Source organism: Synchiropus splendidus, chromosome 4, assembly GCF_027744825.2.
Source record: "Synchiropus splendidus isolate RoL2022-P1 chromosome 4, RoL_Sspl_1.0, whole genome shotgun sequence".
Lineage (NCBI taxonomy): Eukaryota > Metazoa > Chordata > Actinopteri > Syngnathiformes > Callionymidae > Synchiropus > Synchiropus splendidus.
In genome coordinates, this window is record NC_071337.1 from 27,906,641 (window position 1) to 27,962,736 (window position 56,096).

The following is a 56,096-nucleotide window of genomic DNA, read 5'->3' on the forward strand; positions in this document are numbered from 1 at the left end:
CAGCTGTGAGGTCCAGAATAACATTAGTGTTTGGATTGCCGGCAGCTAATCATGAGCTAATTTTCAAAATGGCTTTTCTAAATTAAGAGGGTGATAGAGAGAATCTGCAAATGGCTTTCTGTTTGACAACCTTTTTGGCTTGTTGCACGCTCAACTTGTTTGGCTTTTTAACTAGCACTATGTCACACAAGCAGTGACAAGTTTTTATGTAATTGAAAAGAACATTCAGATATAATAATAATAATAATAATAATAATAGTAATAACGACATAATATAATAATAATTACTAATAATAAATATCCTTTTTGCGCAGACACAATAATAACTGAAATGGTGAGCAAAACAACAAAACTAAAACAAACGCTAGATCAAATATCAACGCATCAGTATTACAATTGATTTATGTGCACAGATAATTTACAATATATAATATCAAACGTATTATTTCAAAGTCAAACGTCTTTTCCACAGGATGGCAACGAGCGTCTTTATGTGACTACAATTCCCATCGGCCACTGCGGATACTCCACGTCATTTTTCTGCGCAAAGCTGAGCTGGCGACTGAACGAAGGTAAACAGAACTTCTTATTGAAAACGGTGTAAAAAGGTCCATGTGTTAAATAGGAAGCGTATTCGGCGTCTTGTTGAGTTGAGTTGAGTATGACTCACCGTGCGCTGGCGCCGGTGCTAAAGCTAAGCTAACAATTGAAGTGTGGTCTACTGAGATCTCCGCTCCTCTTACAGAAGAAGCAGGATGACCAAACTCGTGGAGTGGCTCCTCGGGGTGTCACTGATGGTGGCGGTGTGGGCGCTGGTCACTTTCGACCTGTTGGACCTGAAGGTCCCGCCGTTGTACCGGGAGGTGGCGTGGCCGATGCCCTTCTACCTGCTGGTGACGTTCGGCTGCTACTCGCTGGCTACGGTGGGCTACAGAGTGGCCACCTTCAATGACTGTGAGGAGGCAGCGCTGGAGCTGCAGCAGCAGATCAAAGAAGCCCAGCGGGACCTGCAGAAGAAGGGCTTGAAGCTGTGAATGAACGGAACTGGACAGACGCGCTGTTCTCAGGACACTTTTCATTCTTTCCATCATTCCTTCGCTGGCCTGACTTTGACCTCCCTATATCACGCAGTAACGTCATCTGACGTCTGGATTGAGCTCAAATTCGCGCATATTGTTTCTTTTATATTAAAAGACTCAAGGTGACTCACTTGTGCCCTGATGGCTTCTGCGCGACCTCTACTTGATGATGCTTCATCTGCCATCCACTAGTGAGATGGTAACTTTTAAGTAAATGACCGTCTTTGAATGGAAACTTCTTCAATTTAAAAGACATGCAAATGTATTTCTGTCGAAAGTTGACAGAATAACCATCAGGTTATATTAAAGCTGTTTTGGAGTAGTTTGGTTCAGTGGGTTTTTACCTATATTTATACATGACGTGACTAGCACTCGACAGTACGATGTTTCTTTAGGTCCTCTCCCCATTGCGAGAAGAATAAAGGCTATCTAAATGTGTATTTACAAAGGAAACTGTTAAAATTCAACGACCTTAGGTTTGGAGTGTTTTTGGATACATCTTCAGTTAACCACTGCTTTGTCCTGTTCAGTGTTGCGGGGAGTGCTGCCTTGTAATGCTTATTTTCATTGACAATATATGTACTGCAAGTGTTGGGGAAATGACTAGCTGGTGACACTCCATCATTTAGATTTAGTTCAACATCTAATAAAGTACCTTGTGAAATTAACAATATCTTATATCAATCAGGAGCAAAGTATAACTGCCAAAAATTTCATATGGATGCAGATATATATGTCAACTCAACAACAAGTGTGTTTGTTGGTAGTGGCTGGAAGGTTGTCTGTTACTTGCGTTTAATGATTGGAAACTTTAATAAATATGATTGATGAGATTAGTCGTCCTCTCCTCGTGACAATTGGTCATAAATTCAGAAAAATATTTGATGTCATTGGCCAAAAATGTTGTTTGTTGATACACAACTACAAAAAAATGACCCCAAGGTAGTTCATTGTATGAATGTTTTTTTACTACAAGAAGTTCAAGTCTCTCAACAGTGACTAATACTGCAGTGTAAGATGTGTCTGCTTTAAGTAGTGGAGTGCTGATGCAGAACAATGGTGAATCGATGATTGTTTATATCAGCCACAAAGTGAAATATTTTTAAAGACAGAAGAAGGAGTTGGTGCTCTGCTAGTTGGGATGCTCAATTGCTGCTGGGACGTCTAATGGTCACACTCTGGACAAGCATCTATACACCAGTGAGCAACTGACTTCTGATTGTGCGTGTGAATGTTCGTACGGCCCTTGTTCAAACCAGACGGTGCAGGATTATCTGGTCACTGTCTATACATTATGGACATAATCCCCGGTGCGTGGTGGCCAGGAGATTTATCTTAGACGTGCAGCTGAGAAACCTACAGCAACTCTGTGATGGCAAAGTGGACCAACATCGTGCCAAAAAGAACTGCACACTGCAGCGATGACTGGGTATGTTGACAAATCTTTGGTGAAAGTTGTAAATCGCTGCCTCGGTTCTTTTCAGTGAGTTCCTGCTGCGAACAAACGAAGCGCCACATCATTACAGGCTCCTATAACTAAAGAACAAATGCACCATGGCTGGCACTCAGCGGTGCTCTAGCTGTGTTGTGTTGTTTGGCTGCTGGCCCATCATGCAACTGAGCCCCCCCCCCCCCCCCTCCACTGTCAAGCTGTTCCTCCATCAGACGGGATGAAAGACAACCTGCTATTCATCTAAAAATTCCCATTTTGGCTGTGATGCCAAAAGAATCATCAACTCCTCGTGTGAAACCGTCGGCCACTTCTTCATTGTCAGCTGAAATTTGACTTTTGAAGCTGTGATCTGCTGAGCACGTGACAGTAGTTTTATACCTTTTCTGTTTAATCCTCACTTCAAACATGCGGGGCATTAGCGCGAGCCAGACTTGCTGCTAGCCAATTACATAATGGCAAGTGTAAACCTCTGTAATCTGACACACAGACGCTGTGCTCCAGAAATGACCCCAAATAAACAGATTATTGAGTTTGTTTTGCCAGCAAACGTAAAACACTGGAGAGTGATGTCTTGCGAAGCGCTAGAATTATGATTCTGCGCTTAGTGAGCAGATGCAAACGTCTCCTGTGATGAGATTTACACTCAAATGCTGTAAGATTATGACCACATGCCTCTCAGTTGTTGGCAGTCAGTGAGTGCTGCCCATGCGTGTGGTTGGTCCACCGTGGACAGTGGGGGTCTGGAAGTAGGACCGCCTTCCGACCTCCGGTTCACAGGAGGTGGATACTTTTAGAGTCTAACTGCAGTCCTTCGTCCAACTGAATTGAAGAGGCCCAGACTTCTGCAGCTCGTGTGGGTGAAAAGAGATATCAAATCACACCATCACCAACAAGGCATCAACTGGCCCCTCTCAGTCTGGGTTGCAGTCTGAGCTGCTTCTTCTGTGTCCTAGTGAACACTTGGTCACTTGTGCTGTGCAGAGGTGGCACAGACTGTCTGAGTCTGTGCCACCTCTGCACTTGAGAACGCAGCCTGCAGCGGCCTTTAGAACTCATCATCTCAGCAGCAGGACAAAGTTTCCACTTCTCTTCTTTTCAGTGATTATTGTATTGTGTTTTGTTCCTTTGGTGTCATAAGTGCACATGGAATATTGCTGCACAACAGAGTCCTCAGCTGTACTGTACTCTCAATGGGGAAAATGCTTTCAGTATGCTTTCTTATTGCAGTTAACTTGCAAGTTATTGTCCAAAATTAGCATAAATATTTACAAAAGATGATGAATTCAGAGGGCATTTTAGACATGTGAATCTGATCAAGGCCCACAAATGGCTCCGTTGCAACAGAATCTGCATTTAAATGTTCTTGAATTAAACATTTTCGAAGTGATTTATAAACGCCAGAGCATTTCAAAGGTTGTTGTCCTTAAATAACATAGCTCATAGAGATAATATGGGTCTTTTCCAACACAACCTGAAGTGTGTGTCTCAGTTTTACTCAAAAACTGTCTGTCTCAAAAACTATGATGTCCAAAGTCAACATGAAACACCGAAAGAAACAGCACCTTGAAGGTGTCATCGTGACATTCTCCAAAGTACAACTGATCCAAATGAAGCAGGGAGTCAGACACAAGACATCACAGATGTGCACTGTCCACTGAGCCCATTCAGCAAGAATCAAGAAGATATTGAAAGGTCCAGCCCAATAAAAAAACAGATTCAACCCTTGAGTAGCTTCTTCTAACCACTGATGAAGAACTAACACTCTGCTATGGGAAACTGACATTTAAATCCAAGACAGATTGTGCCGGGAAATTTAGGGCAAAAAAAAAACACCCTGGTGTCAACCTGATGTACTCGCTGCTCATAAAGTCCTGCTTTCGTGCACACTGGACAGCAGATTCCTGCTGGAGCTTTAAATGCTACAAATAGCTACAATAACATGAGGTAACCTCCCAGCGGCACAGTAAGACAGATACGGCTGTCTCCACTGAGCAGGTTAACGTAGCCGAGCAGGCGGAGGCAGCGGCCATCGCGCGTTCTGCCGATATGGAGGTCTGACACGGGGGGGGGGACGCAGATACTCACCAGCTGGTTCTGTCCTTCTCTGAGGTGTGATTCATTTCTCTGCTGTGTCTCTGCGGCTTTCTAATCGTTTCTCAACGGCTGTTTCCACCTTAGTTTAATACTTGTAAATGTCAGTGTTTATCATCGGAGTGTGACTCATAGATGGGGAAAGAGGAGACGTTTCAAGGTGAAGGTGACATAATAATGAGTCCAGATAAGACAGCATGAAGCTATAGGAGAGGTTCAACAAGAACAAGATGCCTAATTTACTGAGGTCCCTTATACATAGGCAGCCGTGTAAAGTGGGCAACCAATCCGTCGGAAACTTCGAGCTCAATAAAACACTATATGTAGCAGTTTGTGCACTTCATTTCAATAGTGTTTTTTTGTTTTAAGTCATGCTTCACTGGTAAAACAACATCTAGAAATAGCCTCATAAGCCATCAATGTTGGACCAACAGCCGGCACTGACATCTTAATGGATTGACTGACGCGGGCTGAAACACGCTAACCTCATGCTCGTGCCAAGTAATGAACAAAGTGCGACAGCACACAGTGATTTGTCCAAACTTGTGTGCTACAGTTGGAGACACAGACGTTTTCCTGCTTGAAACTGAGTGAAAATTGCAAAGGCCCAAATGTCCAACCTTGACCCTCCTCCAGAGTGTGGTGGTTTAAAGGCCAGCATTTGACTCAAAACTACCTTGCAGATACATGCGTCCTTCACTCTACAAAGCTCAACAGATCACAACAACTTTGGAGCTTTAGATCGGCTATAATTAAACCATGTGACTCACCAAGGTGCTTGAGTGTTTCTCTGAATATTTGTTTAGACAAGAGTTTCTAACACACAATTCATCATGGAGCTGCAATAGGATGATGTAAAACACCCCACCTGTCCCGGTTATTGGCTGATGCTGAGGACATCACAAGGCCCTTGAATGACTGTCATAGCTAAAGATGTGTCCCTCTCTCGGTGAGTATGTCCTGACATCCATAGGCTTCAGTGAGTTTGTCTGTTCTCCATGTGCATGAGTGGGTTTACTCCAGCTGCACTGGCTTCCTCTCACAGTCCATTCACAGTTGTCATTTAGTCCACACTTGATAGCAACTTTGAGTGGATCTCATCAGCATTTAGTACCAATGGGACATAATAGGTGTGTTGTCTGTCCAAGACACAGCAAGTAACTAACATCATTTGATGACCTCACCACCTCGACCTGATCTCAGAACTGTCTTTGGAAACATGACATTATCAGGTGGTCACACCAGACAGTCCCATGCAAAACATGGGCCGGCACAGGCCTGGCCGAGGGCCACCTGTGTCAAATGCTTGGACCTGTTGGGTCTTGTAAAGGTGAGTTGCCCCTCGCTGTGTGAGTGCAGGACTTACACACAAAAAAGAATCTGCTCCTGAACAGAGTGGTCATGACCTGACAGAGGAGTAGAGACAACTGCCACACATGCAAACAGGTCGGTTTGCCATGAAAAAGTTGAATTTAAGTGGACACAACTTCTGCTGGTAAAGGCGAAAACTGACACTAAGACATAAGCAGTTCACAGTGTGTTTCTCTCGATGGTAATGTGCCCACTCACTGAGTCACTTTACAGCAGGGGTCTCAAACTAATCCACAGAGGGGCCACAGTGGGTGCAGGTTTTTGTTCCAACCAAGCAAACGCACACAGTCTAACCAATCAGGTGTATCAGCTGGAACAAGCAGCACCAGACTGACAGTCAACAGATGACAGTCAGTTACATATACACCTGACTGGTGAAAAGGTGGAACAAAAACCTTTGAGGACCCCTGTGTTTTGTCCAGATCTTTAATCACACTTAGGGGAACAGCTCTTCAAAGCTGGCTGGTTCTGGATGAAGGAAAGAATGGCACCGGTGAAGAGCTGTGCTAAAAGGACAACTTAAATGAGTTCTGGACTCACTAAGAGCTTCTCTTCCCTCAGCAGCAGTTAGAGGGTTCATGGACGTCTGAGACGTCTGACCCGGGATGATGAGACCAGAATGAATTGATAGGCATACGTCAGGTGACAGCAGAGGAGCTCCTCTGGCTGAGTTAGCCAGAGTTCATGTCAGACCTTTGCCTCTTGTCATTCCTTGACACAGGTTTTCCAGCATTAAGTGGTGGACCTGGTCGGTGATGTGCTGACCTGCACTGCCAGTAGCGAGTTTAGGGAGCTCAGTGCACCCCGACGCTTGTCTCAGTGTGTGTGGGTGCAGACTGCAAACTGTATTCTCTCCCCCACAGAGTCTATAGAGGAACACAGCAGATATTTTGGTCCTTGCTGTCTTCCCTGTTTATCCCCGGCAGCTCGTAACGTTTACGGCAGCACTGTTTGCTTTTACTCAGGCTGGTATGCTGAGCGGGCAAATAAATAAAAACTATTGTCGACCGCTTGACAAGAACCTGCTCACTGGAGCCACTTCCAAGGGTCGGGCTCTTAAGGGTCTGTCCTCCGGCCTCAATTTATGACCCGGCCTTTGAAAGCATTGGAGAGTTGTGAGGCAGTGGCACCAGTCTCTGGTGCTACAGCTGTTTGTACTGTCACGGCTGTAAAGCTCCCCTGAGACAGACGAGACGAGAACAATGGCTTGTCATGCAACATGCTGGTGAATGAAGGATCATGATGAGAGACAAGTGTGTTTCTTTTGAAAAGTCTCATCAATAACGTTGTTTTCACTGATCAATACAGTGTGAGAGGGCTCACGTCAGTAGTTAGGCAGCTTTAGAAACACCATAAATTAGCTTTCGTATCAGACTTTTGTCCCACTAAAATCCATGTGTTAAATATCGTACCTGAAATAAAGCCTTGCACACACCTCATTCTTAACACAGATACCATGGGGATTAACACACTTTATTTTAGGTTCATTACCATGAAGATCACCTGACGCCGTTCTATGACGTGTTATGTCCCGATGTCCGCTGTGGATTTATTTTATACAAGAAGATAGACACTGCACTTAGCACGATAGCTAACAGATAACAGAAAATATACGAATAGTTGACATTGGAAAACACAACCATCTCAAGAGCCATCTGAGACGAACTTCACCACCACTGCAGTAGTGTCAGCTTTATGCCCAAACTCTCACAACCTAGTAGCCTCCTTTGCCAAGTGAAACTGCTGCAACACTGCTTTCTTGACTGTGAGACAAATGTTTGTCGAATCAAAACATCCAAAGCTTTGTCTGGTTTTCCCAAAAATATTTATTCTGTCACAAGAACTTTTCACATTTACCATATCAAACAGGGTCTCTTATATAGCCATCTATGTATTTACATATTTAACACGTCTTTACTTACACATGTACAAAGTCACTTAAGAAAAAAACTTGTAAACACTGTTGGGATTTGTGGAGGAAGATTCATCTGACACGGAAACCCAAATGAAATCAACGACAGCTGCGGCGCGAGTGTGGAGATGGTCTTGTTGAGTGTGAGATGACAAATGGACCAGCAAACAGAGAAGTCCAGCCTCTCTGCAGCAAACAACGTCTCAGTTTTGGCCAGAAATACTTTGATCCTCGCAACATCACTCAGTCTAGCTTCCAAGCACTCAGGACTGATCTCCTCCAACATTCCGTGAGCACATGGTACACACAGCCAAAAGTCTCTTCGATGCAGCCGCTATAAATCATCTTCACCGACTGTCCATGGTTCATCGTGGAGTGAGAAAGAGCGTCAGATGTCTGCAGTTGTCTCTGAGTGAGCTGAGGAATGGGTGTGAAGAGAACAGCCTTCGTGCTACATCTGAAGGGTTCACCAGGTCGACTGATCCACTCCAACGATTACAACACCACAGATGGCAAACAACACATGTGGTTGGAAAGATGACTTTTCTGTGGGTCAGAGGTTATGTCACGTTTCTTCTTCATATGCTGAGGACGTCGATCCTCGAGGGTCCGGCCAGGAGAGGGAAACCCTCTCTTAAGCGTCCGCTTGGCCCTCCTGTCTGTTACAAGATTCCTCCCCGCGTCCGGCACTGGGCACGAAAAACTCTTTTGAGTCGGTGGTTCGATCCCAACGACTGGCTTCATTGTCATCATCAGACAAATGTCTTCATACAGTTCACTCTCAGAGCATTGTTAGCAACAACGAGAAGGGCAGCAGGAACGACAGCGCTGACAGCGACGTGAGCGCAGCCGAAGCATTCGTCCGCGTGCTCTTCTGGACATCTGGCAAGCTCACCACCGGGTCGTCTGCTGAGAGGAGAAAGGAAAAACTCAGGTCTCACCGCTGCAGGATGTGTCAAGTCCTTTGACAGCCACGTCCGGCTCCCACAAGCACAAAGTTCATATGAATAAGATCGGATATACACATTTTCCTGTTATGTTTCTTTCGCCACATATTTACTTGTTTACATCAAACCCCCCACATTCATAACACTTCAGACAACTTTTCCTTCCCTAATATTATGTTCCATTTGTGTAGCTACCACTATTAGCCTTTCGGCAGAATATTCACACTATCAACAACAACACAGTCATCACATATTTTTTTGTCATTTCTGTACACATAATGAACATTGGTCTCAAACATCTGTGTACATAAAAATCTATATGGTAGAGAAAATATATAAGAAGATCCAGCGTTACAGTGCCCATCCTCAGCATTGTTAAAGACCTTATCAGACATGTTCTCCAGGAACACTAAGAAACAATCCCGGAGGATTTATGGTCCGAGCTAATGACAGGTGTCAGGGGTCAGCATACCTGCAGGCAGTCTGTTGGACGGGTTGTGAACTCCGCCCCCGGCTCCCACTGCAGACGCATCTGAGCCGCCTTTAGCCACTCTGGCCTCTTGAGAGCCTGAATGCAACGAGAAACGACATCAACCACTTCTGTACGCTCAACTATTGGTAATGACTCAGTTGGGCCACGGGGGCGCTGTTACTCACCGTCGGCAGCGACGACGTCCACCCGGAGCCTGAGGCACTCCTGCCCGTGATGGTGGAGCGGCTTGGCTGCAGGAGGAACAAACAGTTAGGATCCTAATGCACTTAACGTTCCCCTGACCCTTTAATCCACCTCCACGCTTCTGTGCACACACACACGCGCGCGCGCACACAACACAGCCGGCGGACAAGAGGAGGGAGACTTAGGAGGCCATCTGTGGTAAAGTTGTCTGTCTGATTAGCTGAGGTCTGGCCCACAACAGCCTTCACATTTGCGGACACCCAGACTCGAGAGCAGCAGAAATGTTTTGCTGTAAATCATCTCATCTGTCTCAGGTGGCAAGCACAGGTGAAGAGCACAAACGCTGAGGGTCTTAAATGGCAAATCTCACATGTTAGAGTTGTTTCAGGATCATTCAACTACATCAGGCAGCTGCTCTCAGACGCTTCGGAAGAGCACTCAATATTGTCATGACAAATGTTGGTCGTTGGATCAGTTTTGGATTCCAGAGTCTCATGCACTAAATGCTATCATCACATCTCTCTCTCTTGTAGCGACAGAGCAGAATGCCAAAAGTGACACTTACAAATATAATAGTAGCTCTCTCCTTGACGAAACTCCTTCCCCAGTGTGAACGGAGTGAAGCGCTGGAACTTTTCGGAGAACTTCTCAGGGGCGTGAGGAGCGAACGGATGTCCGCACTCCCACCGCATCTGGTCGTAGGACTGGGGCTTGCATGCGTCGTAATCCTCTTGCTCGACCATGTAGAGCACGTATCGCTCCGCGTCCAGCAGCGGCACCTCGCCCTGCGGGTAATGGGGGCACACGATGTCCAAGTAGTCATTGAGCTTCACCTCCACAGCATAGTCGTCCCACAGGAATCTGCAGAGAAGAGGCAGAGGAGGACGATGAGTCGAACGGCAGGAGACTGATAAACTTGATTACAGCAACACAGCGGTAATAAATATAAACCTCAAGACCCGTGATTACGTATTGATCGACCACACAGCAGAGTCCAACAGGGAAATCAGCAGCTGAAGAGGTGAGAGCACAGAGAACCGAAATGTGGGGCGGGAACGACCTGCAGGGTGCATGCAGATAAATATGGATGAGGCCTGTGGGGCGGGGGGGGGGCTGCTGTGGTGCTGAGAGTTTAAGCCGAGTGAACATTGATCCGCGTCTCCTCGAGCTGAACGATGTTTACAGAGAAACATTAGCCATCAGTTAGCCAGTCGAGCCAGGAGACATATCGACGTCTGTGTGTGTGCGTGTGTGTGAGAGTGAGAGAGAGAGAGAGACAAATCGACCTGAGCAGAACAAAACACAAACCTGGCTGCAGATATGGACGAGGACCATCACATTTTCAACCCGTCATTACGAGTCACGGCCTACAGTCGGTCCGAGTCCCGCTGCAGTCCCTCTCATTACCAATACGGAGAGTCAGACTGTCTGCCTGCGCGCCTCCCTGTTTTTTACGATGCTCTTTAAGTAAACTTCCTCCCTCTCTTTCGGGGAAGAGCGGTCTTCACACACAAGACCGCTCTACTGACTCCCCTCTGGTCCTACACAAAGACAGACCTTCTCGCGGTACCATTTCATACATGTACCTTATCAGCACTCAAGAACGCAACACTGTTTAGTCTTGACTGTCCTTTTATTCCAGAGACACGCTTGGTTCCTCAGCCAACACATTTGTCTCTTGGGTGAGCGACTCCTGCAGGACACACTCATCCATCAGCAGCCTGGAGCTGCTGCTTGTCTCAGGAAACCCACTTTGACTTACATACTTGCCTTTAATTCCCATCTATCAACGGCATGGAGCTACCAACTCTTGAACCCAGCAACCTTCACACACACCCCGACCCTGGGCTCCAGTACCACGGATCGCTTTACGACCTCCTACTGCACAGACTCGGCGGGGATCCTGACGGATGGATGAAATTTGACAGACCCGGATATTTCCACAGCAAACATCCCGAATGTGTGAGGAATATTGAGTTTTGTTGTGGCTGGACGGAAACGAGAACAGTCCGGCCGGAATAAAAAGTTCAGCAGACCGGGGCACCTCATAGACAACCATGTCCTCTTGATAGGTTTTATTTCAACCCCGTTTCTGCCACACTGCCACGAGACTTCATGTTTCCAATAAAAGAGCTCGTCAGCAAAGTCCGCACAGTAAACAGATCCATTGAAAACATGGCAGCCTGGACCGAGATCTTACAGCACGCTCATCTGTCTTCAATATGCCGAGCTGACATGCTAAATCCCCTCAAAACCATTGACTGAAGTCCAGTTCCTTCTCAGACTCCCGTCGTCTTCTCATTAAACACCCTGAAAACTAACAAGTAGCATTTGTGTTTGTGTGACGAGGTCCAGATGCACGACCGACCATCAAAGTGTGCAGGCCGGCTCTGCCGCTTGTTAGCTGGTGTTGTTGTTTGTTAGCAGGGGTCTCGCTGTCCTCCTGGGTTACCAGGACAGACACAACGGCTCCAGACCCCAGACCCCGACTGCTGCCCCCTCTGAGTCACAGTCCTCTGTCGGCTGGCCGTCAGACTCGATGACCTGATTGATAATGACGCACCTTTGCACTGGTAAACGGCTGCGCAGCCGATAACGCGTGATCCGATAGCTTCAGGAAGATCACCAGTCATTATGGTGGGTCAGGCAGCGTAGTTCTTATCTGACACTCGGCTCCCACGCTCTCTTTTTCTTCTCCAATGCCGTTTTCAGTTCCAGCCGAATCGATAACAGTGTTGAGCAAACAATCGTCTGCTGCTGCCGACACTGTCAGGAGGGAAACACACAAACAAACGCCAATTCCTGACGTGCCCTGACTCTAAGCTGTTAGGGGTATGGTTCCAATGTGTTCATGAAAGAGGGGGTGCAATTAAAAGACAAAAAGAGTATTAAAGTTGCCCTGAGGGGGTAATTATGCTCCCCACTTCCCATCCCCTTTAGAATGGGGTTTCTTTGGGGGGGGGTGACTGAGGGCATGAAGGGTGTGGGCGGGGGGTGGGTAAACGGGGGGGTCATTGTGCTACAGAACGGGGGCTTTTGAAGTCTTTCTCAGCAAGTCGCCACACAAGTTCTACAGTTACTTTATCAAGGCCACAAGCTGTCACAGAATCCCCGTCCAGAGTGATCAACAGTTCACCGAGCTCAAGTCTGAATACAAACACTTCTAATGACCCTGCTGACTGTGGTTCCCACCGAACACCGCGCCACTGAAGCCTTCATCATCAGCCTGAGAAACTCATTCAAAGGACTTGTGCGTGAAAAGCTTCCACTCATAAAGACGGAGCAGAAACGTTCACTTTCATGGTCGTTTCATGGCGGAAATGTCAGATTGTGGGAGGTTGCTCTCTTTGCTCTCTGAAAGGGCAATATAAATAATGACTTCACAACTTCACGTCCGCTGAGTTAACAGCCATTTGAATGAACCTCTGGACTGGAACTGCCCAAGAAGTGTAAACCTAACAATAACCAGACACGTCAACGTTTCCCATCCAACGGTCGTATGACAAATACACATGTATTTTCAGGGGTTTTTCAGACTGATCTTCAGTCTCCGTGTCCAACATGTACTGAGTGTTCACTTTCATTTTCATTTTCCTGTTGGCACGCATGCTGACTTGACTACTGCCTGCAGATGCGAGTGTGTGCCCGGAGTGTGTTTGGGACACCGGATCCGGAAGGAATCTGGAGAGTATTTAAGTGAGTGAAGAAACTAATGCACAATAAGCAGCAGTCAAGTCAGTGTGTCTTTGCTGCCGTGTAACCTGGGGACAAACAAACGTGTGCGTGTTCTGAGCAGCGGTGCTCCTACAGAGCAGGAATTCTTGATTTATTGGAGCCTCTTCAGGAGTCTAATCTCTCTTCTTTAATCTCAGTGGCCTGCATTCTGCTTTCTTCTCCACCTCTCCTGTGGCCTTTCATCCATCCATCAGCCTCTCATCTCACTCTCTATCGGCCGGTGGAATGCCGGACCTCTCAGGCCGCAGAGCTGATCAAAGGTCGCTCGAACGCCAAGTCAGCAGTGGAGTCTTGTAAAAGGACAGTCAGCAGAAACATCCATGGATCCTACAGTCTCATAAAACGAAGGGATTAGTAAAAGAAACTCAGTTTATGTCAAGTTCCACTGAGACAAATTGAGCCGGCCTCTCAAGGCTAACTGGGTCGGCAACAGCAACAGCCCATTAACCTGCTTGTGTTGACTATCTGACCTAAACGGTGATTGGCTTGCACCACGGATGAGTGAACCGGAATGTGGGGGGACCACTAAGTCGGCTCGGCCAAGCTTGGATTACTGGGTGGAGCTAACCCTGAGCTCGGTTCCATTCATCTGCACCAGACCCTTAATACCAGAGCTTAGGGTCGAACCAGGAGCCCGGTTCTCCCCCTCCCTTGAACAAGTGCTTCCACAGCCACCTTATTTTCTCTCCAGTTCAAACAGGAATGCTCGCGTCTGAGTGCTGACACAGCTAGTTCCTCCGTCACCAAAAGATGGAGTAAAAACTTTACTATAATCTCTGGCAGGATCTGTTAAGTGCCACTGTTGTTGAGGGCATGATGACATCACTCATTCGTTCATGACAAACACATACTTGTTCTGTGGTAGGCTCGAGAAACTGTGCGGCTGAAAGCCACCGTTTTAAATACATAATGGTCAGAATTAGAAACACTGAGGTACAGAAGCCTACATTTTCTGACAAACATTTTACTTTGCTTGTTAGCAGCATCAGCAACTGAAGAGATGCCACAATAAAAACAACGGGACACAACACTTCAGAGCCATACATCGCATGATTAGGGATTGAAATGTGACTTTTGTGAGAGTCGGTGGTTCCACCGCTCCTGACAGTATCAGTCTGCCACACAGGACTGTGTAATGTTTCCTCGACAATTGGACTTTGTTTCATCCGTCTTGCGGCTCCATCCATCAACGCGGCCCCTCCCACGCCTGTCTGTCTTTCATCACTCAATAAGCAGATCCTCATGTCAACTCTGCCCCTCCTCCACAGAGAACTAGCTCAACCAATCACAGCCTGTCCTGATGGTATTCCAAATATGCAACTTTCTGACCCACCAGAGCCGAGCGCAGCAGCGTGGGTATGTCTCCATGGAAACAAACGTGGTCAGACATAATATTCCAGGCCTCTGTTCTTTGTGCGGTTTCCGTCATTCATCTCCATCAACGTTCCTTCTGTCCATCAGCCTTTGTTGGCGCATTGAGAATTCACAGGAGCTCAGGGCAGAGGGGGCACACGTCTCTTTATCCCAGGAGCATCAAGTCCAGCGGCAAAGACTTGATGTTTGAGGAAAAACGAGTGGGCGTGCGGGAATGCTTACGGTACCCCAAATGTCGTACCCCAAAAACATACAGCACATTTCTCAGCGGGAAAAAAATAACTCTTATTACTTTATAATTCCAATGAAGATTTTGGTTTGATTTCTCGGGCACAGGATTTTCTTTAAGCTCACGATGAAGGACGTTAGCAGTCACTTCAGGTACTTTACGGTATCAAACGTCATAAAAACATAGTTCATATGATCAGACAATCATTCACCAAAGCGTCAACAACAAATGTCACAGGCGATGTCCTCAAAGTTTTACGACCAGAATCCGTGTCTGTCCCTTGTCTGAACGGCTTTTATTTGCCAAACAATTTAAACAATTGCTCTTTTCAGAGTTCACTATCTGACTCTTGCAGGCTGAGTCGTCCGCCATGCATGTCTCCAAGAGTTGATCAACAAGTCTGCAGGATGGAGAGTTCCAGGCGTTTGTTTACTACTTTCTCTGCTGTTTCTTTGTATTACAGACTTTGTAGGGAGTGGGGAAGTCTGCCACAGAGATAAGGAAGACAGGAGGATGGATGGGGGGAGGGAAAGGCTGCCACTGGAGCCATTATCTGTGGAAATCTAGCAGTTAGCGATTTGAAGAAGGACGCTTGAATCCTTCTCATGGTATGTCCAAACATATGTGTGAACAACAGACATTCGTGTTACTGGCCGGGGAAACTCACCCGGGTTCTGGGCTCCCCTTTGCTGCTGAGTGTGTGAGAACTGCATTGTTTATTGTGTGGACAGGATACACAGTTTTCCCGGGAAAAGTTACAGTCAGGAAGTGCTACACTTCATCTGGACAGACACCGGTGACGCTGAGGCTAAAACCTTTGGCCCGCTTTACTATCTGCAGCAGTGAATAAACAAGCCGGCGGGAGCGGGAAGAATTCAGACACAGCCTGCAAAGACCAATAGCAACCGCACATTTTGTAGATCATGAAGCCTATAAGAAGAGATTATCATGCGTTCAACAATCTTTCACGGTATTCTCCTACGATTGAAGTCACCAGACAGATTGTCAGGGCAGATTAAAGGGGGCGGGGGGGTCGTACGGCGAAACACAAACATGGCGAGTGACGTAAGAATCCAGTGCAGAGAATGAGGTTTGATTAAGAGTGGCTTTTTCAAGGAATACTACACAGAAGTCCATTTTCTCTGCTGACATCTAACACAACATCGACGGCACAAAACACGGCCACATACACACACGTTTGCAGTGATTTGTCCCACTTCAGACCACTGATGATTTAAGTTCCCAGACTTGCTAAAGCTACTTCAGCAAGACGCTTCGGATGCCCCAAGAATAGGAGCAGAGGAGAGTGAAGGTGAAATAAAGGGAGCCAGTTTTGTGGGAAGTCTTGAGTGGCTTTTCAGACAGAGCAAGAGGAAGTTTGCTTAAAGGAAAGAGAGCTGAAGGGGTGAAAAAAAACGCACTAAGGAAAGGGCAAAGTGCCTTGTGACTGATCGCCATGGGTGCCAAGAACGATAAAAAAATTCCACACCTCTTAGAAGGCTTCCCTCTTTTCCTCTGTTCTCAGAGCGCCCGAGCTGGAGGTGAGGAAATAATAGCCTGAAAAGGGACAGCTTGTAAAGTTGAGATAAAAGCTGGTGAAGGGGACCCAGAGACAGGACAAGGAAGAAAGAGACTTTCCCAGAGGCAGAGGCGTTGAGGCTGGTGAAGAGGGCCTGGTTTGAGTGACAGCTTGTATTGAGGGGCCGCTGCCGTGACAAAATGACTGACAGATTGATAGAGGCTGAGCCACTTCATCACACAGTGAACTCCGAACCTCAATCGGTCACACCAGTTACTCCTCTCTTTCTGTGAGGACACTTCCCCAATTTGTATGGGAAGTACCCCAAAACACCCACGAGGAGTGAAGACTGGTGGAAGCACCAAGAGCTGCTGTGACTCCAACTAGCTAGACCAACTTGTTTGTGTGCACTTTCACGGTTTAACAATCTATAGTCCAACTCAATGTAGAATCAGACTCAAGAGTCTAGTTGTCTACGCTCACCTACCAAGGTTTCACAGGTCAGGAATAGCAGCGGGCAGCACATCCTCTGTTTATTCTACTGTCCAATCACTCGATTATCCACACTGCCACCACTAAAGTCACAGAGATAGCATCAACACACCCACCGTGTCACTCCATTATAAAACTGACCAGCTGTTAGAATACATACACAACAATAGTTTGTGTGTTTGTGTTCACAAATGCACACCTGGGAATCTACTGCACTCTCTCTTTTGGTCCAAGTAATGTGAGTCAAGTAAACATTAACCCGGCGATTTCTCAGTAAATCATCACAGATTCTGGAGGACATATGCATCTATAAAACACTATTATGCAGCCCCCGGGCTAACATTTTAAATATTGTCACTGAGGCTGGTTCTATAGCAACAACTTCAACTTTCAATTTATCAATGGCTTCTACTGACAAAAACGTGAAAGTTATTCCATTTATGTATTTATATGTGTAAAACTATTAATCTGAAAAAGGATATCAGTTGGACGTTCATAAGATATCACAGCTTCTGCTGTGCATTTGTGCTGTGACCCAGCACGGGGTTTTACAGTTTGACCAGGTAATCCAGCAGCAAAAGTTGGAAGTGCTTTCGTACAGAGTCAGGGACAGGAGAGAGAAAGCATCAAACAGTTGACCGATTCACAGACTAGTAGGAGATGGAACCTCGCCAAGATGAGGGGGAGGGAGGGAGGTGCCGGAGAGAAGGAGAGACAGGTACAAAGCCGAGGAAGAGGGGGGCAGCTGCGGAGGTGGTCCACTCATGCTCTGTCAGCAGGGTGAAAGGAAAGAGAGGGGGGGCAAGAAGCAACAAATGACCAGATGCTTTACAGCAGCGTTTGGAGTGGAGAGGACTCTGGGGACGGCGCTCACATCCATCACAGCTCCGTTGCATGTGTGTGCGCCACATTATGTGACGGACTTCCATTCACAAAGACACGTACACACGCTGGCATGCGGGGCTGGAGCTGACTGGGCATTCGGCCGAGGCTCTTTCTGGGAATCAACATGTGCTGGTGATTAAGCGGTACGCAGACCGACTCATACTTTCGACACACACACGCCCATTAAAGGTCAAAAGTGCTGGATCTTTTTTACCCAAAATAAAATCAAAGCTTGTGACAGGTTTCTGAAGTAAACTGTCACTGTCATGGCTTCGTCAAAGTGACCATGGCCAACGTAACGGCCACATACCTGAGAAGATTTGAGTTCATTTAAAGTCTGGTGAGACAACCGCAGTCCTGCCGTTCAGACGCTCGGACTAGGTCACAAACTGTGGGACGATTCATAACGCAATATGAACATTTCTCTGAAGTCATCATGGAGTCACTGATGAGTGAATCGGGACAGGGTGAAGGACCAGTCCTTTGCTGGACAAATAACACACTCGGTTATTGAGAGTGACACCTGCCACCATCTCCCATGATGCCTTGGTCCTACGTTATTTCACCCAGTAGCTTAATATACTGTCATCCATGTACAGACTAGTGCCATGAAAGATACCCATCTTGCTTGAGGTAATCCATGTATTTGTTCTACCACCCCCTGTTGGGATCTGGATCAAGGCGTTTCACAACTGTCTCTGGTGACACTCATGAATGAGAAACCAAGCCCTGACTTTTCAACTACATCATGTTTATGGTGACACAGAAGGGCCCTGCTAAAGGCCCCTCTAGGAATTAAACAATTGAGAACAGAGGGTCCTTATGACATGAGCAGCGCATACAACTGCACAGCTGAAGCTGCTGTCACACCTGCAAACACCTGGAGGGTGAAGATGTGCAGGACAACAGAAAGCTGAATCTCACTTCAGCTCAACAAAGATATGCTAAAGAAACCACGGAGGTCCCAGGAACTCAAACCCGAGCAGAGCAGCGAGAAGTTAAGCAATGGTGACGCACGTGTGAGTGAGTGTGTTGCTGACTCCCATTACATCCACACGAAAAGGAAACAAGGCTGCTCCACACAGACCAAGCAAATCAATCAGATGAAAACAATTGATCACAGCCTTGCGGGAAGTGATGTTATCTTAAAAACAACTCCTGAAAGCAAAGACCAAACCACGAGAAACAAAGCGGAAACAATTACGCAACCAAATTCTGTTGCATGGATTGAAACAGTGATATTGTTTCTGGCTTTTCTCAGAACTGTGGATTAAGACGAGACAGGGATTGAGTTGTCCGGAAAAACAGTGACTGCAGAGGGATTACAGAACACCTAGAGATGATCAATGTGCAACAGCAGCACAACACACATCTACGTACCCGACTTTTCAAAGGTGCAGCACGAGCGTGCGTGTGACAGTGTGCATGAGGTGTTGGCAACACTGATGGATTAAGATGGTGTCACAGGCAGTGACTGAGTGAGTGTCTGCCATGTCTGTGTTTGTGTGTCAGCACACGTTTGTTTGTGGAGTGTAAGCCGAGCCCCTCTGATACCCTCTGCCATCATCAACTACAGTTCTAATTGACCCCCCACTTACTCCAAATGGCCCCTAACCCTGACAATTGGGCCTCCAATTTCTCCTCCCTTTGCAATCGATCTCACTCCCACAGTCTGACCTACCGGGCCGACCTCAGGTTACACACTCGGTCTCTGTCATACGCCATCATTGCTCGTCTACCACCTGAAATATGAACACCTCCGTGTCCCCCCCCCAGTGATATTCCCTTGATTTAGTAGAGACAACCAACTCCCCACACAGTCAGAGGTTAGTGCTCTGTGCTGGAGGATATTGCAACAGATATTTCAACAGGCTCTGCTTTGAATCAGACTGGAGAGTTGACAGAGGCTCAGCCCTTGTCAGGAATAATAATGCAAGCGCTCCCCTGAGGTTCTTATCACTGGGCTGGAGTAACAACCACAACAAATGGCTTCAACAACACAATCCCACTGCTACAAATGTGCGCCGCTGAACATAGCTGCGCTTGGTTGTCGGGCCAAACGAGTGCCATGAGGGAGGAATTGTCTACAACAAGATGAAGATACAAAGACGCGAGGCACGTGAGGAGTGGTCTTCATCATGACCCCGTCCACACACTTCTCCTGCAGTCAGACACACAACCACAGAGAGTCATCCAACAGTCCAACAGCAGCCAGTGAGGAAGTCATTTTCTATTCAGGGTTGTGTTTTTATTTTACAGCTGCATTCCAACATTGTACTCTGCAATTTTAACAGAGTGTATTGGTTTCATATTTCTTCACAAAAAAAATCCCATAATGCTGTGGGGCTGATAAAAAAAATCCAGCTCAAGATTTTGATTCATCATATTTTCATCTTAACTTTCTAATCTTCATTTAATGGGGATGTTTCCTCTTAGAGATAACAAAAGACAAAAACCTCACCCAAGCCTGACAAAGCTCTACTTCTCTAACATTGCAGCATCAAAGTCCCAATTGGTATTACAAAATACATCCAGCAATACAGCTAATAAATGCGCCTTTTTAGATCTCTTCCATGTAAGTGTTTGTCTTTACTTTATTGCCCCATTGTGGGAAGATGAAAGGTAATCTAATGCACCCATTATTTCAGCAGTGTTGTGGACTTCAGTGTTGACTTCCAAAAGTAAAGGCTAGAATTTGAATGCAGACGTTGGTCTCCAGTTATATGCAAAAAGAGGTAGGTTCTGTCCCATACTTTATCACGTCACTCTACGGTTCTGTTCAGGATTTCAGAACAGTTTTAATTAAAGGCACCCGGAGCAGAAATCTCTCCTCCTCCACACGAAGAGGGGAATCTCTGGCAAACACTCAAACCCATCCCGAAGACACGCGAATTGCGAAATGAGCTCAATCGGAACAGGTTCGACAGTCTCCCCAGGTAAAGAGAGAAACGTTGGAGAGCGGACTCCCGGCCGTTTTTCATTATCATGACAACTGCATCCGTCACAAACGCATCCCGACAGCCGCTGCATATGCATGAGGGAGTATTCATGGGAAAAGAGCGCAAGAGTCGTCTCACCAAAATAAGCCTGAATGGAGGAGAAAATAGACAAGCGTGCACTTACTTTGGGTTCGTGCTGTTCCAGTAGACACTGTGTCGCTCTGCCGAAGCCAGCCAGAGGCGAACGCTGACCACGAAGCCCACAATCCAAACCAAGTCCATGGTGGAGGAGTGCAGCAGGATCACAACTCAACAACTCAGGTGCCAACTCCAACGCGCAAATCCCAAACTTCAGCAGTTACAGCTCGTCCGCAGACGTCACGTTCACATTCCTCAAAAGAGTCTTTCTCATTCCGCAGCTTAGAGAGCGAACACTTAGCTGCAGCTCATATGGATACGGCAACTCACGCGAGTTTGTGGAGTGAATGGAGCGCAAACGGCGTGGGTGCTGGTTTTGCTAAACACCCAAGATGTCAGCCACGCCCCCTGACCGACGGTGGCCAATCAGAAGGCTGTGCGCTTTGTGACGTCCTCGCAATTACTGTGATCTTTCTTTCTAGGATTAAAACTACTACTCACGTCGACAACACTCGCTGCCGCCTGTAATAATAATAATAATAATAATAATAATAATAATAATAATAATAATAATAATAATAATGTTCACTGTTCAGAACCTTCCCACAGAAAACACAAAACAAAACCAAAAAAAAATCACACAAACATAACAATCCACATGTATACAAGAAGCACCTATGTAAAAGAATAAAACTGGGTTGAAACGCTGTGTTCAGTCAGAACCAATTAGAAGTCTTGCTGTTGAGTTCTGATCCTGATGGAGGAAAGATAGATGGTTAATTTCGAGAATCTTGATTGATGTTTTTCTAAGTCGGCATGTGAGCGAATTGAAATAATATTCGGAATCTTGTGCCATCTTTGTCTGTACACCAGTTACACCTTGGTAGTCTGTTGCTGCTCATTTTGAGAGTTGCCTGCACTGAACCCTATTTAAAACTTCCATCAGAGAATTTGCAGTGTTGGTCGACAGAAGTGTAAAACTGACAACAGTCAACACCAATGTTGCTTGCTATTGCAATGCTATTGTTGTCAAGGCACAACATCATGCTTCCCTTGCAAGAGTGTTACTGTGAGAGCTCTCTCAGGGCAGGGTCTTCCTGTTGTCCCCAAATTTGGCTGAGTGAGTTTCAGAATGAAACCAAACAACAGTTCAGGATAAGGTCCAGGAAAGGTCTGGCTTTTCCCGACTAGAGCAGCAATTACAGCCTGGCAGATCTTTGGCGTTCTAGCTGCTGAGGTAATCTGGAGAAATTTCTTCTCATCGCTTACAGCAAAAATGACAGTCTTGTTCCAGAGGAGATTTGCATTCCGTCCCCAAACTGTGACCTGGCAGACAGGCAGACAGAAGACGTTCTAGTCAGATGGTCTCCGGGTCTGTATTGAACCTACAGAGAGCATGAGAGGACAGGATCAACAAATGTGACTGAGATGATCTTTCTCTATCCTGAACATGATGGAAGATATTTTATCATCATCGCCGAACACCACAGCGGTGGCTTGCAGCCTGTGGCCTCTGAGCTGTCAGATACATCACAAATCCTTCTCTCCATTCCACTGACATGGATAATCTGAACCCCGAGCTGCCTGTTCAGCCTTGTGAGCTTGTCACAGCCAAGGGCGGGATTCAAACCTGCTCCTGCTTGACGGCCCTCTGTTTTCCTCCATTGCTCTCTAGCTTTTAAAGATAAACAAGATTAATAGGCGAAAAAGTGGGTCAACTATCTGGCGAAACAGACGAATCATCAAAGTTCAGTTTTGCTTGCAAATGAGGAAGTTATTTTTGTTGGCAATGTTGCATTCCCAGGGGTCCTCTTTCCTCTCTTGAGGGGCTGATCTTAGCACGAGAAGTTTAGGTGGATGAAGCAGCTTGTGACGATGAGCTACACCACTGACCTGGAAGAGTCCGGAGGTCCGATCGGTCGGACGTGTTGGACTGCAGGTTAACTGTGGACTGCATCTGAGTGAGACTCTGTCTCTGGCTGGTAAAGCGAAGTCCACTGCACAGAGGAGGTCACCAAAAGTCAGATATTTAATATTCATAGAAGCTCATCCCACTGGATCAAAATTTCAGAATTCAATTGTCCCAACTCGGCAGGGAGATGAGAGGAGCACGAGAGCTGACACACATTTGCATGACAATCAGTTCAGTTCAACACAGATATTTGTGTCGCGGCTATTAGGAGGCAAATGAGGCAATGTTTAATTTCATACACAACTGAATCCCAGAAGACAACAACATGAAGTGGAACCAAACTGCTGAGTGCAGATTATTTATGGAAGTCGCACAACGACAGTCAATCTTTATTCATTGTCCCATTGTCATGGGAGGGAGTCTGCAGCTCGGAGTGAAGAAAAATGCCATGAAAAAACAAACACACCTTCCCTATCCACACAGTTGTACAAAGAAGGGACGAGGAAAATGTACTGTTGTGAATTCATTGTTGCATATGTTGTGTATATTGTGTCCCTTTTTACTGTGCCTTGTTCCATTCTACCTACGTGCTGCTGTAATGTTGTAATTCTCACTTGCGACACTAAGAAAGCTTATCATATATTTATCAGGAGGTAAAAGTTGGCAGAGGGGACTTCAGAATGCTGTCCATGCTATTGGACTCCCCCTTGTATTGGCAGCATGAGACAGCAGCTGCAGGTCACAGGCTTTCTTAATGGTTCTTTCAGCACATCTTCACATCATGAGTGATGTGTTGTTGGCCTCTATAAAAACTGGGTTTGAGCGGTGGCATGCGACGGACCTCCACGCTGAAGTAAAGTGCTGAGTCCAAAATCTCTCTTATGAACATTTGCATCCAACAACCTCCGTGACAAGCAGGAGGAATACGTTGTGATGCTTCAGAAGGAGTCTGATAGATTTTTAGATATACACAGTACTGGAACGGAGGCACGCAAATACTGACTTCCGGGATGTTTGGAAGTTTCAATCTCCAGCAGAGTTGAGCAGCAGCAGCAGGAGACTGAAGGTGGGCGGTGAGTTCCTGCAAGCTATTTGGATCTTGATGCTTGTCAGATCTCCAGTGCGGGGTCTGATGCCGACACTGGACCCGCCACGAGAGGGTTCATGGCAAAACCACTGCGAGAGATTTTGTCTTTGGTCTCAGAACTGAGGCCACGTAGGCTTGATTCAATAATAATGCAATGAAGGTCATCAACCAACCTCAGCATTGTGTGCTCCTGGTCACAGTCTCTCATGGTGTCGACTCCTTGTGGCAGCTCTTCATCACACGAGGCGTTGTTATGTTTACTTTGAATACAAGGGAGAGCGTCACCAGCCAAACGTCACACTGTGGTCATTTACATAAAAGAAGGGCTGGTGTGAAGTGAAGAGCGGTGAAGCGTCCCTGGTGTCTGAGCTTATTGTCTCTCTTCTGCAGGCCTCAGCTCTTTGTGTGCAACAACACGACTGTGTTTCCTGTAATTACTGCACAAGATCGTCTGCACTGAAGAAGTAAACCTTCTTTCAACATCGACAGCCGCAAGGAACAAGTTTGTTCACGGTCGGTGTTTCCTTTGGGCTCCACTGAGGTGAGTTAATGATTTAACCTCAACGGAAAACAAACCGGGTCAGTGTGGTGTGACAGTGACGTGTGAGAAGAGCAAGTGATACGTCGCCAGTCCTTAATGAGCTTTGCTTAATTATCCAAGGTAGGATAGTCAATTATACATTCAGTTAATTATACCTGCTCCTCTGAGAGTTAAGAGCCCATGTGACAAACGCAACAGAGAAGACGGTCAATAAGTTGATGTGGATGAGCCTGGCAAGCGGCCAGGGAGGTGATGGTGACGCCAGTCGTGGCTGGAAACATGTCATGTCAAGAAAGTCTAATGCGACTCAGCATTTGTCATGAAAGAGATGTAGAATGAAGATCAATCTCTAGTGGAGTGGTTATTAATATGTCAGGCATGATGTTGACCTGTGGGCATCTGTGACAAGGGACCAAACAGAACTGCTCCTTTTGCTCTCACACCTCTGAGGTTGGCCACTGACGCGTCACGCAGGACTCGTCTACATGGAACCTACTTGTCGGACCCATGAAACACAGCTTTTGGTGAATTTAGAATGGTCATTGAATTAACATTTGAGTCAAGGATCCAAATATAACGCTCTACCAGTCACATCAGAATCAAATTTATTGCCATGGTCGGTGGGGATCCCACCAACTAGGAAAATGCTTCAGAATAAAGTGCTGTCAACAAAAACATAAAATAAAATAACCCACAAACAAAAGGCTGATCACGGTCTGACGGCAGAGGGGATGAAGCTGTTCCTCCGATGGGAGGTTCTGGTCTGGACCTGCACGCCTCTGGGTGCTGGCACATGAAGTGACTCGGTGCTCTGGAGTTGGTCTCCATGCCCTGAGTTTGGCACGTGCTTCGTGGGCATACAGAGGTTGGTGAATCTGTTGTGCAGTTAGCAGACAGTGAGGGGTGCATCTATAGCAAAGGGGGAGCACTTTGGGAACCGCTGAGCTAAAGCGAAACCAGTGGGCACATGTCAAAGTCTCAACCAGCAGTCAGTGTAACTTAATAACTGATCTTCAGTTACTGGACAACCTACCATGGACGAGAGTTGTGATTTTGAAAATCAATTCTTGCGAATACTTTTGGATTTCAAATGTAAACATTGTTTGACTTCAAATTCTTCTAAATGTCTTTTTGGCTTACTGTCGACTGTGTGGTGGTTGATACAGAGAAACTCATTCTGCATCAAGAAGTGAACGCTTCAGGAAGTCACACACAAGAATATGCTACGTTTCCTCTCTGCCAAACTCGGAGACAAAGAGCAGCTGAGAAGGAGGCGGATGATGAAGAGGAGGAGGACGATGTGGGGAAATGTAAAAACATTATTACATAACTTTATCAAGACAACAGAAGTAATGAATACGGAGGCAACAGAGCCGAAATAAAGGGCTTTAAAAGTGCCATTCCGATGGACTCAGCAGAACAAGATCAAGAAAGGACAGAGATCATTTTAACTCCTGATCCTGTCATTAGCAAAAGTTGTACTGACCCACATTCACGGTGTGATGCGTCATTTCCTCCCACTGACTTAATTCTACATTGAGATTCTGCCTGACAAATGAACAACATGATACTCTCTCATGGGAAGAGTCATTTCACAAGAGCCGGACAGCCGTAATGAATGACTAGAGAGTTGAGCTGTAAAAGCTCCGGGTGAGAAATATCCCCCCCAAACATTTAATAAGAGTGAGGTGGAACATGAGGGTGGAGGGCTTAAAATAAAACTGAAAAGAAACTTGGTGTGTAAACAGAAATATCACGGAGGAGAAGCGGAAGGAAGGATGCCAAGACGGAGGGGGAATGTGAGGAAGATGGAAATAGACAGGAATTAAACATGATCGAGGGAGGAGAGGTAATAAGTGAAGCATGACAGCACAGAGGTGAACAGGGAGGACAGTAATAAATGGTGTATTTTCTGTGTAGACAGGAACACATAGACACCACTTCATCAGAAAATTGTTGGATATAATAATTGTTTAAATGAATACAGGTCAGATTCTTATGTTACGACCACCTGCTTCATTCACCTGCGCAACAGTTTTGACCTTAACCTTCACATTGTTCCTTATTGAGCTGCGTTTAGCAGGTGGAGCAAGGAATGGACTCGATCACTCGTGTGGGAATCTTGTCCTCCACGACTCCTGTGAACCGATTCATGAGTCAAGGATACTGGAATGGTATTTTGTTTTGTTTTTTATGGAGGGTCACTTTTAGCGCCCATTCAGGGCTCACTGACACAGAAACTAAGACCAGTGAGGATGAATAATGCCTGTACACCGAAACCACAACAGTAACACATCAGCCCCGCCTCTCTAAACTGACTTTCTCCTGAAAGTCTTCAACAGTGGCGGACTACAGAGTAAAGCATGTTCGTTAACAGCCGCAAACTTTTGGAAATATGAAGACAAGTTCTTCGGAATATAGGCTTTTCTTCGCACAAGATGTTATGTGTGCATGCACAGCGCTATTGCCATGCCTTGTTCTCCATTTATATGAGAGCAATACAACACCACCTGCAGGCCTGGCATGTTTACTACATCTTTGTGGTTATGTGAGGAAACATTTTCCTGGGTGCATATGCTTACAGAGCACTTTTTTGAAAATAGCATGCAGACAGATGGGATGGGAAGACGCACCTGCAGACCTGTCCAGTTGCATCAAAGTCAACCACACTTGGGGTCGAAATCCAAAACACAATATTATGAGATGAATTCAATTCCAAATCCAGAATCTGTACAAGAACAAGTGGAATCATTCTGATTTCCATTTCCTGTTGTCGTTCATGTACTGTATCTTCATGTTGATGTAAAAATTGATTTTTCGTCTTGAAGCACAAACATATTTGACCGAACAGTGGTAGCAGGACGACGCCACATAAACATATGTTGTGAAGGATCTGTAACTGGGTCATTGTATGCTCCAACTGAGGGTGCAATTTCATTCAAAGCCACATTGACCTGTTGGAAACGTTCGCCCAGGCCTTGAGTTTGACTCAAGTCGACATAATCGAACTGTGGGAGGGCACTTGCTTTGCGTCTTTCTAACTTCAATAACAGCTTGTTGTTGGAGTAAAAGGTATAAACCGCCAAACAACTGCCACCGACAAACACCCGTGGACGAGAGGTTTAGGAATGGTGGGAGGAAAGTGGAGTGATCAAGATCCGATCTGGACTCTGGATTTGTTGATCCAGTGGACCTTTATCAGCCATTTGTCTCCATCAACATAGTTCGACATGCCACTTCTATTCGGCAGATGTGTAAGTTATATGAGCGAGCTCGAGCTAGTCTTGTTGGTCGTGTGAGAAAGCAGGGGAGGAAGGGGCCCTGTGTCCTCGGCAGGTGGGAAAGAACAAGAAAAAAGACGACTTAAAATGAATAGTGGATGGCTAAAACTCTGTTCAGAGAGATACAGGCAGATGGAAAAAGAAAAGGAGAGTTGAGAGATTGACACTCAAATGTAAATAGAGAGAGGGAGGGATGGAAAAGCGACACAGTAGTGGACTCCTCAAAAGCCCCTTCAATATGTATGAGGGTAGCTCCATAGACCTGGCAGCCACAAACAGGCGACGGAGGAGAAAGGAGCGGAGTGCAGCTACGCAGGTTGAGCTGAAAAGAAAAAGCTCTTCTGCTGTCAGTGGACTTTACAGTGTGTCCGAGGAGCCTGGAGAAAGGGGGACCACCCAGGGTCTCTGTTTACCATCCCCTGCTTTTACTTGACACAACAACACGACGGCCTGGGACCAGATATGAGCTCAGCTAAATGACCTGCTTAAGTAGTTCACTACAAAACTGCAGTCAAAGGCAGACAAACGAAACAAAACCCGATAAACAAGCGGCCAGGATCGCTGAAGGACCTGAGCCATAAAACACACGGAGCAGCCGAGGAGCTGAAGGAGGGCAGCTGAATGACAAATAAGTTGTAGGCTACATAACGGTGATTTCAGTCACCATGAGGGACATCTGACACAGCACCACGTGCTGCACCTCTATGTGACAGTATCTTGACGTCCCAGCACAACTCTGGGGAGTAAGGTGAACAGCAACTGGCAGAGCTTTGAGCTCCATCAAAAGTTAGACACCAAGAAATGACAGAAGTGAGAATCTGGAGAGGCACTCTGGACATGTCCAGCTGGGAGGAGCTCACAGGGCAGACCCAGGAAACATTCAAAGGACTGTTGTCGGCCTCTCAGCTGTGGATCCTGCCCACACTCCACACAAATAAATAGAAGGATGAATTCTGTTCTGCTAGTATGGAGTTTGGGAACATCCTGATGATCATGTTGTTGAGGCGTGGCTTGTAAGTCTGTTGACTTGGCTATTGAGTCTAGAGACATCTGACAGTTGCATTCCAATTGTGCTTTTTCCACAACAACCCTGAAATAGTTCATGATCCAACATTGAGGATCTCATCCAATGAATAACCTTGTCACTGTTTTATCATCATGTTGACTGTGATGTAATTGTGACAATAAATGTCACTTCTCAGAAAGAGAGAAAAAACGCTTGTTTTTTTTTGTTCATTTTTGATCTTTAGTCAAGAGCGAACAGAAGTCAGCTGATGCGGTCAAGCGTCAGCATGTCATGACTTATGAAAACAGTTTGCCGCAGCACAGATCAACTGAGATGAGATAAGATGATACACTCATGAGGAAGGTTGTTAATTGCATCGATTTACCTTTATAAAGGTAAATAAGGAAGTCACAAAGAGCCATTTTACATTTGAATTCAGGCAACCACTAGCTCCTCTGTCTCACTGGGTGGTACCTGGTGAATCCCTCCACTGCTCCTCTGTCCTCCACCTCACCACTAAGCCCACAACAACGACAGAGAATTTTCAAAGATGGTCCAGAGTTCAGCCTGAAATCTGAACCTAGATTGTTAGTGGGTTATTTATTTATTAGTTATTTATTTTTATTGTTCATCTTGTTCATGACAGCACTTTATTCAAAGCACTTTCCTGGTTAGTGGGATCCCCACTGGGGTGTTGGTGGTCAGGACGCGCTCCTCAGTCTCGGAGCAAAGAAGGAGTAACATTCTTCTGCAACACCAGACAACATCGGATTTTTCTTTCAAGACAAACATGCGGGGTGGAACAGCTACACTGATAAAGTCTTCACAGCTGAGCTGAAGCTGCTGTGGTGGTGCACAAACACAGCACACATGTGTGGTCCACTCCTGCAGCAGGAAGCAGTGTGTACGTGTGGCACGAGGAAAGTCTGCCTGATGGCAATTACCCCTCCCTCCATTCACACAGGCACATGCCGCCTCATTACTTTGGGCGATAACAGAAAGGCTTTTATGACCTCTGACCCCGCTTCCTTTTTTCCATAAGAACAGGCCTCCCCCTGCCCCGGCACACTCCACCAGTCAACACACGGCAGAATTAAAGCCAAGGAAATGAATTTTATTGCCCTCATTTGGACAAAAGTGCCAGACTCTCCAACTTCTGCTCTTCAATCACTTAGAGAAATGAAGCGACTTCAGCAGCTGTGGCCAGCCGCACCATCACACACTGTTTCACTACTACACAAAGATACGAAGAGTGCTGACTGCCTCACTCCTCTCCTCATCCTCTGCCTCATTGTCACTCTCCTTTGTGACTCTGAAGAAAGAGAAAATCAATTTTACAGCGCCCACTGTGCTGCAGAGTGGCACACTAGTCTTGTATTGCGCTTCTACTTGGGAGGGAAAATCAATTTTCACTATCTGTTTTACTTTTAGGGCAGCACACTTCAGAGGCTCACATCTACATATAGGTGCGCCTTTTGTCCCGGCACACTTCTGTGATGGAGCTATTCTGAGAGGGCATTATTAAAAGAGGAGTATAAGGTCACTGAAGACAACTGGCCCTTCTGGTGCCACACCCTGCTGCCACTCCGCTCGCACAGATAAAGTTGTTAGTCTGAACCTGAACTCAGTCATCTCAGAAAAGGTCACGTTCAAATCATGTCCAAACCTCATAGACGGATAGTTGGGTTGCTGTTTAAAAATGGAACCCTCAGATTCTGTCAGGAATAACGCTGAAAATGTTCCCATTGATATTTTATTTTCTCAATACAGACACGCCACTGTTTGAGTGAGCACAACGTTGTTGAATAAAAACGGTAAACATCGGGGAAGAATGTAAGCAAGACTCAAGGACGTGCTGTGATTTCAGTTCAGTGGCAGTAGGGTGAAATTTGTCACTGAGGCAACAAGTCATCTTCAATATGAAGATAGTGGTACACAACACATGCTGCGATTTACAGGGACATCTTGAAAAAACAACATTTGTTCATTCAGTTTGGTTTAGCAAACAGTGATTTAGCTGATGAGCCGATAGACCACTGACATCTCTAGATTTTGCTATCAGCAATAACAAATCAGAAAAAAATAAAGCTATTTTTAGGAAAACATGGTGAACTGTGGTGCATCTTCAACCGGCCAGCAGATATGTTACTATGGCAACAGCAAGCACAGATGAACCTTTATGGAAAGAAAAAACACACATTTCCGATTGTCGACTCGCCTGACAGGATACAGCTGAGTATTATATCTTGCTGCAACAGTGAAGACCCCCAGGTTTGAGACCTCTTCACTTGAGATCGAGCCAGTACTTGAACACTCCTGGTCAAGATGAAACACAAGACTTTACTGTGTGCAGGTTTGGACACCAGAAGAAGGGCGACCTTATAAGGAGCAATGAGCACTTGCTTGTGTATTTGCCTCTCCTCTCCATGCTTTCATTTTAATGAAAGAAAACGCAACGCAAAATCCTGTCCGAGATGAAAAACAGTGTATTGAAGTATTGACTTTTTCTTTGCATACTTTTGAAGTACACCATAGTGAGTGTATCATACATGTGTTATTTTGTAAGAACTAAAATGCCAACGTTAAGTATGCTTAGCATAAATGAATACATGAATTTGAATCATCATGCACTTCACTCTCAATACATTTTAAACAGACACGGAAACGTATTTAATGGGCACTTGAAGTATGATAACATGATTGACAATAAATCACCCAAAATTAACCTCACGCCTCCCAAAGACCCTTTACTGCAAAACTTTTTCAACCAAATACATATACATATACTCAAATTAAGAAATGAAGAATTAAGATTTTAATTAAAAAAAAAAAAAATCAACACAGTCATCGGCAGTAAAAAAAAAAAAAAGAAATGTATAGATGTTCAATTGTTTTTGGGAAAAAATGTTTCACATTTCGAGGTAGGTTTTAAAGACGTTGTATTAAACCATTTTTTCTTACTAGTGTTTTTCTAGGTTTTGATTTATTATGATTTTAGTATACATTTTAGTACATACAGACAGGCGGGCATGAAAGAAAATGTATTATTTGAAATGGTTGAAATAATACTCTGCAAATGCACAATTATGAATATATTAGTGGCTAAAACAAAGTATACTTTTGATAAGTAGATCAAAGTACATTGCACTGTGTCTTAGATGTACTTTAACCAGTATGTTGGATGCAAATGTACTTAAAACATACTTGAATACAATAAAACACGATTATTGTGCTCTTTAGTGGACATCTTTTTGATGAGGGATAAGCGGCATTCTGTCTAGATTCCTGTCACAGGGGAAGTTAATAGCCACAGAGTTGCAGTATTATTCACACAAACAGTAATGTGGTCTCAGGGGTCGTCCAGAGCTTGAACATCCTCCAGCTAGTTAACTCTTAACACTCTTGTATCTGCAGCCCAGATGCGACCCTCCTCTCCCTCTTTCCATTTACGCTCACAGATGGGGTGGCAGTGCTTCATTATCTGGCTTCGCGTTCCTTTGTTTGCGTCCATCTGTGTGGTAGCACTTTCTTTAAATCTGAGCAAAAACATTTGTTTACGTGCGTTAAGTGAGTCAGCCACACACACGATTGAAATGAGTCACCGATGCAAGTGGCCTTTTATGTGACTCAACAGTAGCATGTGAGGCCGGAGGGCATGGCGAGGACAGCCATCCCAGCTCCGGTTTCTGCTGCTGACTGTCCACACTTGACCCCAGCTGCAGCCACGGGGCAGGGATGTCACGGGAAGTCCCCTTCACCACACATTTGGGTTTGTGTGCTCACTTGCATCGATGTTCCATCGCCAAAAGCTCCGCTTGCCACGCTTGTGGTTTATCAACTCTGAGCTTCTCTTGGAGAAGGCCGGGGGGAGGGGGGGAGTCTAATAACAAGCATCTTCCGTACAAACACTCTGACCACAATATTTACAGTAAAAGCCTCCCACATTCACGTACCAATCTCCATAGTTTTACCTCCCAAATAGGGGTATTTATAAGAGGCAAATGTGCTTCTTTGAAAGTCTGGACGACTGAGAACTACACAAACTAACCACTGTTATTATTCCCGGCTCACACACTCTCCTCCTCCAGCTCTGTCTGTTCGGAACGATCTCGCTGTTCCACCAGGCAGACCTCTGATCCAGCTCACTTGTGTTGTAGCCCCATTGAAGCTGTTTAAATTAACTTCTGATTGTCACTGACAGCGCTGGAGTCGTGACTGAACATGCGGCACATTGCTAATCAGAAAGGTCTGGTTGAACTGCGCACCCTCGGGTCCTGGAGTATTACACCATCAGGCTCGCTGTGACCTCAGAACCAGTCCCAACCAGCTGAACAAGGTGTGAGCAGAAGATATCGTGACCTGTCGGTGCCTTCCAAATTCATCTCTCAAAGATGATGAGCAAATTGCAGAACTTAATGGGCTGAACAAATGGAATGAAGATAAAAGAAAACGTAACAGCAATGGTGTATTGTGGTGTGTTGGGGTTCTCAGTGATGAGCTGGCAAGATACTGCTGCATCCCAGTGCTCAACTGTGAACTGAACTGACGTCTCTGTCCTCAGGGAGAGACCTGGAACTGAACCATTTTATCGAGTCTATATGCTGCTGCTTGTTTCACACACACTGAACCCTGTGACAACAATGTGATTTATCAAGCTTTCATGTAAATAAAACGCCAGTGATTTAATTTGTGTGACGTGTTTGAGTCTCCTGATATTGGCCGGATGATAATGGTTCAGAGCCTCGCCAGGTTTACACCTGTGGCTCATGCATGTCTAACATCGATTTGCTTGGCTTGGCTTATATTCAGGGACTCTCAGTAGTCACAGTAATTACAGTTACGATGAAAACTGGCTTTCTTTTTCTCATGTTCAACAGGGATGTTCTAGCTTGATAGCGCAGGAAGTAAGGGACATCCCGGACCAGCTTCCTGTCCCTCACAAGTCAGACAACCACTCACACACACACACACATTATGATAATGTGAAGTATCAGAAAGAATCACCCAGTATAAGTGCGTTCAGGGGCACTGACAATTTGGGTTTTGGCGTTTTGGCGTTTGAAGACAAAAGGCAAGCGGCTCTTATCTTCTGTTTTCAGGTTGTGGTTTACTTACTTTTCTTTCTGTGGCTGACCTTATGTTTAATATAATGTCTGATACAGCGATAACTGATTCGCACACACAGAACAGTGTTTCTTTAAAATGAAGACTGTGTGTATACTGTAAACTGTATTAACTTCTTTTTAGCCAAATTATGCTAAAACAGAATTTTATTTTTTCCACACACGTGATCAAACCGTTTAGTCAACCTGGTGTGGTTTTCTCTAGGAGATTTTTTTTTTCAGCCATGAAAAAAAATCACAACTTTCATACTGCCAATAGTCATTGTGCCTTTCTATATTTTAAATGTGCTGTATAATCAAATATATTAATTTTTTCACTTGGATATTACACTTGGCGTGAGGTTTATTATGTTTTGACACTGTCATCAGTCATCAGGTCAATTACTTTTATCCAATAACAAGTAAAAATATGAAACATGTTCTGTTTTGGTAAACGGCTGATGGTATGTGGAGGATTTAAGAAATGTCAAACACAATAGTGTTTTTGCACAACACTGATGTGAAAATGTTTGATTGTTCTTGGGTCATTGGAAAGTGTGGCATGGGTCATGACATGCATCCATTTAGTGTACATTGTTGCACGGTATGTACTGCTCCTGATTTTATAAGGGACACATGGGCGGGGTGTTAGTTTGTGACGTGAATGGTGGCAACCCTAATCTGAAGTCAGTGTTCAAACAAACAAAGGCCTCCCAAACCTAACGTTGAAGTTGGATTCAAACAGTAGACACTGAAGTGCTAACCGCGTCTCCACTGTTCCAGCGTGCTGTGCAAGACTGGATACTGCATTTTAGAATCAAGGTGTCAGATGTATTTAAACACACACAGCTGTCGTGAGGTGCACACTGACTGCTGTGTTAAGAGGGAACTTTCCCTTCCCTGTGACCATGTCGAGTTTCCTTCAACCAATCAGAAGTCTGTGTCCGTAAAAATAACCACCAGTCAGCAGGTCCGCTCTGAAAACACAGGGTGCCCACATTGCCTGTTCGCAGCAGCAGATCTATTTGTGGAAAAGTGCACGTTGGGCAGCAATGGGGTGGAAACGGTGGCCTGGGAGTCGAGCAGCAAGGCCTTGTGGGACGGCGTCTGCTGGAGAGTGTCGGACTGTTGCACCTTTGAGCACTTACTCATAATTACGGCTTTTGTGTTTGGCACTGCTAATGGTTCACAGGCGGAGGGGGTGATGGCGGTACACAACAACCCTGCCTTGAGTGTTGACAGTCCTCAGCCTCTAGCTTGACACTTGCCGCGGCAGAAAGCCAGGTGACACTTCCGTAGATACCGTTCTCAGCATTGAGTCCAGTCAGTGAAGCACCAGAAGTCCACTTGTGTCGGCTTGTGTAACGTGGAGTGGGCAGAGGGCTAGCGGCTAAACTTGTTAGCATAAACCCACGTACGGATATTTAAACAAAAGTAAACACCCATTTTTCTGCACGGTTCTCAGTCCTAACCATACACGGAAAATATGCAGCAAAAACAAATAAAGCACTGTTTGTCTTCGTGTCCCATTGCAAGGGTCGGCCTCCTCCACCTTCATCAGTCACACCTGGTACTTCAACAAACAACACCACAGAGAAGCAGCAGAAGTTTCAACTCTGTCAGGTTTATGCTCCAGTCTTCCTGTTTGAAAATTTGGGATGGATGCAAAATAGATTATAGCTACTACAATGACCTAGAGCTGGAGGCAACTCCGGGTTCTGGGTGTGTGTGCGGGCTTCATTTGGACAAAGGTAGTGGTGTGGATATGACAGACTCCATCTTTGTTTGGATGGTCAGAGACCAGCAGCAGGGAACAGTGGTAGGACTTTTCCATTGACTAAGTCATGTGAGAGCGTGAGAGGGTGAGAGGGAAATCTTAGTTGTCACAGGCTTCCTTCAGGATGGCGTGAGGAGCATCATCATCCACCAGACTCCACCAGTGTAGTGTGAGTGAGTGAGTATTCTTTCCAGCGGGCAACGATAGACTAGAATTATGTGAAGTCTATGTATATGTAATAGCATCACGTTGAGGTTGCGAAGAAGCAACATGTTGTTACACTGACTGAATCTAAACTGAGCTACACATTTTGGTGACAACCCTGGATCCCACAGCCATCGGAGCCCCTCGATGGAATGTCGTCATGAATGTCCACAAAAGGTGTATTGCAAGGTCAGCGAAATGAGGTTTACAAAATTGGATATTGCAGAAGTTTGTGCATAAGTCACAGACAACTGTACGCAGACATACCAACACACACTCATATAAGCTCACGGGCCAAGTATGTGCTCATCGCCAGCATGCGTAGATAAGTATATGTGTGTGCAATTGTGTCGACCACAATGCACAGCTGGCGAGGAGAGAGAGCCGAGTGTGCCGGTGTGGTCAGGTCAGGGGCCCTGTCTCTCTCTCCGCTCCGTCCAAGACTCCCTTTCCTTCCCTCCTCCATCTTCGATTCCATTCCTTCCTCTGTCGTGGCCATATTTTGGCGTCTTCTTCCGTCTGCCTCTTTGGTCCAAATGTTTTTCCAAAGCCAACTACACAAACACTTGCATATGGACCCCGAAATTTAGGAGGCGAGACTTCTTAGAACAGCAGAGACACTTACATTTAGTCTTTTGGTTGTGAAAAAACATTTTTGTGCGGACTTGTGCAGAAGTTCACACACTCGTCAGGCGTCCTCCCTCCTCCGTCGTGTCTCTCGTGTGAGTGCTGACCACATTACAAAGGCTCGAACAAAAACAGTGTAATACAAGACGCAGAATCCCACATAAGACTGGAAACCAAACTTGTGTAAATAAAGTCATGGGTCACGACAAAGTGGTTGGTTTTATCTTCAACAATATGACATTGAGGTTGTCACTAGGAGACCAAACATAAACTTTCATTCCCGTCCAATTTATGCAAAACAACCATTGTGTTTTTAAAAGATAAACAAGAGTCTGTGCTGACCATATTTCAACGATGATGCTTCAATTAAAAGTAAGGATTTGGATTTGGTTTCGTCCACATCAGTCCGTCTCAGTGGCCTGCGTCCAAGTCTTGGTTCCAGTCTCTTAAAACCATCAGAGAGAGGTGGCACATCAGATTAACATCAACGCACATCACTGCTTCACTTTGATTCAGTCTTGTTGACAATGATCAACATGTGGAGGGAGACTGTCATCCACAGAATCACAGTGTTGAGAAACACAACATCTTATTCATAGAGTTGGAACAATAGCTCTCACGGGTGACTCACTCGTGTCTGTGTGTGTGTGTTGTATGTGTGAATTTGTAAAGCTATACTTGTGAGGACCTTAAGCCATTTGACGAGGTTTAGCCTCAATTTGAAAATAACTTGGTCATTATAATTGAATTTAAGTTTGGTTTCGGTCCTGGTTAAGTTTAACCATCTGTTTTGGATGACTAGGTTCAGGGTGAGAGGCAGGGGACAGCATGATGTTATGTGAATGAAAATGTCCAGCGACAATATATTCTAATGTGTGCACACTCGTATCCGGCAGTTGTTATGTTGTGCAGAGAAACCTGCTTCACTCAGATACAGTGTATGTCGATTTTGGTAAAGACAAGCCAGAGCATGACTTGTTAAGACATACTTTATGAACGTCTGGGTGTGTCTTTATGGTGACAACATCTTGACACATAACCTGCGTGTCACCTGAGTTCTACTGTGACTTAAACACACACGTGCACACACTCTGCTCCTCTCCTTTTCAGCACCAGGACAGAACTAGTCATATCAATGAGAAGGTACGAGTCCAGAAAGGACAAGGACCAGAATTACACTCTTAGGACTCCATGACAAGAGGGTTTGAATCCTGCTGTCAAGGTTCCCCAGTTTGCTTCCCCTGAGGAACTTAATAGCTCTAGTTGACCACAGCAGCCTCAGCACTGTGTTCATCCTGCAGGTTGGTTGGCCTTGGCAGAGAGACAGTACAGATGTGTGGAAACTCTCTTTGGACCTGGAAACACAGCGACGGAGGAACAAGATTCTGGGGAGCTACAATGAAACTGGTGTTACTGGTTTTGAGACGAGATGACGCTTCTGACTGGCAGCTCTTTAAGAAACCAGCGAGAAGCTGCTTTCTTGAGAGGCTCAACAAAAATTAGAGCGAAGGTTGAGAGCTGGGCTTTCGTCATGAATCGACAGTTTGAAGCTGTGAAAATGTGTTTTAAATACAGTTTTAAATATAGCTGCACCAAAGCCCTGGAGATGGAACTGAAGTAGAAGAAGCCAAACATCATTTTGTGAAAGGGTGAGGAGCCTGGTGTCTGCCTGAGACCTGGAGTTGAGCCACTTCTTGACCATGCAGAAAGTTGATCAGGAAGTCCTCTTTCTGTTCTTCAGGCTTTCTGTCAAACAGCACAGCGAAGGAATTCGATTTGTGGCGGTTGTTACAATACAGTTTGGCTTTTTAACAGCAGATGATTTATATAGCACTTTCCAACCTGCACCTTTTGTTGTAACATACGTTTTCGTCTTATTTTCATTCTGCCTGTGTGAGTCCTGTCTCCACCTTCACTCTAACCTCCTGTTTGGATTTGGGAAGAGTTGTTTTAGCACTTTTTTAAAATGCATTTTTGATTGTTGTTGAATGTACATTGACACAAACTGGACGAGGCTACTGCTGCAGATTTTGATGCTTTGCTCCTTCGACTTCCGATGTGGCAAAAATGGCAGAGCGCCATCATGGCAGTGGTACAGGTTCCACACTGTTAGGTGAACCTGGAACTGTTCAGTCTCCCTCCACTCCTGCACCGTTCGGATCGGACCTGAGCTGTAGTGAAAGCATCTATCAAGAGTCTGTGGTGTTGTGATGGCAAAGTGACCTCTGAAGTCATCAGATAGGATCACGCGCGATAATCCCGCAGTGAAAATATATTGTGAGTTAACCAGGACAACATACACTTAATACCCGCGGTGCCTTGCCCAAGGGCCATCCACCACTGTGACCCAGTTTGAATCAACAGCTGACCTACTTCTTCTGCCTGACCTGCTGGAGTGGAGGGAAGATTCACTGCTGCTGTCGACCGGCCTGATCTGAAGCTGAACCCGCGGACGCACGCTCCATAAGTCAGGCGAGGTGCAAGGGAGCTGATGTCACCCTGAGGGAGAGGATGCCGGGCGCAAGGTTGACCTCCACTGTCTCGATAGGAAAACAAGTAAACGTGAATGTGCACCGAGGTGCCGCCATCTAAACACGCAGCTTGTGTTTCCTCCAGTTTTTTCTCGACAGGACACTCATTCTCACGAGATCAACGAAGGGTCAGGCACGTCACTGCAGCTTGTCAGTGTGTTTTCTTTTTCATCAACAGTCAACAGTCAAATCAACAGATTTTCATATGTGTCTTGATCCAAACTTATGTGTGATGACAATTGATATAACAAGGAATGATTTGCACTGCGGGCTCAGAAAAAAAGAGGAGAATTTCCCTGTGTTGACATAATGATGACAAATGCAACACATTTGAAAGTAGCTTGTACAGCTGTCCCCTGGTGGCGCTCACTAATCACTCCAGCTTGCGTCCAGGTCGATACAAATTCAGGACTCGCTGGAGGCTTGTATGAAACAAAGCGAGAAACACCTCAGTATAGACGGGCTCACAACACACCGAAGCACAAGGCTTGAAAACTCTCACCATTTCACAACAGTGTGATTGAAAGCAGCCGTCGTCCTGTCACATCTCATGTGGATAATCTTCCCCCCGTGAAAAATGAGCGCCGGGCTAAAGTGCGTGAAAAGCTCGAACGGTTGTTGTGGATTAAATCTAACCGACGACATGCCGTCTGGCGACTGACACGCCGCGTTGACTTGTCTTGAGCGAGCCAGATTCAGACAACGTGTCCCGTCATGTCTCGCTCTGCTCGACATCTTCGTCCCGTTATGTATTCCTGCACCTCAGCGAGCTGTGGTGGGCAGCTGCGGGGGGCTAGCATGTCTGCACATCTGACACACAGCTCATGGCCACAGGTATCGGCAGTGTGAGACCACAGACCCACACACCTGCTGAGTGGATCATCGGCGATGATAAAAGAATTTGTCAATTGTTACGGATTTATCAGATTTAGTGGGGAGTGTAAATATTTAACAGACAGTTATGATCAGCTGTTGCTCTGTAAGCTGAGGCATGCGGCAGAATTAACAGGCCAGGCCTGAGTGAGCTTTCTTAAGGTGACATTCTATTGAAGGGTTGTGGACGCAGATATGTTGGGGAATGATGTACAGATGTATACCGTTGTAAACGTAATAGCGGGATAAGCACACGGTTCACGGGTGAATAACACGATGGATGGATGCCTCCATAGACAGGTTTTTGTTCATTTTTATTTTTCCATTTTGTTTGAAAAGCATGTAGGCATAGCGACTTTCTTCCACAACTCACTTGAGCAGGATAAACAGCTTTGCTAACGTGAATGTTCACCATTCACTAAATGGTCCAGTTCACCGTCCCACTTTTAGAAACAGATTTTCTCAGATGAGTGAAGTCGACGAGGAATGACAGGCGGCACACGGACTGCCACGGATGGATGGATCAGTGCTCATTTTAGGGTTGATGTTCTGATACAACTGGAGTAGCTCCTCAGATTTGTCTTCAGAGGTGGATGAGTTCATTATTGTGGAAAAACGGCAAGACAGAAGAGCACAGTGACGCTTCATTGACAGGTGACTAAACATAAAGCGTTGTGTTGCTGGATGATGAGTAAAAAAGGAGATGATAAAGACAGTTACGAGGGTGGTGCTGTAAAGATGGGTGGACATATGAGTAAATGGGTGCAGGAGCAGAGGAAAGAAAGTCTCTTAGACGAACGGATGACTAATACAGTGTCTTGTTGTGCTGCTCAAAAGTGGATGTTTTTCCTCCTCTCCTCTTTCTCTTGCTCGTTTTCTGTCTATTCTGGGAAATTCGAAATTACAGTCTTTCAGCTGGTGGTTTGCTCGTGTGGTTCCAAATTTGTACTTAACCTTCCTCCCCCCTCCTCCGCTCCTCCTCTTCCTCCTCTGCTCCTCTCTTGACAAATGACAGATCTGGCCTTTCTCAGACGGCTTCTTCAATGACAGCTCCAGTGGTAGCAGGCTAGTTCTATCAGTGGCCCCCAACTCATCCTGCTCATCTTCTGACCATCTCAAAGCCTTAACACGTCCATGTCTGCTAAAAAACAAACTCCGGCCTGTGGCTTCACTCTCCGCTCTGTCCCTCTGCTTCCTGTCTCCCCTCCAGCTCGCCTGTAATTACCAGTAATAGCTATGGATCTGTAGCCCCGCCCCTCCGCCACGCTTCATCCACACACTGTATTTTTCACCCAATGTTTTTCTCACAAAATTCTCAAGATTTGTTCAAACGCTTGTTTAGTTCTTCCACAATTGCTGAGCTTCATCCCTGATACAAGTTAAATATATTTTAACTTTAACAGAGACAAACATGGTGTTTTTAATTCCACTTAATAAGGTGACTGTACACTGTTATGTGAGACAGAGTATCTATCAAACAAAGTGTTATTAAGACCTTATGGTCATTGCATAAAAAAGAAGGAGAAAAAAAGGGGGTGTGCAGGTGCACAATCACAGTCCCTTTAAAATGTATAATGTATGATTGACATGAAATCAAAACAGGATTTTGACATCATTGCCCTCTTATCTGCATAATTTGTTTTGAACAATTCCAGGCTGCATTGTGCCAAATTGGACTGCAGGTGGGGTTAGGTACCTCCAACAACACACACTGAATGAAACAAACTTTGGAAACGTTGATAAATCAATATTTGACCACATGAAAGCTGCTTCATTTTTTTTGATTATTCAATAGCATGTTGCCTTTCATGAAGTCAGGATTTCCGGCTTTTGCTCATTTTTCTTTTTTTAACAGAGCTGGTCATGTGGCCGGAAGTAATGGAAATGAATTAGGAAATATTTTGAAAGTTCGTAGCGCCAAACAAACAATGACCCAGTCCTACAATCTACCCTACAATCTACTTACACTATATTACCAAAAATATTTGCTCACCTGCCTTGACTCACAGATGATGGGTGCAATGTTGGTGCCTTGATATTCCACCAGCTGAGATTATAAATGTCCACAATTTGATGCAGGTGGCAGAAGACTGACGCTAAAAAGAACAACCTGAGCATCTCTTGTCTTGAGACGGGCTGAAGGTGAAGGAGGACAACAGGTGTAATTTTGAAACGAACCATGGTGAAGCTGCGTCATCCACCTGGTCACATGTTTGCGTGTGCAGTAACTTTACATGTGACTTTACTCAACGGATATTTGGGTTGCAATGTCAGACCTTCAGTCTGCTCTAAGTTGTCTCACTGGTGTATCTGAGAGTGAAGTGGGTAATTCTCTGCTGAGGAAACTAGTGAACTATTGCTCAATAGAGACGTAACAAAGATTTGCAGCAGCTTCATTTATTTTCCTGACATTCTCCCCTCATCCATAGAGCTATTTTTACTCGTGTTTCAACATGGATTAATGGACTCTGGTCGAAATAGAAGATCTGCTGTGAGTCGATTTCTTGCTCTTCACTCCTCACCGCACTGACACACCAATGGAACACTGACCAGCAGCCTCCTCCTCCTCCAGTCCTCCGCCTGCCCCCTCTGCTGTCCGCGATGAGCACTCACCAGACACTCCTCTGATCCTGTGGAGGAGAGAGTGAGGCTTCCTCAAGGCTGCGGGCCGCTGGATGACCCGACAATGTGACATTCTCTCCAGCTCCCCCTCCGGCTCACCATGACTACCACAGTGGTGGCTTTTTTAAACATGCTGTTTCTCGTGTCTGGTGAGAAAAAGAAATGCGTGAGTCCAGTTGCATGGTTACATTCAACAAATAAATACTTGGTATGTTGTTCTCAACGGCAACAAGAAGTCAGAGAAAAACCTTTTTTTTTTTCATATCTGGATATGATGATCTGCTACGTTCCCAACTGCCAGGTTCTGAGTGGACAAGCTGAATGGACTCCTAATCCACTGCAATTGAAAGTATCTGAACAGTACAAAATTCAGCAGTGACTCGGCACCTCACACCATTTGAATGTATCCATGATACACCTGTCCCAGGTAAACAAAGTTTCATAGCTCTGGTAGAGGTCATTATCCAGTTGTTTTAACTGGCTAATGTGGGAGAAACAATTCAGTGTCACACCCGTGGCTCCTATTCTGGCTGCGCCCTCACTCAGCTCCAACTCCAGCCTGCTTAAAATCGTGCATCACTCACTGGGTTGCAGGTTCTAATCCCTGCAGGCTCAAACCAGTCCAGTGAGTGAGTGTTGAAAACCAACAACCACAGCGTCAGCTGGGAAATGAAGTCAAGCAGGAGACCTGCTCACTGGTGCTGTCCAAAAAAAAAAAAAAAAATAGTAGATTGATGGTTGAGGTGATCAAAAGTCTGCAAAGTTTTACTGCTGATCTTTGTTGGGGTTTTTAATCCCATCAATGGCGTGATTTGAATGCAATTCTATGACCACACATATCTAATCTGCTTCACTGATAGACACACATAAAGAGTTATTGTAACAACGTACATCAATAACACAGAATATAAGTGCTCAAGATTCTGCTTATTATTATTATTATTATTATTATTATTATTATTATTTATATGGCTTTTTGGTCTTCTTTCATTTTTTAAAATATTGGCATGGATTGTATTGTACATTTACATTTATTTAGATTTTAATATACATTTCTTTTTTGTTGCTATTACTGTTCAAACATGATTCTATTATTTTAGTTTTATAAAATAATACAAAACTGCGCATCATTTCTTTTTTGCCTTTGTGGTCGTTGCGTAATGAAGAAGTACTCACTCTCAGCCACCAGAGCCAAGTCACTTATAAACACAGTGTGAGCCAAGCACTGATTGCAACACAAGATTTTGTATTCTCGGCTTTGCCAGCTCTGAGTCTCTGTGATCTAACATGCTGCTGGAAACTACCAATGCAACGACAGCATGGTAGACTGAGCTTCCATTGGCAGGTGAGGAGTCACAGTCCAGCATGGAACTGTCCATCGAAAAAAAACTTGTGTCTTCTGCTGCCTTCACACCTCTGTGAGAAGCTTTCCCTCCATTCTCTCGGCCTCCTTCCCTCCCCCCAGCCCTGATTCACTGCTTTGAAAGGAGCCATTATCTGGACGTCTGAATGGTGCAAGTCCACTGGAACTTCGGACAATGAAGCATCATCAGAGGAAGCAGAGCCTGTGAAAGACCAACAAAGACCCTCAGCCCAAGAGAGGCCCATTCTGCACCTCACACAGCACAGGCCTGTGTGTGTGTGTGTGTGTGCGTGCGTAGCAGGCAGGTGTGTCTCCATGGGATACATCATGTGTAATGTCCAGGGTTTATAAAGCATTCAGGCAGCACACGATGGTCACCAGTGCTGAATCTACTCACCACTCCGATATGTGTGCGGTCATTTTCAGGGATTGCTGAAAAACAAGTTTCTCCCAAGATCAGCCTTCAGCAACAGTTGTGTCTCAGTCCATGTGCAGAAGGCGTCAGTATTAGCTGGGGTCCTTGAACCGTTTTTCTGCATGATCAGTGCTACACCATGTGGTTGGTGTGTTTTCAAGTTACCGCCATTTTTCTCCTGCATCTGCTGAATGGTTGGATGCCAGAAGCTTCACCAGACTTTCATGCCAAAACAAATTGATCGCCTCATTGATCAGATCAACATGAAAGAACTATAGTTGTCAGCTTTAATGTTAATAAGACATTCACTATGATGATGGTCAGTTATGAGCACTGAATCGGGCTGACCAGCAGACCAATGGAAGCTGAGCAGGTGTGGCCATATCTAGAGCTCAAAGTTGCAAAACAGCTGGATTCATCCGAACAATGTTTGGAAATATACACTTTATTGTATCTTACAACCCTGGAGTTTTTTTGAGATCAGTTGCGTGTTGGAAATGGTGCTAAGAATTCCAGAAACATTTCACCCTGTTACCCCGTCCTCCTCCTTCTCCTAGCCCCAAGAAGATCAGACCCTCTCACTGTGCATGTAAACACACAGCCTTACATGTAAAACCACATGTAAAATCCTGGTGTGCTAGCTTGCGAGGTGCTGAGAGTTCCAGGGTTCATGTTTACCTAACAATGCAGCATGTCCAAGCCCGCGCTGTCATGAATATGCAAGTGCTGCTGTCTCCTCAGGCCCGAAAAGAGACATGCTGGTGCAGGTGAAGACCGCCGGCTGAAGTTTGGTTTGTGAAACAGGTTTACAGTTCAGTCTGACATTTGTTTTCAAAACAGCGGCTCCTCATGTGACTCACTCATCTCCTCATCATCTGCCTTGAATCACTCTGCCCAGATGAATAACAGCAAACATGATCTCTGTTTGGAACACCAGTCTTAACACGGTTATCACGGCTGAAAATAAAGTTCGTTCGGGGGCTGATTTTTGAAAATGATTTGCCTCATGTCTCCTTTAATTGGCACTGAGCAAAGCAATAAAACAAAACTCAAGACGTTGATCTTGTAACACTCTCTGAAGATGGAAGACAAAATACAAGCTGTTTAAAAGATAATGATCAAATTTGAATGGATGAATTCATGAAAAAAAAAAGAGTTTATGGATGAGTTGGTTGACGTTTGAAGTCTTTGACTTGATGGTACAAACATGAAAAGAATGAAGTTTTCCAGAACTGCTCTTTGAAAACGGTCAGTCACATGCAGTGAATAAGTTAAGACTGGGCGTGGATGTTGGAGAGAAGGGCTTCTGTATACTTGCAGGCAGATAAGCTTTGATGCAGTTGTGTGACTGGCCATGGGTGAGTACAAGGAAACAGGGCCTCTAAACCAGTTGGGAAGATGAACGAGGGACTCATCCATGAGGTTGTCACACTTGGACCAGGCCTTACAGGTGCAGTGGAATTTCGGGATACGAATGTGCCAAAACCAAAGCATGATGTTTGTTTATTTTACAAACACTGGCATTAGCCGGCGGCGTTTGACTGGCAACCAGGTTCTGTTGGTCACTCTGTTCCTGAGGTTGGCCGGGATACACCAAGAATATTACACCCAATGTGACCCGAGCACTTGGTCCCTGACCATAGGCCATGTGAAATCATTATCTTCTTGGCTTAAAAGCGGCAGCTAATCCTTGCTGTGTTTTCCACAACAGCTGGATGGTCTGTCTCTGCCGCTACTGGTCCTCTTGCTAGGCCAGTGGCTCGGTGCCCTGCTTTCCTCCACAGGGCTTTAGGGGGGCTTTAGTGCAGGTACAGTAAGCTGTAGTCCTCTTATATGACGAGTGAGGGTCAGGGTGTCCAGCTGCTGCAGTAGTAAACCATTGTATTAGTGGAGGATTAATGAGGGGCCATGTTGGCCTGTGGGGTCGAGGGTCTGGGAGGATTTGACAGATCAACAGCTACAAAATGAGTCCATCTCTCTCTTTAGTAGTGAGTGGAGTGGATTGATAATGTTGGTGCTGGAGCAGCCAGGGAGGACACTTAGAATTAATATTGAGCTCCAAACCTTCTAGGTTTAATAATAAACTTCCCAAATATCGCACTAAGTAAGAAGGACTATGAGTCCAGACCAATTCAGACCAATTCCAGAAAGTCATTGATGACTAATGTTGCCAGTGCGACTGACAAGAAAGGACAAGATCAAGCGTATAACAGAGGGACAGCCCATGTTTGGAGACAAAGTTAAGGAGGCCAGATGGTTTGGACAAGTCGATAAGAATGAGAGTGTTGGACCAAGAATGTTGCAAGAAGTGGAAGATGACCGATATGGAAGAATGAGGACATAAAGACAAGTTGTTATGAGGTCTGTTTGTTTTAAAGGTAATGGCATGATGGCTTCATAATAAGTGCCGTGTTGTTGCCATACTAACACATGTCGCGTCACTGCACCGGCTACTTCAGCACTTCCGTGGCTTCATTTTTGGAGTCAATAAATACTGACTTTCTCTCATGTCACGAAGAGCATTTCTGTTTACAGGCATGTGACTAGAACTCAGCAGAGAGCTCTCTTTGGATCTAAAAGCATTATTGAATTATTTTTTCCCTTTTAAAAGATGAATCAATCCACTGAATGGGCTGATTCGATCCATGTACAGAGAGAATACGTGTTTGTGAAAGGATGAGACAGCAGCTATCAGCTCACTGAAGTGATGTTTTCACAAAGCGATTCTACTGAAGGAGGTCTGGCTCAAGGTTGTCGGAGCTTTAATGATTGAACTGGTCAAGGACTCATCCAGGTGCAAGACTACTTATAAACAATGACATTTGAGCTAATATCAGTTGTGGTGAATCTCCCAAAAAAGTCAACAACTACAGTGTCTCTAACCCACTCATGGAGTGAACACTTGGTCCATCTGAAGTGAAGAACTACATCTATATCTCTTTCCTCTCTGAAACACCGAAGAGAAACATCTTGCACCAACTGCCTGCTTATCTACACAACAATGTGTGTACAGCAGAACACCCAGCAGAGACTGGCTTTCTTGCCACCCATCATGAGCTCGCATTCAACACAGTGAACCACCAGATCTCATCCCAAGCCTCCGACATCTGGTATCTCAGACTCAGTTGCAGCAATCATACCTCCGACAGCACACCCACCGAGCAACCTGGAACGGATCTGAACCCTGTTCTTTTTCACAGGGGTCCCACAAAGGTCTATGTTCAGTCCCCTTTTTATTGTACAGTATACAAACATGGCTCGGTCAGTCGCCAATGATATTCAAATTATCTCTGAACTCTGAATAATTTTGCCCCCGAAGGGAGCACCAGTTCTCTTTCAAGACAGGTACAGGATCAGGACCGGCGGATCTGGGCACTGGTTTGCCCTCACCCCCGAGCCATCCACAACACTCCACAACCAGTTGGCTTCTGGTTCTCTCACTGAGGTGATTGTCTTGCTCGAAGAAATGGTGGCTTTTTGCTGTCTCTGTTTTTCATCTCCTCCTCAGACTCCACCACTTGCTTGCTAACCCAAGCTGAATGCGATGTCTCTTACAGAAGTAAATGCAGACCTTGACATAGAAATAACAAATAATGGTTGTGCAACACCTCTGCTTGAACATTTGACCCAGACACTCGTGTTCTGACTTGTTTCATGTCATGTTGGATAAGTGCTGCTGCAGCTGACTGACACAAACATGCACACAGACGCGCTCTCTAAAAGACACATTTTCACATCATGTTTGATGCTCTGCATCAACATAATTTGATTATTCAATATCCATTTATAGATTTAAAACATGGCACAGATGTGTGTCACTGTAAATCGGAGCTTTATTTGATCCACGGTGGAAAGTGGATGCCATTTCATAACACATTATGGTCGAGCAGGGGTCAGCAGGGTAACACAATAATGTATAAAGGTCAGCAGATGAGCAAGATAAGGTCAGATTTGACCATCGAAACACAGCCTTGTTTTTTTTTTTTATCCGCGGTTAATGCGGGACACTTGAGGACAGCAGTGTTAGAACTCTGGGATGAAGCGGGGACGCGCCTGAAGCCAGAGCTCAGAGGGTCTGCGCACAGTCTTTAAGGGAAATGCAGCTCAGAAGTCGAACAAATAGATTAGAAATCCTGAGGAAACGACATCATTCACACGAGGAGGGCGGATGATGAGATAAAGCTGGCAGTTGTAATTCAAAGTTCAATCTGCTATTTTAGCACCAATTAAGGGTTTCATGACATTGTGGTTTCTCATCACCACCGAGAGTCGCTGAGAAAGAAAACAGAAGCATGCTTGAGCAGCAACTTCCTCCGGGAGAGGAAACTGAGTGTTTTATTGGGAACAGAGAGACACCTGCAGACAGTTAAACCACCTCTTCCTCAGTCAGTGCATGAAGACAGAGATCATGTTGAAGATGAAGGAGTCGAAACATGAGCACTCTGCGTTGAAGCCAGCAAAAGCTCTGCTTCAGGTCACGACTGGATGACTGCTCTGCGTGTATGACAATGTATGAATAATAGTTGTAGGAGACTGTACTGTCTGTGGAACTTTGGTGGCAGCAAACACTTCAATGTGTCGGTCAGGACACATGCACAGGTAAATGGAGAATGAAGAAAAGGAGTCCGTATTCAAGTTCACAAGTTTACATGGAAGTTAGTGAGTGTGTGGTTTGTGCAATACAGGCACAGGAACACAAGATGATTGAATTAGATACAGATGCACAAGTTTAAAGAGTCAATCAGAAACATCAGAAACAACCTAAATAAGGCTCAAAATAATGTCTAGAATAGAGCACAGTGATCGAACCAACGAGAGATGCGAATGAAAAAAAGGAAATGCAGTGGTACCTCTGGTTCTCAACCACAATCTGTTCCAGACGGCTGTTCAAGAAGCGTTTTGTTCTAAATCTGAATCGATTTTTCCCATTACAATTCATGTAAAAAGAAATAATGCGTTCCAAGCCTTAAAATAGTCTTTTGTAGGAGTGAATGTAGAGTGTCTGCTGCAGGTGCGCTGTTCCTCTATGTGTGTGGCCGCTGCATGTGGGAGGGGTTGCCGAGTGAGTGACGTCTCTCCAGAAGTGAAGAGGTGCCCGGTGCGTGTCCAGCTCTGAATGCGCGCTTCTGTGCAGTTTGGCTGTGACAAAGTCATAAACCAAGTAACGCTCTGTCCCAGACTCGCCTCATCCCTGTCCCAGCTCCAGCCCACAACAGGACATCAAACCCTGGAGTGCGTGCTCCAGCACCTCCTCTGTGACACTCTACCACGGTCCAGTGCAGAGACAGGAAAGGTTTTACACTTCAATATGAAGAAAAAACAGTCAGTAAATGTAGCTAACAGGACACGTCTGCATACAGAGGCTGCGTTATACACATTAACAGAGCACGTCGTGGGTCAGTTCATCAGTCCGCGCACGTTATGTTTTTAAAGTTTGTATTTAAACAAAGGTATACAATGCCGAGGACCAGAGGGGACTTGCACTTAAGACTTGAAGACATTAGCTTTATATTGTATTCAGTGCAATGCAAAGAATTGCCATGGTTAAGAAACAGTGTCAGTGTCATTTACATTTAGAGAGCAAATTTGACAAATGGACTTCAATGGCTGTACAACCATGCTGAAGCGCTGCTCCTCACTCCCAAAAATGGTTTCTTTCTGAGTCACATGATCTTGGTCAACTCATGACAAGTAAGCGCAGGACGATCGCGCCACAAGACCTGCGTTGGCTTTATAGGCCAGCTTCTATAAATACCAGCCTCCTGGTCGGGTTTTATCAAATGAAATGCACCACATGTGCCTCGGTCTGAAACTGGCAGTCATTACTTATCTGAGAGGCAGCTTTCCTCAATGTTTACCGAAACTCCCGCTATAAAACTCAAGGTTTGATTAGCCGCAGGTGCAGCTTGTTAAAGTCCGGCGCTCCGCTGGCACTCCACCAACACTCGTGCTGCGTTCATGTCATGTTGGATCTCTCATAAATATGTGCAGCCAACCAGGGAAAACATGTGCGACACACACGATATCCTCACAGCGACTGGAGTGTACACACGGTTCCACATGACTCCCCATTCTGATGAATGATAATAAATGTGTGTGTTTACAAGACTGTGAAAACGAGAAGTTTCGATTTCTCCTTTGTTCAAATCTTGTCCGTCGGCACTGACTTTAACCCCTCAGATGCTGCTGTTGAAGCAGACTTGGTTCTAGTCCTGTTAAAATAAACAGCTCTGATAAGTTCGATCGATCACTTTGACGATTCATCTGGCGGTTCATCAAGCCACACTTCTGCGGAGTTTTGGGTTGTCAAATGTCAAAGAGTTTGTTCTTTCTGGAGCCCACAGACTAGCAAGGTTAATATGTGGAGTGGTGTGCATCTCCCGTCTGTCCACGTGAGGACAGAGCTGAGCCAAAAGGCAGAAAGGACTGACCGACCCTGGATAGGAACCAAAAGAACCACATGAAGTGGCTAAAACTTGCTTTGCCTCCAGGGTGTCTAAAGTCATACGAAGACTTAAGAAGACTCTTAAGTCACCAGTAAGAAGTCAGTGTCATTGACATGAGGTAAAGTTACACACTCGAATCACAACTGGCTTATGCCCAAGACAAGACTGGTAGTCCCCTATCTCCTTGAAAAACAGTCTCAGATATGGTCTTAGAATTGTTGTCAAACATGTTTATATGACTGAGAGAAAACATTATTTCCTTCAAAACTGCCACTGTGTCCTGATTTAAGTAGATAACAGGCAGATATAAAGGTTTGCAGGGTCATTTAATGAAATTAATCTGCAGGCGTGTGCTTAAATGTCACTGGATTTCTCACAATATTGCCATGCCTTTCTGTCAATCATTATAAATAAACAACAGCAATTTTAAAAACAATATAACGCTGACCTTTGAAAAATGAAGTCATAGTCAACGTGACATTTGGAGAAAATGTCTGCCGGTGAAGGCCAAACAGCAGATTGTGTGACATGGATCGCAGTGAGGGCGACATGTGTACAGCAAAATTACATTTAACATGTTTGTCTTCCAATAAAATGTGTCATGTGTCATTGTGCTGGAATAGAAATATCACTTTGTTTGTCAACAAACGCAGACGTATTGGTTCAAGATCACAGTTACATAAGGCAGCTTTTCGATAATCTATTTTGAGGATGACACAAAACAACAAGCAATCTATTTTAATCCCGTTGTGCGCACTTAGCTCACGTCACTCATGGTGTTGTGGAAGTGAAGAGGGAGTCAGCCTAGATCATGAGCTCCAGTCATGATGAATGTAGTCGGACAAACCATCCCCACTCCCATGCCATAATGTATTGACTTTGGGAAAGTGGACTTTTGCGTCCTAAACTGACAACAACAGCAGCCTTCAGCGTTGCATGTTGACACGTAGACGTTTCAGGTGACAAACATTTTCCATGGAAGCTCTCTTCACTCACTTGCACTGGATGTCATTTGCTGTTTATGAGCCCTTGAGTCAAGTCACTGTGACTGAAAATTTTAGGGGCTTTAAATAGCAATTGACACAATGTTGCGTAGAGTGAAAGTGCCATCCCATGTGTTACCGAACCCCAACCTCCATCTTTCTTCCACGTGACGCGCTGCCCAAGATAAAACGTGCTTCATGCAACATGTAACGCTGAAGGCTGCCTTTGGCGGCAACGTAGGACACAGACGTCTCTCTCCCAATGTCAATATATACACCATGAGAAGGAGGATGTGTTGAGTCAGTGCTTACACCACACACATGGAGAAGCAAGAGGAGTTCTGACAACAGATGAGGAGATGTGGATGTGTTGGCCACGTATAGAGTCGAGAACAGAAATTCTGAGGGACAGATGGTGGTAGACTTTGAGAGGATGGAGATGGATGGATAGAGGAACAGATTATATTATGTACCGAGGGATGAATCTCAGCTAGTACCAGGGGCAAGTGTTGCCAGGGAGCATAGGTCAGTGACCTGCAGAATGAACAAGTGACTAGGAAGAGGAAGAGAGTGAAGGGAGAGCTCGAAATTAAATGGTGGAAGTTAAGTTTGGTGTGGTTTGTTGTTGAGGTCAACTAGGCAGAAATGGATGTTCTGCAGCTTGATGTCTTTTCAGACACCCAGAATTGCCTCTTTCTCCTGATTCAAGTCCAAAAGAATGCACTGGCAAGACGGTGAGTCGGCAAACATTTCCACGTAGGAACTGAGTCTCAATTTAGTAGGTTCCAAAGGTGCGTGCAAACATAGTGCATATGCAGAGTCTTGACTTCAACTATGGGGCTTCATTTCTGTTATTGTCATGACTCAAGACTGTCATGTCCGTTGGGACCTTACCTTGTTTGTCTATTTCCGCTTGTGTCTCGCCAAACCTGCGACAAATCACAATCTCAGATTCAATCGCTCCAGCGTCTCTTTTAGTTCTCAATTCAAGCATTATTATTATGTGGTCCAACCCTTCACATAAACATCTAAATACTGTGCTGTGCTTTGTATGTACTAATAGGTTCTCTGCTGTCCTGGAACACCACTGTATTCCTCCAGACGGGCTGGTGGACGTTTCTTTGGACTGCGCTTCATGTGACGCCCCCGTACGACAGCCACAGAGAAACAGAAGATGGTGAATTGAAACGCAAATCCCTCATTCAGTATCCTGCATCAAAGACTTCCCCTGACTGGTTCTATTAGTAGACTTAGCATTTCACACCATTTTGTTTTGTATTTTTGTCATTTCTTGTATCATTGCATCTAAAACAACTCATATTAGCCTGAGTTTCACTTGTGACTGGACACACATGCATCTGCCCTGCTGTCAATTACTGTGTGTGTTGCTACCAGAAATGTGGGATTACTGCTAAATCTGGAGTGAGGACAAGGGAGAGGACGGTGAGGAAGGTCTGTGGATGATGATGGAGGACGTGACTGACAGTGTGGAAGAGAAGACGATGGCGGCACCGATCTACATGGAAGGAATTTAAATGATGGTCATGTTTAAACTGGAGATCGTGTTTGTTCCATATGCAATGTCTGAAACTGAGATTGTGATTTTGAAGACAAATTCACAAATGAATGAATTAATCTCTTTGCTTTACATTGCATGACTTTGATACATTACATATAGTGCAGAACACATTCCATCTTGCAGACTGCAGGGATGCTCCGACGGCGCGCTTGAGTACTCGTACTCATAAAAGGCAGCCATTACCACAACCCCAATACTAAGAATATTATTGCACATGAGTTGAGACTTTCACCGTAACCTTCTCTTGTTCATCATGCAGCTGACTTGCAAGCTTCTCTGACACGTTATAGTTTGATACGTGTTTGATTACCGTCATAAACCCCACGTTTAGCCAAGCAGACGACTGACAAGAAATCTCCATAGAATCATTACTTAATCTTTATCACATTTTTTTCTTCAACTTGGCGGTTGAGTGTCCGATGATCAGGACAGATTATCAGTCTATTTTTAGTTCTGAAGGTTCACTTCAACCGCTGCCACCCTTATTACATGACACAGATTTTCTAACTGACAAAGACTCATCCACTTTTTCATGAACTTCCCTTCCCTCTGCTTCACCTATCGGCGTTGTAGGCTGCCATTATCACGTATTTATTTAATTTTCAAAACATATTTCCACTTGGTTTTGATCTGAATAGTGCATCACCCATGTGACTTGAAAACTTTCGGTCAAATCATGCATTCTACCAGGCCACACTAAGTATTACTAGCGCATATGTGGTTGTTGCTTTAAGCAAAAACATTGCAGTTATATGCCTTATTAATATTACTATTAGCAACTTTGTGGAGAGCTGAACACTTGTGTCCCCAAAAATGTCAAACACAAACCTGTTGGAGCCACAGTAATGCTACTTCAGCTTCATCTCAAAAGTTGCTGGATCCTGTCATGGATGTTGCCTGAAGGAGGACTGATTGACGGCACAACTTCATGTATGCACTTTGATGCCCGTTGGAGTCGATGTACTTTGATGCTCTTTGGAGTCGATTTTCGCCTGGTTTTCTCTGCTCCCTGTCAAGGGCAATAGCCTAACCTGTTCTGATGGTTGCTTCATGAAAGAAAAAAAACAAACACAGGTGACTCCGCACCATGACTGCACTGCCAGAACCCAACAAGATGGTCTGATCAGGTTAAGAGAAGAATTTGATCTTGATGACATTTTAAAAATCTAGATTCAGCTGCAATAATTCTGAACCGTCATGTAGCTGTCTGTTTTCTACGGGGACACCATAGCAACAAGACGTCCCAAGTGTCTGATCGTCATGGTGGCAAAGTAGCCATGTAAACAACGCCAGAGAAGAAAACCCGATGAGGCAGGGGCCTCATCTGTCAAAGACTCTTTGCGATGCCCTGCTTAGTTTATTCAAACGTTTGTTGGTTACAAGTCAACCCCCGAGGCTGGCAGCATTAATCTGAAGCGGCAGTCGTGTCTGCGAGGCGACGTTTCTCTGCATCCTCTGTGGCCCTCCCAGCACAGAACCGCTGCAAATGTGTTTTCTTTAATTCATAAGCAGCCTTCCAGTCTTGATGAGAAAACTAGATACAAGAAGTAAGCTTACGTGTGTTGACATTGGTGGGATGTAAACGCACCCTCATCCGGGAATTAAATGCAAATCTAATTGCTCCATTTGTCACCGGCCCGTACACAGTCACGTCCCGGCCACTGTGGCATTCTGAAAACCTGCGCTCGCTCTCTGCGGGTACGGGAGGAAGCTGCTTGATATTCTGCGATAACTTTTCCTCTGCTTGTCAACACATTTGTCAGCTGATCTGGTGAGGATTGGCAAGTCCCCAAATTAATACACGCCAGCGCGTTGCCCTCGAGGAAGCTTAAAGCATTTCTAATTAAGATGCAGACTCACATGTCCGCGCTGTCTTAGCAGCTCGCCCCAAGAACTCGTCCGAGTCGACCTGAAGTTAAATCCTCATTATGTAATTCAAAGAATTAAGTGTTGAAAAAAGCTGATAGATCAGTAGGAATTTATTGGACCAGAGAAACACGCAAGCTGCTGCCACTTTGTCAGCTCTGGCAGCTGAACAAACTGACTGATGAGAGAAAGTTCCCCACTATTGTATTCTGGTAGTTTTAGGATTCAGCTTCCACTTTCTTGCTGTTCATGAGAGCTATTCTTTTCCTTTTGCTTCTTGTAGTTTTATCGATGCTTTAATTGACATCAGTGATGCCTTTAATGCTGCAATGCTTTGTGTTTGAGTGTGTGTGAGTAGCAGGGTTGTTATTGTTATTATTGGGTTTTAGTTTGGTTAAGAGTAAAGGTTAAATTTAGCCATTTTTTGGATGGTGAGGTTTAGGATGAGAGGCTGGGGAAAGCATTATGTCACTCACGGTCCTCACTAAGATAGGAAGACGGCGTGTGTGTGTGTGCGTGTGGACATGTTTTGTCAAACTTATGAGTGCCAAGTTTTGACAAGCCGCCTTCATGTGAGGACATTCTGCTTTGTGAGGACATTTTGGCCTGTCCTCGCAAGGTTCAGAGGGTTAAAACGCCAGTAGGAGCAGTTCATTATAGTTTAGTTCAGAGTCCTGGTTGAGGTTAGCCATGTGTTTTGGTTAAGATGATGGAAGAAGATGATGGTTAAATTAAGGGTGAGAGGAGTCAGTGAGTGGTCCTTGCAAAAATAGTGAAACACGACTGTGTGTGTGTCAGACTGACCCGGCTTAATCTGACTTCTTTCTAGGACATATCAAACTGAGTTTGTCTCTCTTGTGGCATCTGAAGCAGTAACAAAAAAACTACCTCACGTCTCTCGTCAGCAGCTGGAGTGCCTCCCAAGGCAGTTCCTTCACACTTGCACTTGCCTGGACAAAGCCATGTGAACCTTCGTCAGAGATAAACATTATCCAGAAATCAACACGGACCTTTGGCCCAGATTCTAATCTGAGAATGTGC

The 56,096-nt window shown here is 45.2% G+C and overlaps 2 protein-coding genes across 3 annotated transcripts; one reads left to right on the forward strand and one right to left on the reverse strand.

Moving 5' to 3' along the window:
- The first annotated feature begins 525 nt into the window (after nucleotides 1-525).
- dpm3 (dolichyl-phosphate mannosyltransferase subunit 3, regulatory) lies at nucleotides 526-1,401 on the forward strand. Its single transcript, XM_053863271.1, has 2 exons — nucleotides 526-572; nucleotides 746-1,401. Exon 2 carries the CDS (start codon nucleotides 756-758, stop codon nucleotides 1,032-1,034), a length of 279 nt encoding a protein of 92 aa, XP_053719246.1. The 5' UTR covers nucleotides 526-572; nucleotides 746-755; the 3' UTR covers nucleotides 1,035-1,401.
- A 6,387-nt stretch (nucleotides 1,402-7,788) lies between these two features.
- efna1a (ephrin-A1a) lies at nucleotides 7,789-21,176 on the reverse strand. 2 transcript variants are annotated; one of them, XM_053862435.1, is made up of 5 exons: nucleotides 20,887-21,176; nucleotides 10,095-10,390; nucleotides 9,511-9,576; nucleotides 9,326-9,421; nucleotides 7,789-8,812 (listed from the first exon to the last, which is right to left on the reverse strand). In XM_053862435.1, the coding sequence occupies exons 1-5, from the start codon at nucleotides 20,982-20,984 to the stop codon at nucleotides 8,688-8,690; spliced, it is 681 nt and encodes a 226-aa protein (XP_053718410.1). In that variant the 5' UTR covers nucleotides 20,985-21,176; the 3' UTR covers nucleotides 7,789-8,687. The 2 variants fall into 2 exon arrangements, with proteins under 2 accessions (XP_053718410.1, XP_053718409.1); XM_053862434.1 differs by having other exon boundaries at nucleotides 7,790-8,815.
- Between the last annotated feature and the right edge of the window lie 34,920 nt (nucleotides 21,177-56,096).

What these genes read in the sequence shown, in the direction of transcription:
- dpm3 (XM_053863271.1), top strand. Translation starts at nt 756, where the DNA reads ATGACCAAACTCGTGGAGTGGCTCCTCGGGGTGTCACTGATGGTGGCG.
- efna1a (XM_053862434.1), bottom strand. Translation starts at nt 20,984, where the DNA reads ATGGACTTGGTTTGGATTGTGGGCTTCGTGGTCAGCGTTCGCCTCTGG. An exon ending in TGGAACAGCACGAACCCAAA is followed by an intron (nt 10,391 to 20,886) that starts GTAAGTGCACGC and finishes TCTTCTCTGCAG; the next exon opens with ATTCCTGTGGGACGACTATG. An exon ending in AGAGAGCTACTATTATATTT is followed by an intron (nt 9,577 to 10,094) that starts GTAAGTGTCACT and finishes TTCCTCCTGCAG; the next exon opens with CCAAGCCGCTCCACCATCAC.